The 69,522-nt window shown below is 36.1% G+C and overlaps 7 protein-coding genes and 2 non-coding genes across 12 annotated transcripts; 3 read left to right on the top strand and 6 right to left on the bottom strand.

Annotated features, from left to right (window-relative positions):
- The first annotated feature begins 5,631 nt into the window (after positions 1 to 5,631).
- Positions 5,632 to 8,126, top strand: LOC111786101. 2 transcript variants are annotated; one of them, XM_023666449.1, is made up of 3 exons: positions 5,632 to 5,809; positions 5,902 to 6,014; positions 7,734 to 8,126. In XM_023666449.1, the coding sequence occupies exons 1-3, from the start codon at positions 5,737 to 5,739 to the stop codon at positions 7,755 to 7,757; spliced, it is 210 nt and encodes a 69-aa protein (XP_023522217.1). In that variant the 5' UTR covers positions 5,632 to 5,736; the 3' UTR covers positions 7,758 to 8,126. The 2 variants fall into 2 exon arrangements, with proteins under 2 accessions (XP_023522217.1, XP_023522224.1); XM_023666456.1 differs by having other exon boundaries at positions 5,634 to 5,809; positions 5,902 to 6,041.
- A 4,294-nt stretch (positions 8,127 to 12,420) lies between these two features.
- TRNAG-CCC lies at positions 12,421 to 12,491 on the bottom strand. Its single transcript has one exon. It is a non-coding gene; the product is annotated as a tRNA-Gly (tRNA).
- Positions 12,492 to 13,540: 1,049 nt separating this feature from the next.
- Positions 13,541 to 14,326, bottom strand: LOC111787662 (probable protein phosphatase 2C 55). Its single transcript, XM_023667680.1, has one exon. It carries the CDS (start codon positions 14,324 to 14,326, stop codon positions 13,541 to 13,543), a length of 786 nt encoding a protein of 261 aa, XP_023523448.1.
- A 2,622-nt stretch (positions 14,327 to 16,948) lies between these two features.
- Positions 16,949 to 18,362, bottom strand: LOC111787661 (protein DOG1-like 4). Its single transcript, XM_023667679.1, is given in 2 exon segments — positions 16,949 to 17,326; positions 18,048 to 18,362. Coding segments are annotated over 2 exon segments (693 nt in total).
- Positions 18,363 to 19,647: 1,285 nt separating this feature from the next.
- Positions 19,648 to 24,729, top strand: LOC111789414. The gene is made up of 8 exons (XM_023670181.1): positions 19,648 to 20,033; positions 20,132 to 20,772; positions 21,704 to 21,943; positions 22,654 to 22,743; positions 23,245 to 23,394; positions 23,541 to 23,665; positions 24,114 to 24,243; positions 24,410 to 24,729. Exons 2-8 carry the CDS (start codon positions 20,233 to 20,235, stop codon positions 24,533 to 24,535), a joined length of 1,401 nt encoding a protein of 466 aa, XP_023525949.1. The 5' UTR covers positions 19,648 to 20,033; positions 20,132 to 20,232; the 3' UTR covers positions 24,536 to 24,729.
- Positions 24,730 to 24,896: 167 nt separating this feature from the next.
- LOC111789413 (probable LRR receptor-like serine/threonine-protein kinase At1g53430) lies at positions 24,897 to 33,094 on the bottom strand. Of its 2 annotated transcripts, XM_023670177.1 has the most exons (24): positions 32,875 to 33,094; positions 31,143 to 31,308; positions 30,994 to 31,065; positions 30,799 to 30,867; positions 30,646 to 30,717; positions 30,478 to 30,549; positions 30,252 to 30,323; positions 30,085 to 30,156; positions 29,691 to 29,762; positions 29,532 to 29,603; positions 29,343 to 29,414; positions 29,122 to 29,202; positions 28,969 to 29,034; positions 28,773 to 28,832; positions 28,625 to 28,663; positions 28,196 to 28,245; positions 27,689 to 28,044; positions 27,382 to 27,580; positions 27,103 to 27,237; positions 26,775 to 26,893; positions 26,146 to 26,356; positions 25,825 to 26,062; positions 25,574 to 25,724; positions 24,897 to 25,474 (listed from the first exon to the last, which is right to left on the bottom strand). In XM_023670177.1, the coding sequence occupies exons 1-24, from the start codon at positions 32,993 to 32,995 to the stop codon at positions 25,064 to 25,066; spliced, it is 3,048 nt and encodes a 1,015-aa protein (XP_023525945.1). In that variant the 5' UTR covers positions 32,996 to 33,094; the 3' UTR covers positions 24,897 to 25,063. The 2 variants fall into 2 exon arrangements, with proteins under 2 accessions (XP_023525945.1, XP_023525948.1); XM_023670180.1 differs by lacking the exon at positions 32,875 to 33,094 and having other exon boundaries at positions 30,994 to 31,061; positions 31,143 to 31,242.
- Positions 33,095 to 34,379: 1,285 nt separating this feature from the next.
- On the bottom strand, positions 34,380 to 45,815 carry LOC111789412 (probable LRR receptor-like serine/threonine-protein kinase At1g53440). The gene is made up of 24 exons (XM_023670176.1): positions 45,609 to 45,815; positions 44,884 to 45,046; positions 44,437 to 44,508; positions 42,369 to 42,437; positions 42,187 to 42,258; positions 41,797 to 41,868; positions 41,029 to 41,100; positions 40,855 to 40,926; positions 40,712 to 40,783; positions 40,553 to 40,624; positions 40,404 to 40,475; positions 40,240 to 40,320; positions 40,091 to 40,165; positions 39,951 to 40,013; positions 38,913 to 38,948; positions 38,777 to 38,826; positions 38,305 to 38,678; positions 37,265 to 37,463; positions 37,040 to 37,195; positions 36,179 to 36,297; positions 35,593 to 35,803; positions 35,278 to 35,515; positions 35,034 to 35,184; positions 34,380 to 34,942 (listed from the first exon to the last, which is right to left on the bottom strand). Exons 1-24 carry the CDS (start codon positions 45,739 to 45,741, stop codon positions 34,529 to 34,531), a joined length of 3,108 nt encoding a protein of 1,035 aa, XP_023525944.1. The 5' UTR covers positions 45,742 to 45,815; the 3' UTR covers positions 34,380 to 34,528.
- Positions 45,816 to 46,501: 686 nt separating this feature from the next.
- LOC111789410 (probable LRR receptor-like serine/threonine-protein kinase At1g53440) lies at positions 46,502 to 55,181 on the bottom strand. 2 transcript variants are annotated; one of them, XM_023670175.1, is made up of 24 exons: positions 54,854 to 55,177; positions 53,486 to 53,654; positions 53,313 to 53,384; positions 53,155 to 53,223; positions 52,994 to 53,065; positions 52,840 to 52,911; positions 52,220 to 52,291; positions 52,066 to 52,137; positions 51,893 to 51,964; positions 51,709 to 51,780; positions 51,557 to 51,628; positions 51,368 to 51,442; positions 50,672 to 50,737; positions 50,478 to 50,537; positions 50,346 to 50,384; positions 50,210 to 50,259; positions 49,336 to 49,694; positions 49,046 to 49,241; positions 48,762 to 48,899; positions 48,060 to 48,178; positions 47,730 to 47,940; positions 47,398 to 47,635; positions 47,163 to 47,313; positions 46,502 to 47,083 (listed from the first exon to the last, which is right to left on the bottom strand). In XM_023670175.1, the coding sequence occupies exons 1-24, from the start codon at positions 54,969 to 54,971 to the stop codon at positions 46,679 to 46,681; spliced, it is 3,039 nt and encodes a 1,012-aa protein (XP_023525943.1). In that variant the 5' UTR covers positions 54,972 to 55,177; the 3' UTR covers positions 46,502 to 46,678. The 2 variants fall into 2 exon arrangements, with proteins under 2 accessions (XP_023525943.1, XP_023525942.1); XM_023670174.1 differs by having other exon boundaries at positions 47,163 to 47,635; positions 54,854 to 55,181.
- A 6,427-nt stretch (positions 55,182 to 61,608) lies between these two features.
- On the top strand, positions 61,609 to 61,748 carry LOC111789451. The gene has a single exon (XR_002814349.1). It is a non-coding gene; the product is annotated as a small nucleolar RNA Z247 (small nucleolar RNA).
- Positions 61,749 to 69,522: the final 7,774 nt, after the last annotated feature.

Below are 69,522 nucleotides of genomic sequence, written 5' to 3'. Positions count from 1 at the left end.
CAAATACTGTCCGCTTTGGCCTGTTATATATCGCCGTCAAGCTCACAATTTTAAAACGCGTCTACTAAGGAGAAGTTTTTACACCCTTATAAGGAATGTTTCGTTCCCCTCTTCAACCGATGTGAGATCTCACAATCCATCTCTCTTGAGGACCCAACATCCTCGTTGGCACACCGCCTGGTGTTTGGCTTTGATACTATTTGTAACAGCTCAAGCCCACTGCTAACAAATACTGTTCGCTTTGGCCTATTACATAACGCTGCCAGGTTCACGATTTTAAAACGTGTCTACTAGGGAGAAGTTTTTACACCCTTATAAGGAATGTTTCGTTCCCCTCTTCAACCGATGTGGGATCTCACAATCCATCTCTCTTGAGGATCCAGCATCCTTGTTGGCACCACCCAGTGTTTGGCTTTGATATTATTTGTAACAACTCAAGCCTACTACTAGCAAATACTGTCCGTTTTGATTCGTTACATATCGTCATCAGGCTCACGATTTTAAAACGCGTCTACTAGAGAGAAGTTTCTACACCCTTATAAGAAATGTTTTGTTGCTCTCTTCAACAGATGTGAGATCTCACAATCCATCTCTCTTGAGGACCTAGCATCCTCGTTGGCACACCGCCCGATGTTTGACTTTGATACTATTTGTAACAGCTCAAGCCCACTGCTAACAAATATTGTCCACTTTGATCCGTTATATATCGCCGTCAGGTTTACGATTTTAAAACGCGTTTACTAGAGAGAAGTTTCTACACCCTTATAAGAAATGTTTCATTTCCCTCTCCAACCGAGATAAGATCTCACAATTCATCTCTCTTGAGGACCCAGCATATTCGTTGGCACGCCGCCCGGTGTCTAGCTCTAATACTATTTGTAATAGCTCAAGCCCACTACTAGCAAATATTGTCCGTTTTGGCCCATTACAATCGCCATCAGTCTCACAATTTTAAAACATGTCTATAAGGAGAGGTTTCCACGCCCTTATAAGTAATGTTTCATTTCCCTTCCCAACCAATACACGATCTCACATATTTCGTTTTTATTATATTTAATAGAAATATATATTTCACAACTAATTAATTTGAACATAGCTCAACTAACTAATACATTTTTTGTCTTATCGAACTATAAAAACTGTTACATCACAATTTTAATGCTTTAAAGCTCGTAAATTAAAGAAAGAACGACCAAAACGACATCTTAATTGAGAAAAATTATAGCAAATAAGAATTTTTTTGGGTTAGTTGGTTTCATAATTACATTTCCACACATTGAGGGGTGTGGCTTTCCTTTTAGCCATGGCTGCCTACATACCTATATGCTTACTTTATACATATAATATATGGTTTGAATTCCCACGTGCATTTATATATATCACATTATCTTATATGTAATGTCCGATTTTCATTTTTTTCTATCAAACTATCATAGTTTCGTATAGATTAAATGAACGGGCAGAAGTTGTTCGTTCAATACGTTATTTCTAATTATCTTCCAAATTATTATTTTAAAATTTAGCGGTTTAATTGACCTCGAAAGATCTGTATCAAACTTCTACTTGACTCGTATGTATAGAGCTAAAGATGTCTGTTTGTGTTGAGATATATTATTTATGGAATATATCCTAGATATTATATCTTAATATTCTTCCATTTATGGTTAGATTTATAGTATATTTTATTTTATTCTAGTATTTAATTATTTTATATTTTCCTCATTTGTACTGGCTTGTATCCTATTTAAAGGATATCAATATCAATGATAATATACACCTTCCCAATTATATTTTCTATCTCATTCTCAACATGGTATCAGAGCACCGATCTTGATATTCCTAATATCAAAGTATCGATCGTGGTATTCCTAATACCCCCTTGGACTCTGAGTCCAAGGGGAGTATTACCTAAAGCCAAACCCTAACCAATCAGTGAAGTCTTTACCATCGTCAATCATCCAATATCAAGAATACGTTATAAGCATCTTCAAATTTCTCACCAAGCTCTAAGGTGACATATTCAAGATGTTCGTATTTTCTTTCACAGCCTCTCAAGTGATCCAAAGCACCGATCTTGGTGTCATTATCCACTAAAGCATTTATGCATGGACCAACAAGTGATCAGGGAGGATATTCACTTGTTCCAAATCAAATTAAATGGAACAAGTTACCAATCCTCGAGTCAATCATTGCGGTCTACTTCTGAGTCTTGCATCTTTCTTGAAAATTCAATAATTTCTTGAAAGTCTAAAAATGCAAACCAATCAAAGGCGGCCTACTTCTGAGTCTTGCATCTTTCTTGAAAATTCAATAATTTCTTGAAAGTCTAAAAATGCAAACCAATCAAAGGCGGTTTTTTTTTTTTACGGATATTTTCATTACTGAGAAGACAAGAGTGAAAGACAACTTGGGTGTTATTGACCTACCGTAAAGACAAGTTAAAGACAAGTTGGACGTGATTAACATACACTCTCCAACTTGAGGGGGAGTGTTGAGATATATTATTTATGGAATATATCCTAGATATTATATCTTAATATTCTTCCATTTATGGTTAGATTTATAGTATATTTTATTTTATTCTAGTATTTAATTATTTTATATTTTCCTCATTTGTACTGGCTTGTATCCTATTTAAAGGATATCAATATCAATGATAATATACACCTTCCCAATTATATTTTCTATCTCATTCTTAACAGTTTGAGAACCTACCTACTCTTTTTATATATATATATATATATATATATATTATGAAATATTATTTAATTTATTGTGATATTTTACCTTTTTTTAATAGAAATTATCCATTAAATATTTCTTTAAAAAAATTACGGGGATAAAAAATGAAATAGGAGTAAAAAATAGGAACACGAAAGACTCGTTGTACCACCCTACTCTGTAGACATCATTACGTCGAGAACTCATCAATTTTCAAATTTTTTTTTCATCCCAAAAAATAACCACGGTATGTCTGAAAGATGATTTAGAACTATTTTTGAGGTTTCCCTTTAGGACTTTCCCTCAAAGCTTTAAAACGTGTCCGGTAGGAGAAGGTCTCCATACCTTATAAAGGGTCTCCTTGAGGTTTCCCTTTCGGGCTTTCCCTCAAAGCTTTAAAACGCGTCTGCTAGGGAAAAATTTCCATATCTTAAAAGGGTGTTTTGTTCTCCTCCTCAACCAATGTGAGACATCACAATTCACCCTCTTTCGGGGCCAGCGTCCTCGTTGGCACTCTTTCCTTTCTCCAATTGATGTGGGACCCCGCCAAATCCACCCCGCTTTGAGGCCAAGCGTCTCGTGTCTAACCTCTTTGGGAAGCAATCTTCTCGCTGGCATATAGTTCAATGTCTGGCTCTAATACCATTTGTAACGGCTTACATCCACCGCTAGCAAATATTGTCCTCTTTGAGCTTTTTCTTTTAGACTTTCCCTCAAGGCTTTAAAACGCGTCCGTTAGAGAAATGTTTCTATATCTTTAAAGGGTGTATTGTTCTCCTCCCAACCATCGTGGGACATCATACGACAAAATTAAAATATAAATTATTCTCGAAGATCGATTTTCAAAATTGGGGGAATAATAAAGGGTCCTTATTGGATAGGGATGAATGAGTAAATAATATTTTTAAACAGATGCATGTATATGTTGTCTGTCTCCAAGAATGTTCCTTAAGAGTATTTTATTATTATTATTTTTAATCAATTTACTCATATGTAATTTATTATATTAATGCATAATTAATCAATTAATTAATTAATTATAATGAGAGATTAGGTCAATAGCGTGAAATTACCAAAAAAATGCAATCCACGTGGATTATTGGACTTTGTTGTTAATGTAAGTTGCCAAGTGGGAGGAGAAACAACATCATTTCTTAGGCTAACTTTTGGTGTCAATATAGGTCCGAAAGCGAAAGGGACGATACACTATTTCCATGTCATTCTATATTCTTACGATTACGATCAAAAATTATTAACTATCAACTTAATTATATTATTGATCGAGTTAGCAGTTCAAATACTGTGAAACTCGAGTCAATGAAAGATAATTGAATGAACTAAAATCACATCTAAATGAATGATTCTGAAAGATAAGATGATTAAAAGTTACTATTTATACCAATAAGTTGTATTTTTTTTCGGTAGCTCAATCATAAGAACTCCAAAGTTCAACATGTTTTGCTGGGAACAAACATCTAATATATATATATATATATATATATATATATATATATATATATATATATATATACACACAGATACGTACATATATACAGACGTTATTTTAGAATGTAGTTGAAAGACGTCTTGGAGTTGGTCATTTTCATATTCATTTGAAGAAAATGGAGTATTTAGAAGGATATCCCTTTTTGTAGGTGTGAAGAATTACCGAACTGTGGCACTGAGATGTCATTTGAAGAGCTCGAAAATTGAAAGGAATCCATTGAACCCTAATTGTCACTTTCATCCAAACCCAATTTCTATTGTCCTCCATCCATATTGCTATTACTATTTCTTATGTCGAGAGTATGCTAATTTAACTATAACATTCTTTTTTTAGTAGCTCGACTAAAAGAGTTGGTCTGAAATGAATTTTCCTCGGAAACAAGAGGAGAGAACAAAACAAGACCTGTGTTGGTCTGTGGGGATATTTTTCACTCTTAAAGAATAATTCAAGACAAGTAGAAAGCACGAGAGAATGTGGGAGGCCATATCTTAGACCTGATTTTATAGATTTTTTCGATTTTGATCGTCGTTTTTAGTCATTCGTTTTAGGTTTGTGAATAAAGTCTCACCTTTTCGTCTTTCGCTTTAGGTTTGAGATTGAACTGTTGAGGATTGTTGGGAGTGAGTTCCACGTAGCTAATTTAGGGAATGATCATTGACTTGTAAGAAAGGAATACTGTCTCAATTAGCCATGAGAGCTTATGCTCAAAGTGGACAATATCATACCATTATGGAGAGTCGTGTTCATCTAACATGGTATCAGAACTATGACCTAAACTTAGCCATGTCAATAGAATCCTCAAATGTTAAACAAAGGACTCCATAGTATAGAGTCATACACTAAACTTAGCCATGTCAATAGAATCAAAAGACTCCAAAAGAAAAAGTTCGAGACTGCCCTAAACTTAGCCATGTCAATAGAATCAAAAGGCTCCAAAAGAAAAAGGACTCGAGGCTCCTCGAAGATATAGTAAAAAATGACTAAGACTCCAAAAGAAAAGGAGTCGGAGGTGTGGATGAAAGTTACAGATTAAAAATATCATACCATTATAGAGAGTCGTGGTTTCTAACATGAACGGTTAAACGATTGAATTTTGGTGAAGTGGGCGATGGTGGTTTTGGCACTGCCAAAGAAACTTATTAATTGGCTTTCGTTATTTTATTTTATTTTATTTCTTTTGTGTGTTTTTAGTGTTGAAATGAAATATCTATTTATTTATTTATTTAATGTTATAATTATCTCCTACCATGTTATTTATAAATTAAAATTTTACTTTTATTAAAAAAAATAAAAAAAATAAATAATAAAGAGTCAATATTTGAATTAATTACATTTTACTTTGGTCAAACACCTATTTCAAACCTTAGTTTCAGTTTGACCTTAAAAATAAAAACGACGTTGTTTTTCCCCTAATTTTGCGAAGGTGAAGAAAATCTGAAATTTTGACTTTTTCTAGAACCCTGGGTTAGGGCAACGAGACGACGGTGACGGCCTGAAGGAAGAAGCGAATGACGGGAGAAGAGGTTGCTGGTCCGGCGGGCCCTAAGGTTCTACGTCTGCTCTATTTCGCCGGTGCTGGATGTAAATTTCTTCGATTCACCTCTTTTTCTTATCTGTTTTAAAATTTTGATTGTTTCGATTTATTAATTGTTCTATTTGATTATGTTTTGTAGTTGTTTTCACAATTGCGATGAACAAGTGGCGGGAGATCGAGCGCAAATCTCTGTTGCAACAACAGCAGAAGCAGAGATTGGATCATCAATTCGCGGAATCTCCTAATGATGCGGTACAGAAAGTCGTTAAGTGAACTTAGGTTCGTTTGTTATTTTCAGAAATTTCACTTGTATTACCAACAGGATATTGGATTTTTTTTTTCTTTCTATTTAGGACAATAATGTTGGATGAATGATAGATTTTTCTGTGATTATAATTATGCTGTGAGGTTTCTTCCTTCTCTACGAATCGGAGTTCTGCTCCCTTTCTATAGCAATAATGGAAGGGACAAACACTTCTGGAATGCAGCTTTATCAATTATCACCTTTAAGAAGAGAAAGTGTAATGACTACAATAATTGAGTGCAATTGTTTCCTGAAAATGAAAGGAGGGGCGGGGGGGCGGTGGAAATTTTTTCGAATTAAAGTTTCAGATTGGAAATGTCATTGATGACTTTGCGGAGAAAAAGAAAGAAAGAAAAAAAAGAAAAAAGACAATGGAACTTCTTGGAGATTAGAATTGTGACATCTGCCGGAACCAAAATAAGTTGGATAGAAGTTGTTCCGTCGGATTATGTAATACCATTATTCACTGCTGTTTTATGTATTGTGATTGATGCGGGATTCATCTGTTGTCTTTAAAATATACCATACATTTTGGCACCTTATTTTGTGGGATTCTGGCCCTTATACAGAGTGGTTTGAGCTTGTGTTAGTAGTTATCTTACGAAGAAATGATGTTGTAACTACATGACCAAGGGCAGCCTGATTGTGAGATCCCACATCGGTTGGGGAGGAGAATGAAGCATTCTTTAAAAGGGTGTGGAAACCTCTCCCTAGCAAACGCATTTTAAAAACCTTGAGGGAAATATCTGTTAGCGGTGGTCTTGGGCCGTTACATTGATAATCTTGTTCTTTTTTCAGACTCAGCTAGTACTAGTAGTTAGTTTTTCTCTGTCTTGTTCTTAATTTCTTTCTTCATCATATTCAGGATGAGCCAACGGGGATGCTATTTGAAAATTTGAAATAAAGAAGTGGAAGTAATTACTTAAGAATACAACAGAAGTTATTGACTTTCTGGCATGAGGGATTTTTCTTTTGTGTATGTGATATGTCAACTTTTGGAGTTCTAGTTCATTCATTTGATGTTTACCCCTTGGATTCAGTTACTGTATAGTTGACTTTTGTGGGTGGCTATTCTGCCTCGTGGACTTAATAATTTCTTTCAATTTTAGGATAACGTTTTCCACAAGCTAAGATTTCTAATGAACTTTAAAAGTAAGGCCTTGAGCATCTTCGTAGACTTTGTGAATTTGAGATAGCAACTAAAGTTTGTACAGTGAAAGACTAGCTTATCCAAATTACTGTTCGAGAATATTTTATACTTCACCAAAACATCCATCTGGGCATACATCTGTGTTAGTATGTCCTTTTCAACTTGAAAAATGTAATAATTATTCTTGTAATCAAGGCTTTATTGCTTGTGTGCATGATATGGTTATCTTTTTGTGACTGTCATTTTATGGTCGTTTGCTCAGTTCCCAAAACTTTATCTGCAAGAATCCATTGGAGTTGTATAATTATTTTAGTTCTTCATTGTCTGTGGATGAATTATTATTGTGCTACTCCTTGTAATTTTTTTTTTTTTTTTTAACATAATGTCGTTTCTGTAAAACAAAAGGAAAGGAAGGTAGTTAATGTGATGTTTTGCTGTTTTATGTTTTAAATATGTAGTTTTAATGCTTAATTCAAGTCCCTTATGCATGGTGTCACAATCGCACTTTTCATGGCAGGGGACGTTGCGATTGCGAGCATGACCGTGACACATGGCAGGGCTGATGATCAAGGATCTTAAGATGCTTCTGGTTCCAGCTCAACAGTTAAGTCTGCTATTTTCAACAAGATTTCTTGTTCTTGATAAAAGTATGCTAGGATTATCTATGCTTTTTAACTGTGACGCTGGGTAGATTTGAGCCATTACCAAACAAATGATGCGTCTTTTAGTAGTACTATGTCTTCCTTCATCCTGGATCAAGCCATCTCTCTGTTTCTAATCTCCACTATATGTACAAGTCCATTATGGTCTGAAGGAAACAGCATTTTTAAAACTAGTACTGTCATAGGGTAACTAAAGTAAATTTCTCCTTTTCTACCTGTTGGTCAATTCTGAAGTTCAATTCTGATTATTTATGTTAGCATAGGATCTGATTGCATTTCTAATCATTCAATCCATAGAGATGGGAAAATATAATTGTGGGCTGGTTTAGAATTCCAATTCAAATACTTGTTTAGATGGTTAAATGTGAATGTTTCTAGTGTTGTCTCTGATGAGTTCCTTGACTTGGAAGATAAACTTCACATGTGCTTAAAAAGCAGTAAAAGAACATGTAGTTCTGAATGGCAACTTAGTATTTGTTTGTTTATTACAATTCTAGAAAGTTTCTTCAAAAGATGTCCTCTATTGAACTTGCATAGAGTGATTAATGTAAGTTCACTTTCAATTGGAATATACTTTTTTTTCTTTGGTAGTGATGAACTTGGAATATTTGTCATCTTAGGCAAATTTGAATATTGCTATTGAAGTAATGAAAGAGAAACTTAGAGTTGGGCCTCTAATCAAAAGAATGAAAGAGAAACTTAGGTTGAAGCTAAAGTTTTCTGGTCGGCCTCAGATGAGGCTTGCTTGCACCTAGCATCCTCGATTCATGTGATGCTAGTTCAGCCCAATTCTCATCCTCTTTTGTCTTAACACTAAACAAGTGAAGAAAAACAAATTGAAACCCGCCAAACACTTGTTGGTTGAGATTGACCACAAAGCACCTGAGGTTGTCCAACACCTATTGGCAAAGATCGACCGCAGACCATACTATTTTATCTACAACATAGCTCGATCAAGAAAAACAATCCATTTGAGATCCCAAAATGTATAACGTTGTACTGTAGGAAAGGAGACTCTTTCGATCAATAGATAACAAAGAACCAACGTTAGGGTCGGCCAATGAAAAAAATTTGAAAGATACATCTTGACAACCCTTCCTTATGAGAAAATCTTGATGGATATAAGTTCTACCAACTTGGTCAAATATCCAAAAAGATAAAGATGTCTCAAGAAAATAAAGAGGCAACAACAAGTATTGTCTCTTTCATAGATATCATGGCCAAACAACAAGATATTCTTACCAACTGAAAGAAAAAAATTGAAGTATTGATTCGAAAGGGATACCTAAACGATTAAAGATGATAATTATAGGGAGCCGAGGCCAATCGAATCGTGAATATCCGTAGGAGATCAAGTCCATATTTGGAGGTTCAGAAGAGGGAGAATCAAGCAAAAAGTGAACAAGTATAGCAAGATAAGCTCGATTTGATCCCGAATCTAAAGATTATGTATTTTGTTCACATAGAGAATGTGAAACGAATTTTAGAATTCACTATAGCTAAGACTCGAAATATATACCATGCTCACAATGATACTTTCGTTGTTACTCTAGCCATAGTCAACGTGAAAGTTCATAGAATTCCATAGTGAAAGAAATTCAATAAGTGGATCTGTTAAGGGTGAGCCAAACACCAATGGTATAGTTTGAAGGAGAAAGAGTAATTCCAGAAAGCAACATAAAACGTCTAGTCACTTTTTTGGAGAAAAACCAAAGCAATGACAAAAATGATCATTTTCCAAGTAGTAGATTGCACGTCAGGCTACAATGCAATCTTAGAGACACATATCTCTCATGAACTCGACTTAACAGAACTTAAAGAATCGATGAAACCTAATTAAAAGGGATATAAACACTCATGAACTCGAATAAGGTTAGTTCGACAAAGTCTAAAGTTCTTCCTAATTTCAAAACTCTTACTACACTAATATTCTCTTATGCTAACTTAACATCGAAGCCTGTGTAGCAAACATCACATCATTGTACAAGGTTCGCTTGTTTTACAAGTTATATTCTTCCACTTCTAATAAATTTTACCCTTCTTATCACATGAAGGTCAGCTGGATCACAGTGTTGAAAGTGACCATATAATTCGAACTTACTTTCCAACATTTCAGGAGACCAACAGTTAAAAGGATTTTGATTCTGTCGGCATTAAAAATGATGGTGGGATAGTTTGACCATTTTTATGGTAAAACAAAACAAAACCATATTTTTAGTTTGACTGTTCTAAAGCGATATTTGACGTTATAGGAATATAGTCTTGTCTCTATCAATTCGCTCTAAGTTGTATTAGTGTTAATCTTCACCATGTCAATTGGAGAGCGTTCGTGTTTTCTCATGCACCTCATCTTTCTTCTAAAGACATCGTCATTTAGTTTAATCTGTGAGATCCCACATTGGTTGGGGAGGAGAATGAAGTATTCTTTATAAGGATTTGGAAACCTTTCCATAGCAGACACATAGGTGGGAAAGCTCGAGAGGGAAAGCCCAAAGAGGACAATATCTGCTAGCGGTGGGCTTAGGCGGTTATAAATGGTATCAGAGTCAAACACCAGGTGATTTTCCAGCGAGGAGGTTGAGTCTCGTAGGGAGTGAACACGAGGCGGTGTGCCAGCAAGAATGCTGGGTCCCAAAGGGGGTGGATTGTGAAATCTAACGTTCGTTAGGGAGGAGAACAAAGCATTGTTTTTTAGGGTGTAGAAACCTCTCTATTAAAAATCTTGAGGGAAAGCCTGAAAGGAAAAGGTGCTTGGACCATTACATAATCCATCTAAAACAAATTACATAATCCATCTAAAACAAATAATCATATAGAAAGGTAATGGACAGAATCATAACTATTTGATTTTTTTTTTTTTTTTTTCCTTTTTGAAAGTTGTTAGTATTTTCTAACATTAAAATATAAAATAAAATTTTAATAATATGAGATCCCACTTCATTTGAAGAGAGAACCAACATTTTTTGAATGTGGAAACATATTTTTAGTAGATACGTTTCAAAACTGTGAACTGTGTAGTCGACTAGATAATAGGTCAAAGTGGACAATAGACTTGAATTATTACAAATATATTTTTTTTTATAATCAAAACTTGCCAACAAAACTATATATATATATATGAAAGGAATATTTATAAGCATAATTTTCAAAAATTAAAAATTAAATGATTATCAAACAAAATTTTAAGTTCTCGAACAAAAAGATGATGAATAGACGACAAAAGTTCAAAAGTATACACTTTTTTTTTTTTAATATCTACCACTTACAACTATTGATTTGAACTCTTATACTTTTGTTGAAGAATCTCAAAAGAAGAAATATACATAAATTTTTGAGATTTTAGATCTTAAATGTTTATGAAAAAGGTCAATTCGAGCTGGAGTCGATCCAACACACATCAATCTTCTTTGATTGTGACTGTAATTTCTCTTTAATTTTCTTAAGTCTCAAAGTAACGCGAATAAAATCAATTAGAATAAAATCAATTCGATTCTTTGATATTGTTGGCTAAAAGTTCTCCAAAATTGTAATTTAAAATTCATTGGTAATAAAAATACACATTCATGCTCTAATATGAACAAACAAAAAATACAAAACTAATCATCTAAAATGTCAATAGTTTGATTTCGATCCTTAAAATAAAAAAAAAATAAAAAAAAATAATAAAAAAAAAAGAATACTTATTCATGTGTTAATTAATTAAAATCAAAATTTTATTTATTTAATTGACAATTAACTAGTCAAGATAAAAAGAAAAAACGTTTTCAATTTGTGTCAAGATATAACCCATTTTGTACTTTTTAGAAGATAATTATATATTATTGCCTTTTATTTTACATATTCAAATTCAAATTAATTTATTTTATATGGTAGTGAAAATAATTAATTTTTAATATTTAAAAAAATGTAATTGCTTTGTTTTATAAGAGAAGAAAAAAATACTTAAATTTTATTGTTTGAAATAATTGTAGTTTGTTTTTTTTATTTTAAAGAAATTTTTGTATTTTAATTATTTAAATTTCCAACCCTTTAAGAAAAGTAAAAAAGAAGAACGAAAATTGTTGGTATTTTTTTTTTAAATGTAAAATAAATAAAATAAACACCAAAATACCGCTCTTTAGATATAATCTTTATTCGATGCTAACGTGCCTGTTTTATGTTATAAGTACAACGATTTATTAAACATCATAGTTATCCAACAAATGTTTTTAAAAATTATGAAGAGATAATCTACTCATGAATTTTTAGGGTAGGTCGTCTCACATGTAAAACTATTTAGTTGTCTATCATCTCTTGCAGTTAGGCACGATTTATCTTCAACCAACTCATACATTTTTTTTCTCTTACAATCGAGTTGGACACTATTTAGCTGCATGTCACCTATTGTAATTGAGTAGAGTAGAGTTGAATTTTGACCCATTAAAAAAAATTACCGTATTTGAAAAATATTAATTTTTAAAATAGCTATTAAGATATTATTTAGTTATCAAATTAAATATTCGTCAAAAGCCCCAAACAAATAAAAATATAGAGAAGAGAACTTGCGCATCCGGGGAATCGAACCCCGGTCAGTACCGTGGGAGGGTACTATGATACCACTACACTAGATGCGCTTTTATCTCATAAGTCAATATATTAAGTTATAATTGAAACTTTCCAATAACGTTAAACCTATTTACTTTAATCATTATAAATAGGTCTTCAATTTTGTATCTTATTCGATGTTTATTTAAATTTTTAACCCCAAACATAAAATTAAAAATTAAAATATCCATACGAATATCTCAAATTCATCGATAGCTCTAATTTCCATAAAACGTAAATAGTAAAATAAGAACTATAGCTTAATTTGGAAGTAAAAATAACTCTAATATTAATTTGAACAATTTTTTATTAAAAAATATATATATATATATTTGTTGATATCTATATTTTATTGATATTTAAGAAATTATAATCTTACTATTAATATCAATAACTATATCTTTATTCTCCGTTATAGAATTCAATTTTATAGTTATTAGATTCCGTTATATTATGATCTTATACTCGAATATATTAAATAATTTTTAAAATTTAAAAACCAAATAAACACGAACTCAGACATAAATAAATAATAGTATATTTAGTCTAAATATGCTATATTATGATAATTACAATTGTCATGCAAAAGTATTGAATTTTTTATTTATGTTTAAATTAAAAAATAAGAAAAAAATTAAATTCAAATGAGTTTAAATTGGTAACTCCAACGAGTAAATTATCTAAATTTAGTCTTTCTATTTTTTTTTTTTTATAAAAAAAAGTAATTTTCATCCTAATTATTTTGAAAGATTAGATGTTTAGCTTATCCATTAAAGAAAACTAACAAAATATCATCTCATGAATTAAAAAATAATAATAATAAAAATAAAATAAAATAAAATAAAATTTGATGACTTGTTAGTATACGTACAAATTTATAGAATTTAAAAGTGATATTCCAAATACTTTTTAGATTTGAACTTTCACTAATAAATAAAAAAATTATCACATATCAATTAAACTGTTCTACATTTATTAGATTTATTAAATATAAGATGAGTCGAATTTCTAATATATATATATATATATATATATATATTATATAAATATTAAAAAAAAAAAACAAATAATAAAAACCTCACGAATATTTTGCCTTTTCTTGAACTTCTCCCACGATCACCGTAATATCATCAATCTTCCCTCCGTCACACAAAAACCCGGCCTCTCTAGCACCAACTGAAAACGGCGTCGTTCGACGTTTGTCGAGCGAGTTGCTCAACGCCAACTCGGCCAATCGCCACGCCAATTTCCCCGAGTCAACTCGTTCCTCCTCCTTCAGAATCTTCTCGATCTCGCAAGCGAAAACGTTGTCCAATAGCCCGTCCGTACCAGCGACGATGATATCTCCGGCATAAACCTCCACTCTACACTCCCAAGGCTGTACCGGCAGGCTGAGAGAAAATCCGCCGGTTAATTGATACGGACAGTTGAATCGATGCTGTTGCGTCGCCGATACGAAAACGAGCTTCTTCTCTCTGAAGATCATGAATCCGCTGTCGCCGATGTTCGCCGCGTGTAGCGTATTGTTCCTGAGAGCGATTACGCAGGCCGTGGAGGATCCGATTATGTACTTCGTCTTCAAGTAGCCTTCCGTCAGAATCCGCCTCGGATCTGTCTCCTCTGCCGCGACGGCAGCGCAGTTCGCCATTAACGCTCTGGAGTACTCTCCAGCGTCGATGCCTTCCTCCGCCCAAGCGCCGACGCCGTCTGCGACTCCGAAGATGTTCCTGGAGTGAGAGATGAAGTGAGCGTCTTCTCCTAGAGGTCCAAAGGAGTTTCGCTTAGGAATATAGGAGGATCCGAAGTCGATTCTCAACTCCGGCGCGGCGGCGAAAGGAGTAGAAGAACGCTTGGTTGAGATCATAGTGGCTTGGGATATGGAACTGAAATTTCTGCGAATAATATGAGAGAAAACGAAATCGGAAATTTGCGAAGGGAAATTGAGAAATAAATTTGTGGTTGAGAACGGAGTCGAGGAGGGCTTTTATAGATGTTGATTTCGTGGTTTCCTTCCACAAGATGGAAGATTGGGGGATTTTATTTTTTTTAGATTTATTGATATTTCAAATTATGATTATAAGGATTTTAAAAAAAATAAATAAATAATTTTCCGTTAAATTATGATTTATTATTATTATTATTTTTTCTTTCCTTTGATCCATGCAATTTTGAACTACTTGTAATTTTTTTTTCCACTTTTAAATTTAATACTATTTAATTAATATTTTATTTAGACTAAATTAATAAAAATAAAAATAAAAAAACCCGATTTGGTACTTTATCTAAATAATAAACCTAAACTTTCAAAAATAATAATAATAATAATAATACATAATACTTTTAAATTGAAACGTATTAATGTTACTTTTAAAAGTTTGTGGGTATTTTTAAAATTATAATAATATTGGTGTTGTTCTTATACTAATGATTAAAGTATTAGTTAACTTTCAAAAATGTTCAGATATTAATAAAATTTATGTATCGTTAGAAATATTTTTTAAAAGTTAATTATACTTTTTTAAATAAAATATTCCAAAATTATCAAAAATATATTTTAAAATTTTTTAAAAAGTTCTAAAAAGTTTTTTTTAATTAAAAAACATGATTACAAATTTTTAAAACTAAAACATATTTTCAGACAAATGATTTATTTGGTGCATAATTGATTGTAATAACAACCAAATTATAAGAGAATCCTAATTTTTTTATTCCTTGTCCATCTCATATCAATATTCCTAACATTTTTAATATTTTTTAAAATTATATAAAATTATAGAAAATAAATTATTAATAAAAGGGAAATAACATAACAATAATCGCATGCCAATCCTAGATCATCACATTATTTATTTAATTTGAAATGGGGTGAAATTAATTTAATTTCTTTTTTTTTAATTCAAAAAGTAAATATATACTCGATCACTTTAAGGAACACTCGAATTCAGTGTACTTACGAACATTAAAGAACGAGAATAAAATATATGATACATTTATAAAATTGGGAATCACTTCGACAATTCTATTCCTTATAAAAGTGATCAATCTCATTTTTTTTCGGTTTTTATTCTGTCTGACCCACACAATTTTTATTTACTTTATATTATTATTTTTTTCGCCTTTGAAAACTAGCAATTCACACATGCAAAAAATATTGTTATTTCCATTTTTTAATTTCTATCAATGTTCATTATTGGACAATTACCAATTTAATTTTTTGAAAAAAATAATTGGTATTAAAATAGAATTTTCCAAACTTCAAGTAAGATAATTTTTTTAAATAAATTTACAAAATTATTTGTCAAGATGAAATTGGAGCTTTAAATCATGTTATTAAATTCATCGATGTAAGGAGTAAATTGACATTTTCATTATAGCGTATAAAATTTTATTCTCGATAAATATATATTATAAAAAATTAAAATAGATTACTTAATATTTACAAAAATCATAGGATATTATTGGAGAGATTTTTTTTAGAATATATGCACATAAGAATGAAAGAAATAATAAATAAAAAAAAAGGTCACATTGAGAATTTGACACGTAGCCCAATTTTTTCTCTAAAATATTAAAATAAAATTAGAAAATCATTATGAAATTAAGAAAACACTATATATTCAGCTTTATTTATTTATTGAAAATATAAAATTAATATATAATTTAAACAATTATTTTCTTATATCATTTTTAAATAAAATGTCACTGAAATAGTTTTCCTTTTTCTTTTTTTTTTAATTTTTTATTATTTTAAAAACTCGAATTTATTTACCATATACGTCCTATTAATAATTAAAAATGTTAAACTTAATTATTAAATATTTACTAGTCACCACGTAACCTTATGGTTACAAGATTAAATTTTTTGGACTAGATTGGTAATTTAATCTAACATGAAATTGTTTCATAATCTATCCAACCCAACCCAATCTCAATATAATTTATGAATACTTTTTTCGGTTCTAGTCAACTCAAAATTTTTTCCAACGAACTCGAAATTTAAATTAAACTTATTTGATTTTAAAAAATTAGCTTAACCCTTACCATTCGAGTTAGATCAGTTCAAGTTGTCGAGTTTAATGTACATCGCTATTATAAATATTAAATTAGTTTAATAAATAGAATAAAATTAGATTAAATTATAAACTTTTTATTTTTGCTTGAATTGAGTTTGAAACAAAATTTTCCGTCTTCCCAAATCTAACTCAAACTCTTGTCGTATACATTGGTAAAATGTGGAAGGACTAGAAGTTTCTGACGTCAGCATAATTGTCCAGGCCACGTCATTGAAGCAAGTTGAAACGCTTGCATGTATGACACGTGTCATTCCATGAATGATTCATTGTACAATTGGCCTCAGTTTTGTCTTTTTGTGCGTGTGATGTTCATAAGATATATTCATACAGTAATATAATTAAAATGACATAAAATTTGTAATAATAAGAAGTAAATAGAGGGGTTTTATAACTCAAATTTATTTAAAATTGTTTTAGGTGTCTGGATGATTGCCACGTTGACGGTCCTCATTCATCCCCCACCCCCGAACACCAAACTGGAGCTCGGCGGCGGCGATGAGGAACTCCACCGCCTGCTTCGGCGTGAGAAGCTCCACCACCTTCTGCAGTGTCCGCAGCCGTAGAGCGTCCGCTTTCTTTATAATGCTAACCAGACCTTCACCCTTCCCCGACGCCTCCACCCTCCTCTGCATCAGCTCGCTCTCCTCGTCTTGCCACTCCGATAGCTCATCCATTATCGCATTCTCCTCCTCCACCTGCATGAAACCTCGAATATGACTCTTGATCGAAATATGTTGAAACAAGTAAAAAAAACTTCAAGGTAACTTTTCAATTCAACCACAAAATTTAAACTTGGTCGGACCCACCATTCAATTCAGTTAATATTAGTTAATAATTTATTCTACTAAATCTATTAACAATTCTCCTTCTACTAACAATTATGGTAAAATCAAATAATTCTCGTAAAGTTATTGTATACTTGTTCGACTAACTCTACTCCTTAAGTTAATTTATTCTACGCTCTGAGTTTCTTTTATGTCATGTGATATCTCACATTGGTTGGGGAGGAGAACGAAACATCCTTTATAAGGGTGTGAAGATCTTTATGTCGTAGACACATTTTAATGACTTGAAGGAAACCTTGAAAAGGAAAGTCCAAAGAAGACAATATTTACTAGCTGTGGGGCAAGGTCATTACAAATGGTATTAGAGTCAAACATCGAACTATGTGTCAGCAAGGAGACTGTTCCTTGAAGGGTAGACACGAGGTGGTGTGCTAGTAAAGACGCTGGGCCTTGAAGGGGTGAATTTGGTAGCGGACCCACATTGATTGGAAAAAGAAATGAGAGATGCTGGGCTTTGAAGAGATGAATTGGGTGAACAAATCACCCTTTAGACAGATGTGTAAACCTTACTGTATGTTTAGGCCTTGTGGGAAGTTTGAAAAGTAAAGCCCAAAGATGACAATATGTGCTATCGGTGGTTTGGACCGTCGAGGACGACGACAAAAAAAAAAAAAAAAAAAAAAAAAAAAAAAAAAAAAAAAAAAAAAAAAAAAAAAAAAAAANGAGCGTGAAGAATATCGGCAATCTGGGAGTGAAAGAGAATGGTTGACTGGGAGTAAATCAAATGAAAAGTAGTGGTGGGACGCCAACCAGCTACCCAATGAAGGGAGCGTTCAAAGGAGGTGGCCCAGGGGGCGGAGAAGACGGAGAGAGGGTCTTTCTCGGCGGCGAGGGACTTGACCCGGAAGTACTCGGAGTAGTGTGAGATGATGGTGTGGACGAGGTGGTGGTCAGTGGGGGTGGAGGAGAGCTGGTGGATGAGGTGGCGGAGGTGGTCGAACCAGGTGGCGTAGAAGCTGGTGAAGTTGAGCCCGCTGCTCATTTGGGTTCCGGCGCGAGGTTACGAGAGAAACAGAGATCTGAAGAAGGGAGGAACTGAAACTGCGGCCTTTTAGCTTTTGTTTCTTCTAGTTTTTGTCTCCAACCTGAACGGTGAGTCGGCTAAATGGAGAACAGCCGTACGAAACGTGTCCAACTTTAATTGGTCACAATAAAAACACGTAGCATTTACCTTCTTCATTTTATTCATTTTTTTAATTATTTCTAGGAATATTTTTAAATTTTTTACCGAAGAGTATTAATTAATTTCTTTTTGTATTTTTTTAATGTTGTATTTTCCAAACACTTTTTAAGGTTGAAAGGGTATTTTTAAAAAATATTAATGGATATTTTTAAATTTTTTAAAAGTTTATGAAAATTATTGAAATCTTATTAAGGTATATAAATATAATTTAACGGTATTTTTATTAATTTACCTGACCATGTTGAGGAGCTTGTTATTGTGGCAATAATACGAGCACTTATCTGACAATGGGTTGGTCTTCATACCATTAGTGTCACCGTCACTAGCATGTAAATTTTGTTTTAAAAAAAATACCATTACAATTAGTTTAATGGAAAATTAATATTTCATTTAAAAATAGTCTTAATTGTTATAAAAAATTAAAAAAATGTCATTATCATTAATTAATTGGGATCAAAATGGTTAATATTTTGTTTAAAAAATACTTTTAAAATTTCAGTAATACCCTTAAATCTTATAAAAGAACCTTTTATTTTTATTTTTTTTAAAAAGCTAAAAAAATATCCATAGCATTTAAAAAATACTCCCTAATTTTTAAAAAATAACATTAAAAATATTACAATATATTAACTATATACAATTAATTTTAAAGATATAAAGTGTTGAGCTTACTTTTAAAATATTCTATTAATGATAAAAATATTTTTGAATTATTAAAAGAAAAAAAGAAAGTGAAAGAACTTAATAATTTTTTTTAAAGGTATATATATATATATTATATATTATGGTGAAACTACAAAATTTATGAATATTTTTATTAATTTATTTTAAAAAAAATTAATTAATCTTACGTGGCACGTGCGACCAATTAGCGGCTAAATCACATTTAAGTGTCGGACGAAGATTGGACCAAATTCCTGCGTCTTGTCGTTACCCAAAAGAGAATAAACGAAGACCAGAATCTATTCTCACATCCGATTGGCTGTGACATAGTTAGCGTCCGCGGGCAGGTGATTCTAGCGTTTCTCCGCATTAAAAAAATCCGGACAACTCATTAGAATCAGCCACAGGTTTAATGGCTGACGTCCTGCTTTATGAATATACAAACGAATACCGTCCCGACCGCGTTGCTAATTTGGCGTTCTGAAGAACAAACCCTTCGCTTTCCAATCCTTCCTCGCCTTCTTCATGTTTACCTTCTTCAATTCCCAATCCTAAAACCCTACTTCTCACTTCGAGCAATTCCCCTGGTGTTTCGAATTTCAAAATTCATTTCTAACTGCTCCCTTTTGCGTCTTCTGTAACCTAATTCATTGGTTTATTTGTTTGGAAATTGAATTCCGGGATCGATTCCAGTTCTTGCTGTAGTTCGTTTGGTGTTTGAGGAGGAATTGATCGGTTGTGGAGCTGGAGATGCAAGATTCTTACTCGATTCTTACTCGATTCTCTGGAGTTCTGTTGGTGCCCTAAGTAAAATGCTTCTACCCTAGTTCTTCTGCTGTTGTTTTATTTGATAGGCTGGTCGATTGATTTTACTTCTAGATTGTTGATCTTTGTTCATCGTGAAGGTTCTCTTTCTCATTAAGTTTATCGAGGAAGTTCGTTTCTCCCTTTGTATGAAGAGGTTGTGGGTGTAAGATAAGGTTGGAGGTTTTGGATTCTTTCACTAATGTCCGTAGAAAGATCCTTCGAAGCTTGGGAGGAGGTGCAGAGGCATGGTCAGGATTTCGCGGACCGTCTTGCTCAGGGTTTCACGGGACTGATTCATTCTCACATACCGCCGCCTTCATTTCCCTGGCCAAATCCCCCAAATTCTAAGCTCTTTGATCTTGAATTTCCGGGACAAAGTTTTGCTATCAAGGATTATGGGTTGACTGCCCACGATTCGATTTTTGATATTGGTAGTAGGATTGGACAAGCTAGCGCTGATTTTGGTGCTTGTTTGAATGGTGTGGTACAACAATTTTTCAGACAGCTGCCGATGCCATTTTGGCCTGAGGAGAATGTAATAGGGTCCATTAGGATGGATCGGGATAAGAGTTGGCAGAGGGATGATATTGGTGTTGCTGTTCAAGGGAATCTTGGAACATTAACAGAGCGCTTGCGTAGTTCTGAACTTGCTGACCATGATGCTGGTTCAGATGCGATGGTTGACGATGAAGCATCTGGCTTTGATTTGAAGGCTATAGGACATCTGGGAAGGGCACAGGTAATAGCAGTGTGATAAACATTTATTTAATTTGCAGATTGCAGACATGATATTGGCAGTACGGCAGATAATTAATTTTTCAATGACTGCTTTCAGGTGTTCTATTTTGACTAGGACAAAAATGGTTTACTCTTCATTAGCTAAAGACCTGTTAAATCTACTAATTGTGGTCTAAATCTATAGCTTATTACAGAACAGAGACCTCTTCGAACACAAATCTGCCAAATAGAGTGATCAGGAGTTCCTTTTCTGAATGGCTTCTTTAAATAGTTATTAATACACTGCCCTACAGTGGCCTGTTCAGCCACGAACTTAGTGCATTTATGATCACGTTCAACAACTCACCTATACAGAGACAGATAATAATTATTATGTGGGGAAGAAACCATTGACTTGAGAATAATGAAGGAAAGTTTTGAAAAAATTATAGCTATGTTGTCCATGGTGGAAACTATTGTGATTTGAGCACTACTCATTCTCACGAGATGAGACATGCTAGAGGAATCATTTTGAAATAGTTAGCTGTTACTATCTGTCAATAATAGAACATATGGTTATGACAACATCATAACGTGAGCAAAACAATTATCCTGTGGGAGACCATGAAAACTTGATACATTTTTTGTATGTAGTAATTTTGTCAATCCTTGGTTCGTCTTTGTGACTTCTCGTTGTAGTTGAGGGAGCCTCTAATCCTGTTTTTTTGAAAGTTAGATTGTCTTTATGTTCTACCAATTGTAGTGGAAATCTCAGCAAATTTTGTGTTCAATCATCTTATCTCCCCAGCTAGTATTTTCCTTCTCTTCCAAACCCTACAATTCCATGGCATTTATTCATCTTTTTTGTGTGGGCATAGTGGTGGTGTTGAATCATAGTTATGTAGGTTGAGGATTTCTGTTTCCTCTTTAATATTATTGTTCTTTGGGTGTAGAGCACGATCAATATTTCTTCAACGTATGATAGTAGATCACGAGATGTGGAAAGTTCATTAGTTGCCAGAGGAGATCTATGGAGAGTAGAAGCATCACATGGCAGAACAGCATCTGGAAATGATAACTCATCTTTATTTCTGCTGCAGCTTGGGCCAGTACTCTTTGTTCGTGACTCGACACTTCTTTTGCCAGTTCATTTATCAAAGCAACACTTGCTTTGGTACGGTTATGATAGAAAGGTAACACCTACTTTATATGGCTAGTAGCATCAAAATTAAATCGCGTGTCAGATTTTGGACAATGAAGTCATGTTAGAATCAAAGTGCAGAAGTTATTTTGTTTTCAATTAAACAAACAGAATAGTTTGGCTGTTACTGCTAGGAGTGTTAGGATTTAGTTAGGTTTCAAGAAGCGTCTTTTTACACGACAGCAACCTTATTTGTTGGATGTATATTAAAGGAGTTCTCTGCATTGCTACCAATAGCTATCCCTTTAGAAAGATGTGATTGTCACTATTTGATTGACTATTGCTGTCAATTTTTATCATGGACAGCTTAAACTTTTTCTAAAAGCACGTTGACCACCAATTTTCAGTTTATGAATGTTCAAAATCTGGGATAGCTCTTCATGTCTTAAAATCCTTTCTGCAATCCTGATGTGAGTGTTGAACTTGAGTTTCTCCATGCAATATGTGTAGAAATTTTCTAGTTTAGTCTGATCAAACGCTGATTTTAACTTGGCAATCGGGACCCTCAATGTGATGTACATAATTTGAGACTTAGAAATATGAATACCATTCTTTCACTTTCAATGCCTATTGTTTTTGCTTTTAGAGAAACTTTTGAATTTTACTTCTTCAAGTGCCCGTGACATGACACATTGAACTGTCATTTTCATATAAATCCTACTTTATTCCAACTTCTAATGTTATTATTTCATGAATCATCAGAATGGAATGCATTCTCTATGTCCAGCAGTCTGGTCAAAGCATAGAAGGTGGTTGTTTATGTCGATGCTTCGTCTCAATCCCCCAGCTTGTGTAAGTTGATAAAACCATTTAATTTCCTATTAGCATAATAATTGTGGTGAACGTAGTTTGGTTTTCAATATGACATAAAACCGTGTCATAAGAAAACCGAAGTAATCTTTTTAAACAAAAAGCAATTGGCGTCGTGAGAGCTATCTTGGGGCCCACTAAGTGCAGAACATGCTCTTCCAAATGGAAAGAATTGCTCAACATTATGTATACGAAAGTTCTTATGTTGTTTGCCATATTAAAACTTCAGAATCAGGGATCAGTGCTCAAGTATTTTCAATAAACACTAATCAGAAAGAAGGCTCTATCTTGGAGCAATGTTTTACTTATCCAGTAAATGAAGATATAAATTTTCTTGTTTTGGTCTTATTTTTTTTGTTCATGTTGTTTTTGGATTGCCTGGCTAGTGGCAATTGCTTGACCTTAAAGTTTAGAACTATTTCTTGTTTATCATACCCTTTGGATCAGTCGAGTAACATCACCTTCCCCCTCCCTCCTTCCCAGTCCTTTGTTGATTTACAGTTCCCCAACGGGCAGTTGACTTATGTGTCGGGTGAAGGCTTAACTACAACAGCATTTTTGCCCTTTTGTGGAGGCCTCCTTCAAGCTCAAGGTCAATATCCAGGAGAAATGAGATTCAGCTTCTGTTGCAAGGTTAGTTATGTCCTGATTTCATTCCTATAACAAAAGAAGACAAAGTTGGTTCTCCTTTGCAAATTCAATTTCCTAAAGAATTTGTATGGGTATGGGCCCCAGTGTTGCTAAGTTGGTGCCTTGTTTGTGCTGGTCGATTTTCTTAGAATAAATGGGGAACCCGAATAACACCAATGGTGCAATTTCCTGACAAATCATTTACTTTGGACCTTGCTCAATCATTGGCTTGGAAGAGAACAGGTCTTCTGGTGAAACCAACTCTACAATGCAGGTTAGTGTATATATGCTTATTCATCAAAGTCGAGTCATCTATATTTTTCCACTATAGCAATAAATGTCAGCTTGGACTTTGATGTAATCTATGAGTATTTGTTGCAAACAACGAAAATAACCCGGCTCTTGACATGCTTTCATACGGATACGCCCAAAACTCGTCTCCTAGACTGATTTATGTTGTGTGATTACTTGGAAAGTTTTTTCAACACCTTAGGTTTGAATGTGGATAGTTGGTGATTAAATGAGAGTTCAAACTGTAATCTCATGTTGTATAAAGAATTCACGTTGTGGTACAGATGCAAGTATAATTCTCCTCTTCCATTTTTCCGCTTGCACTAGGCATGATTTTCAGTTCGATATCCTTGCAACGGAAACTTATTTTCATTTTTTCGCTTCTCCTGTGACGGGTGGTCATTCTGTCTCTAATGTTTTTAAATGATCAGTTTGAGTTCCACTTTTGGGGGAAGCAATCCTGGTGTTCGTGCCGAAATTGTTCATTCAGTGAACGAACATCTCAATCTCATGTGCGGCTGTTCTTCCATTGCCCATCCTTCTGCATTTGCTTCAATTTCTGTAAGTATTGAATTACCTTTTGTCTGTGGATCATGTTTATTTACAGCTATAACCACCTTTACTTGTATTATTTATCCATCGACTCCTTTTTCTTGCACCGTATTATAAATATCTTCACTACTAGCCAGTCTCCTTTCTTCTATTTGATTTCTTGCTCGGCATCCAGATCGGCCGGTCGAAATGGAACGGGAACGTTGGGAATTCCGGGGTAGTTGTAAGAGTTGATGCTCCACTCTCAAACATTCGTCGAACTTCTTTCTCTGTTCAGATAAATACTGGGATTGAGTGTTGATCTTCTTATGAAACCTGCGTTTTTGGTAGTTGCAAGTGTATAGGTAGTCTCAAAACTGCTCTCTGTTATTTACGTGATAGGTGAATATTTGTTAACTATTAAAGGCCATCATCTGTAAATCATGGCAGGCCCTTCTCTTTTTTTCTCTCATTTTAAAGCAGTTTCTACTTCTATTTCATCAATTTTTCAGAGTTCATAACAGAGTTATTCTATTTGGTACTCTAAATTAATTATAGTTCGATTGATGATTGGCAAATGTTGTTGGCCGTTAGAGGGTGAACCCGCACTGTCGTCGTTGCTGAAACACTCCACCCGGTCGTGGATTGAGATGGAAGGTGACCCTTTTCTAAAAATATTAATCGAACTTGGTCAACCCTTGACACGACTTTAATTCAACTAGTCTAACTCAACCAATTTAAATCAATCACATCTAGCCAGTTTATTCGATTTATTTGGCAGATAAGTATGTAAAATAATAATTGTCACAAATGTATCCATCTCACTATGAATTTGATGTTTTCCTTTGATTCAGTCTCGAAGGAGACTTCTGGTTGAAGAACAGTCTCGAGTCTCATCCTTGTTTTGGGTAGAAGTAGACGACGAGTCGATCCATGGTCCATCAATTAACATGCTTCTCTGCATTTGAATGCCTTGTGAAGATGTTGAAATGCTTGTTAGGCTGTCCTGTGACAGCTTCTCAAAGGCTTTGAACCTTGCATCTCGATCACCTACATTGCGCTTCATGTTCGGTACTTCAGTTGGGATTTTACCTTCAAGCATGCTAACCACAGAAGACATGGATGGTCTGAGGGTCGGAGATAGGTTCGTGCATAAGAGAGCGATATGAAGCATTCTCATGACCTCTTCTTTCGAGTATTCTGAGCCAAGATTCGGATCAACAAGTTTGAGTAGGTTTCCTTCTTCTTGTAGAACAATAGCCTTCATCAAGTATAAGACACTCCATGTGTGAGGAAAAGTAAAAGAGAGAAAAACTAATTGATGGCTAAAAGGGGAAGAACTTGAAAAGGCACTAGTTACCCAGTCAAGAAGAAAAACAAACTCCTCTTGTGGCATGCAACTTGTGTTACTTTTCCCGCTAACGATCTCTAAGGCCACGACACCAAAGCTATAAACATCAGCTTTATGAGTCAGATAACCCCTTGTTGCATACTCGGGCGCCATGTATCCTCTACAAGAGATTCAAAAGCTATCTCATTCCGAAAGGACTAAACTTGATCTAATAGTTTGAGCTAAATTAACATTAGAATGAGATAGAGAAAGAGAGATACATTGTGCCTGCAATTCTTGTGCTGATATGGGTGTTCTCCTCTTCATGAAGCTTAGCCAATCCAAAGTCAGAAATCTTGGCATTTAGGCTTTTATCAAGTAGCACGTTAGTAGCTTTTATATCTCTGTGAACAACTTTCAATGAAGATTCTTCATGAAGGTAAGCCAACCCCTTTGCTATTCCCAAGCATATCTTCATTCTTATTGGCCAATCCAAATGGAGTGAGTGCTTCTCGGGGTCTTGCAATGAAAGCCATAAAATATTTATAACGATTTTGAAACTGAAACAAGCTAGCAATGAAAGATATATGTAAGGCACTTACTAAATAAGGCACGAGCAAGATTATTGTTCTCTAGATACTCATAAATAAGCATTAATTGTTTTCCTTCAATACAACAACCATAGAGCTTTACGAGATTCGGATGTTGTAGCGCTGATATCATGCCGATTTCAGTGATGAATTCCCGGTTCCCTTGCTTTGATTTAGAGGATAGCTGCTTTACAGCAATTGAAGTGCCATCCGACAGAACTCCCTGCCAAATATTTTTTGTTTACTCAAGTTATTTTATATTGAGTCGCATGCACGTTGAAAGAAGAATCTGTTTCGTTATGGAGCCTGCTACTTAGCTCGCTATACATGATAGATGATTATATATCAGGTAAAGCTATATAGTAAACATAACCATATATATATATATATATCCCTTAATTAGTGCTTTGAAAATATACTTTCTATATTATCTGTATTTTCTACTTTAAGTCATCAACAGATAATCTACTTTAAATCATCAATATAAATCTCTAGCCAATATTCCCCTTTGCAATTTCTCTCTCCTGTTCTTTGTGTTCATCTAAATCAAGTGTGTGCGCGTTGTTATGCGATACTATCAGGATCTTATATCAAACAACGATGAACATAGAGAGAAGAGGATGGAGTTTCCACAGATATACCTTGTGGACAGGACCAAAGCCTCCCTCGCCTATCTTATGTGCCGAGTCAAAGTTGTTGGTGGCTGCTTTGATTTGTCTTAAACTAAAATAACCTGTCTGTAATTTTAGGTCCCGAAGTTCTGTAAAAAGAATATAAAGGAATGCAAGTTTTTTTAAACCAAAGAAATATGTGAGTTAGAAAAAAAAGTATTCCTCAAAGAACATATCAAATCTTAACAGGTCGGTCCAAACTTGAATCGTTCCCTTAAGTGGTTGGTAAGAATAAAACTACCAAAGATGTACTTCATAATTCAAACAAATAGATTACTCCTGTAATTATTTATATTACCTTCGTCTTCAGTTTCCCTCCCACCTAAGTAACCTTTCCTTCGAAGAACAACCAATACTGAAACAACCAACACAAAAGTACCAACAACAATGCCAGCAATAGCTCCAGCTGATAACCTTTTTGCCTCATCAAGGTCTACAATAGCAAAAGAAGACGACAACAATTCAAAATAGGCAAAAGATTAATTGTTGAAAGAGAAAAGGCAGTGCTAAGAAAGTTGTAGACAAGAACACATGACAAGGAAAACCTGAAATGATTAGCATAAGGGATGAAGGTTACTTGATGTAACTGTGATTGCAGATATCAGAGGTCCATAAACTCCTTTGTATGGAATGGCATTTGTTCCTTTACCAGCCCAGTATAAGTGGATCTCAAGAGTGTTGCCAGTTACTATAACATTAGGCACTTCCAAAATATAGCTCTTATAAACACCTCCGGCTCTCTCCATTATGTTAAAGTCTTTTTCAATCAATTTTCCCTGTAGAATGAACTAAGTTTGTAAATAGTAATTACTAGACAGAGAGAAAGACCCAACAGCAATACAATACAATCCCACGATTTAATATGTCATTGTGTTTCCACTCACTTGGATTGAGATGTCAAAAATACGCCTCCCCAAGCTACTGAATTTTTGGTCTGCAGTTGCAGTAAACATTGTTTCAGCAAAGTGAAGCTTCACATGGTAACTTCCACTTTGCAAGCAAAATCCATAGTACTTCAGCGAAACAGGTGCAAGTCGAGCTGTCCCATAGACGCCTAAAAGAGAATTATTGCTACTTGTGTATTGAGCGGTATCATTATCCATGAAAATACCAGTACTGCTGTAACCCCATCTTTCTGAAAAAGAGAATTTGGACTGCTCATCCCTAGTCGTATCCCCTTCGTATAAATTACCATTAAAGTGTGTCTCCTGTCCTCCACAGTTAATGAACAACGAACGAACTACAAGAACCATGTACCAAACAAATAGTTCAATCAAGAATTAGGTAGCTCCCATGAGATTAGTTAAGCTGCGTGCAAACTGGCATATACATATAGAAAAGACTACAATTCCAAAAGAAGTTAAAATCATAATTAGATCATCTTCACTTACATTGAACTGCTCTTGCGCATGGGAGATCCCCCCTCAGGCACCAACGAACACTGCAAATTGGATAATTCAGAACTTGCTCGTCACATATGACACATGAAAGTTGATAATATGTTTTTTTTTTCTTTTTAATTACTACATGTTTGGAAGATTTTCAGTCAATCTAAAGTCATTTTTGATAATCCATCTCACAAGTGTATTTTTTAAAATAGTTTTAGATTAATATGGTTTTTTTTTTTTTTTTTTTCATTTTGTTTCTTACGGTTTTCTTTAAAGAGAACACTTTCTGATTCTATAAAATCACTCAAAAAACTATATCAAACACACTTGAATTAGTAAAAAGTCCGAAGGTAAAGGAAAATAATTTGATTTCAAAAACATGTTTTTACAAAAACTATTCCAAACACGCTATAACTTTGTTAAGACTCTTACCTTTCATTACTCGAATTTGAATAACCAGAAAGCAAGTTCCTGTACCAAGGAAATAGATTTGTTCACAGTGAAGCCAAGGCCAATTTACATTTTCTACAGAGATAACAGACGTTTTATCATGGTAATGAATATGAGTAAAATAACTTACACTTTAGGATCAAAACAAGGGGGAAGAGGCGACCCTGTAAATCTGTTGTTAGATAAATCCCTACAAAGAATTTGTAATAACGTTAGCAACAACTGAAGAGCAAGATAAAAAGAATTTCCCATCATGAACAGATGAGAACAATAATGTAATACAATTTGGAGGGGAAAAAAAAAATGTAACGAAGCGTTAGACTAACATGTTTCCTTTGCGTCCTGTAATCCAGCTTGGTAAATGACCAGTAAGCAAGTTGTCATTTAGAAACCTAAACCAGGTACGTAAATCATCTCAATTTGCATGTCCAGAACAAGTAACAAATATGTAGACTGCTCTGTAATAAGTAATAACTTACAAGGAATGAACATCACGGTTTGATAGATTCCGTAATAATGGCTCTGGAATTGTACCATTTAATCTGTTGAAGCTTAAATCCCTATTGAGAGATAAAAGTTCCATCAATGAATCATATTAACTTCCCAGTCCACTTTTCTTTTCTTTTTTTTTTTTTTTTTTTTTTTTTTTTTTTTTTTTTTTNGAAAGAAGGCAAAACTGAGAAGAAGTTCAGAAACTTACAAAGTTCTTAAACTACTAAATTTTTCAAAATAATCGGGGATTGTATCCTCAATTAAGCAATTTCTGAGGATCCTACGTACCAGGAGAAAAGCGAGATTAAGATCAACAAAAAGAATTAAAACCAATCTAGTATAAATTATAATGGAACGACTAATAATAAATAATCAACAATTCTGAACTTTTGCTTACAATGTTTCTAAAGATGTCAATTGAGTCAAATTGGGGAAACTAATTGGTGATCCCTTCAAATCAGTTATCCTCCTGACAAACAAGAAAGATAACGATTCTTTACTTGTTTAAATTGATAAACATTCTAGCAACCACTAATGTCAAGAAAACCAATCTCACAGTGCATTTAAGCTTTTCAACTCGGATATGGCACGAGGAATGGGGCCCTCCAAAGAAGTTCCTTGAATATCCCTGAATCTCAACAATTATACTCGAGTGAAAAGAAATCCTAAAACTACATAACGATATTGCATAAATTTGCACTAGATACATATTATTGCTCTTGAAGAGAAAGAGACCATTTTAGACCGGAAAAAAGAAGCATATTATAATTTCTAAGGAAACCAAATATCTATGAAATTATTCAACGCAACAATGTGATTGACAGTTTTACACCGTGGAACGTATTAGAAATAAAATCACAAAAGTATTTCAAATTTGTATCCATCTCCATCCGTTATTAACTGTAAGACTACATTCTGAAAGTATCATTAAATAAATTTTCTTTACTTACAATCGCTTAAGATTGATCCAGTTGCCAATAAATTCAGGCAACTTCCCTGATACATCATTTCCATCTATACGACTGCAGGAACATGTAAAATGTTAAAAAATAAATGAATTGTGCAAAATATTAAAAAAAAAAAAAAGTTCAAAGATGAGTATCAACAAATAACATACAAATCAGTCAAGTTCTTCAAGTTTCCATAAGATTCTGGAATGGGGCCTGTGAAATTATTTGCAGAAAGAAATCTGCAGAAAATGTAAACAAAGCTGTATCAGTGGCAAAAAAAAAAAAAAAAAAAAAAAAAAAAAAAAAAAAAAAAAAANAAGAAGTAAACCATCAAAGCCATGAAAATGAACTAAAATGTTAGGGATTATTGTCTAAAACGAAGAGAAATCTCACAGATCTTTCAAGCGACTTAGTTTTCCGAGGCTTTCGGGCAGATTTCCTTCAAGCTGATTCTGCTCCAAGACCCTGTAAATTCAATGAACCGTTACCCTACACTTCAGTTCAGGTGGAGATTGAATTCAATGCGATAAAATATAAAAGAGTGATGGAAGAAAGTATTACAGTTCCTCAAGTGAAGCAATGTCGCCAATTTCTGGAGGAATCGGACCAGTGAGTCGGTTTCCGAGCATGGAACTGCACATAAGACACGATTGAATAAACATCAACCAAGTAAATCATTCCCTAATCACGTAAAAACAGAACAGAGCAACTTACAAACGAACAAGAGGAATGCGAGCAAAATCCTTAGGGATCGATCCATTTATAAAATTGCGAGTGAGATCTCTGTTTTGGAGAAATCAATTAAGAAGACGCTAGAATCAATCCATACAAGTTTTACACGATTTAAACATGATCGTAACAACATCAAAGCGAAAACAATGAAGGAATCAGTGGTAATCTGCAACTTACAATTGCGAGAGTTGAGTAAGATTTGCAAACGCTGCCGGCAATACTCCAACTAGATTCAGAGTTTTAAGCTGTCTGTCACAAATTTCAATATTTCAATACCTTTTAAAGATATATTAGAAAGAAAGGGAAAAAAAGGGAATGATTATTACATCCTGGTGACTCTGCAAAAATCAGTGGAGCAATTGCAGTGCACCAATCGCATGGTCTGATGGTCAATAGTTTCATTATGGAAGCCATCGCCATTGATGCATGAATTTTGGTGTACGTTCCAATTCAAGTTCTTCAGCTCTGCAGATATTGCTTGAAGGGCTTTCACTGTTGCATCCACCATCACAACTCATAAAAATATTCTAACAACTTTGGTTTGGTTCGGTTCATATCTCTAGACTAATCGATTGTAAATGTTAGTGTAACGGCTAAGATACACACCTAACAGATATTGTCCTCTTTAGACTTTTCTTTTTGGGCTTCCCTCGAGACCGGGAAGGTTTCCACACCCTTGTAAAAGGTGTTTCGTTCTCCTCACCAACCATTGTGGGACTCTCACAATTCACCCTATTTTAGAGCCAGCGTCCTTGCCGACACTCTTTCTTTCTACCATCAATGTGAGACTTCTGCCAAATCCACCCCCTTTGGACATCCACATAAGCTCTGATGGTTTTGTTTTTGGTTTTCTCAAAACATCTCACATTGGCTAATTAAAGGAATGATTATGTGATATCCCACATTGGTTGGGGAGGAGAACAAACCGTCATTTATAAGGGTGTGGAAACCTTCCCCACGTTTTAAAGCCTTGAGGGGAAGCTCGAAAGGGAAAGCGCAAAGAGGACAATATCTACTAACGGTGAATCTGGGTCGTTACAAATGGTATCAGAGCTAGACACTGGACGATGTGCCAGCCTTCTCGCTATTCCCCAAAGGGGTAGACACAAGACGATGTGCCAATAAGGACGCTGGGCCCCAAAAGGGGTGGATTTGGGGGCAGTCCCACATCGATTGGAGGAAAGAAAGAGTGTCAGCGAGGACGCTGGGCCCCAAAGGGAGGTGGATTGTGATGTCCCACATTGGTTAGGGAGGAGAACAACCCACCATTTATAAGGGTGTGGAAATCGTCCCCTAGCAGACGCGTTTTAAAGCCTTGAGGGGAAGTCCGAAAGGAAAAACCCAAAGAGAACAATATCTACTAGCGGTGGATCTAGGCCGTTACAGATCATGAGTTTATAAACAAGGAATACATCTCCATTGGTATGAGACATTCTTAAGGAAACCAAAAGCAAAACCTCCATTGGTATGAGACATTCTTAAGGAAACCAAAAGCAAAACCATGAGAGCTTATGCTTAAAGTGGACAATATGATATTATTGTAGAGGTTCGTGATTTTAAACATAGTATCAGAGTTATAGCCATGTTAATAGAATCTTCAAGTGTCAAACAAAGAAGTTGCTAGCCTTGAGGTGTAGTCAAAAGTGACTAAGTGTCGAACAAATGATGTATTTTATTCGAGGACTCCAGCAAAATGAGCCGAACTTGATTAAGGGCAGACTCTATGATGTACTTTGGTCGAGGAAAGGATTGTTGGAAAAGAATCACACATTGGCTAATTAAGAGGACGATCATAAGTTTATAAGTAAGGAATACATCTTCATTGGCATGAAACCTTTTGAGGGGAAACCAAGAGAGATTATGCTCAAAGTGAACAATATTATTATATTATAGAAGTTTGTGATTTCTAACATACTCCCCTCAATAATCCTCAACAGTAAAGTGTTCGAGGTCTCAAAAAATGCCCGAAAGCAAATAGAAAGATTAAACTTCACAGAAGAAAGACAAGGAAGTAAACGAAACAACCAAATTCGTGCATGGAATAATAAGAAACGGTACCTTCTTGTTGAGGTAGAGGTTGGGCATCCGATCCAAATCCGAAGAAGCAGCTGAAAAGCAGCAACAACAACAACCAACAGACAAGAACACGAACACGAACACGAACACGATTCAAACCCATGTTCCAAAAAGGACATCAACACAAAAAAGCAACAGAAAAGAGAGCAACCAAAAAGGGAGATATGAGTGAGAGATGTAAGGAAGAAGACTTCTCCGCTGACCATCAAATAGATATCTAAAACGACAATTCAATGCACATAGTTTTAGCTTTTATAACCTTTTTTTTTAAAAAAAAAATTTCTAAAAAATAATAATTTACAAGTCAACTTAAAATACTTAAATCAATTAAATTATATATATGATTCCAATATCTCTATCAACGGTGGTTGAAGTAAAAAATTTATTAATTATATAAAAAAAAATTATTAATATGCGTAATGAAATTTCTTATTTTATTTTCATAAAATTTAAATTATAGGGATATAAACCTTGATAATTACCAATTATTGGTGTCGGCCGGCCGAGAAAAATCAACTTTTAACTTTAAAAAAAAAAAAAAATGGTTTCGTGTAGAAAATAAATTCTGCACTACCAAATTAACATTTATTTTTATTTTATTATTATTATTATTATTATTTTTTTTTTTTTTTTGAATTCGATGAAGATCTAGATGGCAGAGATTTAGGCAGCAAGAGATTGACGAGCTTACTGACCAAGCTGATAGACGAAGAGCTGAAGGATGGAGTGTTCAAAGTCAATTGTGCACCTGCTGTGTGACTTTTTGATCCTTAGCGACGAAATATACATTAAAAACATGTAAAATCTAATAATATTTTAACGTTCAAATTTTAATATTTTAACTTAAATTATTCTACTTAATTAATATATATATATATATATATATATATATATATATATAATAAATCAAGTTGGTGGGTCGGATTTTGATAACTTAAAAAAGGGGCTCGATTCATACACACGTACGTGGACCAACTGTTGGAAGTCATTATTATGAATTAGAATTTTTTTTTTCCTTTGAAAAGTTTAATTTAGGTATATCGCACGTGTGAAAAATATAGAGCAGCACAACAAAATGTGGCTCCATAGAGATGGTGAGAGGGCCTTCAATTAGAATTTTCATGACATGTTGTTTGTGGCTACGTGTCAGATGTCGAGGTCATGGTTGCTAGGACGTGTTGTCCATGGTTGTATGCTCGTTCCAAACCCCTTTTACTTGCTTTCGTGCTAGATAGGTTTTTACTATTCATGTTATGTCAATACGGAGGTTTATGATCAGTCAGTCACCAAAATCATGTCTATACCCACCAAAGCTAAAATATCTTAAAATGTATTGTAGGGGGATGTGACTTGTTGTCAATTCTTCCTACTCGGTTATATGCTATCAAAATTGTGGTTGTTGCTTGTTCGCTTTTAGCCTATAACGTTGATTTATTTCAATATTAAAAACAAATTATAAAATTAGAAAGAAGTAAATAAAGATGAAATGTTAAGAGAAGATTATGAGATAGGAATGATGGCTTTGCAATAAGAAACCATTGTTTTGAGAGCCCATTTGTTCACTTTATTTGGCACAAAAGTTGAGCCACAACAGCAGCGCAGCTAACTTGGTGTCTGATTGATCCTTTGAAATGACTCAATCTTCAAGGAGACTTCTAGTTGAAGAATACTTTCGAGTCTCATCCTTGTTTCGAGTAGACGAAGACGATGAGCCAACGTATATCCCGTCGAATGACATGCTTCTTGGCATCTGAACAATGGATTGTGACGATGCAGAAATGCTTGTTAGGCTGTCCCGTGACAGCTTCTCAAAGGCTTTGAACCTCGCATCACGCTCACTTGTGTTGCGCTTCATGTTCCTTACTTCGACAGGGATTTTACCTTCAAGCATACTAACCACGGAAGACATGGTTGGTCTAAGACTTGGAGACAGGTTTGTGCATAAGAGAGCTATATGAAGCATTCTCACGACCTCCTCTTTCGAGTAATCTGAGCCAAGATTCGGGTCCACGAGTTCTAATAAGTTCCCTTCCTCTTGTAGAACGAAAGCCTTCAAGCAAGTTGGAAAAAACAAACAAACAAACATCATTTTGTAAAGATTACTCTATTTGTGTGCATAAGACAATATAAGAATGTATTACCCAGTCAAGAAGAAAAACAAACTCCTCTTTTGGCATGCAACTCGTGTTACTTTTCCCGCTAACAATCTCTAAAGCCACGACACCAAAGCTATAAACATCAGCTTTATGAGTTAGATAACCCCTCGTTGCGTACTCAGGCGCCATGTATCCACTACAAGAGATTCAAAAGCTAGTTCATTGCAAAAGGACTACGAGTTTGAGCTAAATTAACAGTAGAATGAGATAGAGAGAGAGAGAGAGAGACATTGTGCCTGCAATTCTTGTGATGATATGGGTGTTCTCCTCTTCATGAAGCTTAGCCAATCCAAAGTCAGAAATCTTAGCATTTAGGCTTTTATCAAGTAGCACGTTGGTGGCTTTTATATCTCTATGAACAACTTTCAGTAAAGATTCTTCATGAAGGTAAGCCAACCCCTTTGCTATTCCCAAGCAAATCTTCATTCTTATTGGCCAATCCAAATGGAGTGAGTGCTTCTCAGGGTCTTGAAATGAAAACCATAAGCTATTTGAGTTGAAATTGAAACGAGTTAGTAATGAGAGATATATGTAAGGCACTTACCAAATAAGGCACGAGCAAGATTATTGTTCTCTAGATACTCATATATAAGCATTAATTGGCTTCCTTCAATACAACAACCGTAGAGCTTTACGAGATTCGGATGTTGTAGCGCTGATATCATGCCGATTTCAGTGATGAATTCACGGTTCCCTTGCTTTGATTTAGAGGATAGCTGCTTTACAGCAATTGAAGTGCCATCCGACAGAACGCCCTACCAAATAGTTTACGTTGAGTTACGAGATTATTTTGAAGAACATGTTGAAAGAAGGATCTGCTGGGTTATGGAGCCTGCAATGGTTATACATAGTAAAGCTATATATGGTAGATAGTTATATTTGGTAAAACTATGTGTAGTAAACTGAACCATATATATGCTCCTTAATCAGTGTTTTGAAAATGTACTTTCTGTATTTTCTACTTGGAGTTATCCATATAAATCTCTAGCCAATATTCTTCCTTGCAATTTCTCTCTTGTTTTTCGTGTTCATCTAGATCGAGTGTGTGCGTTGTTGTGCGATACTAATAGGATCTTATATCGAACAACGATGAACATAGAGAGAAGAGGATGGAGTTTCCAGAGATATACCTTGTAGACAGGACCAAAGCCTCCCTCGCCTATCTTATGTGTCAAGTCGAAGTTGTTGGTGGCTGCTTTGATTTGTCTTAAACTGAAATAACCTGTCTGTAATTTTAGATCCCGAAGTTCTGTAAAAAAGAAAGGAATGCAACTTTTTTTAGTCAAATAAAGGAGCTAATTGGACATAAAACTCCTGAAAAGAACATAAGAGTTGACAAATTATATTATGTTTTATGCTGTTGAACCATGTTAGTTGACATCTCTTTCATTTTCTTCTTTCTTCTTTTTCCTCCTACTTCGGAAACGTTTTTGGCCTTACCATCTCCCTCCTCCCCCGCCAATGGTCGCTTACGCTACACCTGGAATGAAAGGGGAGATGTGAGGTCCCACATCATTTGGAGGGGGTACGAAACATTCCTTATATGGGTGTTGTGGAAACCTTTCTCTAGTAGACGCGTTCTAAAAACCTTGAGGGGAAGCCCGAGAGGGAAAACCCAATGAGGACAATATTTGCTAGCGGTGGGCTTGAGCTACTACAGGAGAGCTCCCCTTATTCTAGATCTGGAAGTCAAATGGCGGTCGAGGTAAGAACGAGCAGTGACGGAGGCAACAATGGGTGCCGGGTAACAAGTGTTGAAGAGGGAGAAGAGGAACCAGGCTTTGATGGAGGTTGCCGGAAGGTAAAGAAGAAAGATTGAAATGTCAAGTAACATGGAAACTACTAATATAAAGATTAAGGTAATTCGCCAAGTTAGCTGGCTCAATGAACAAATAACTCGGAACTAAATAGACACCAAATTCAAATTTAAATCACTGGAAGCGTATATTGTCCTCTAAAATTAACTACGTATAGTACTCTTGTAATCTTACCATCGTCTTCCGCTTCCTTTCGACCTAAGTAACCCTTCCATCGAAGAACAGCCAATACAAAAACGACGAACAAGAAAATACCGATAACAATGCCAGCAATAGCTCCAGCTGATAGCCCTCTAGTTTCATTTTCCACATTAGTGCCCACATCAAAGTCTACAATAGAAGATCAATTGTTGAAGATAAATTTTGAGTGATTATCGTAAAATGAAAGAAGATATTTACTTGGTGTCACAGTGATTGCAGATATTAGAGGTCCATACACCCCTATCACTGGAATGGAATCTGTTCCTTTACCAGCCCAATATAAGTGGATCTCAAGAGTGCTTCCATTCACTACAATATTAGGCTCTTCCAAGATAAAGCTCTTACCAACACCTCCAGCATTCTCCATTATGTTAAAATCTTTTCTAATCAAGTTTCCCTGTGAACCCAATTAGTAAATAGTAATTATTATTTATCTATAGATGGTTTAGAATGTGACCAAAAGCTCACAACAGCTAAACGAGGAAGATATCATCAATAGATGGATAATGTAACACCGCTAGCAGATATTGTCTTCTTTGGGTTTTCCCTTTTGGGCTTCCTCTCAAGGTTTTTAAAACGAGTCGGTTAGGGAGAAGTTTCCACACCCTTATAAAGAATGTTTTGTTCCCCTCTCTAAGTGATGTGGGATCTCACAATTCACCCCCCTTCAAGACCCAATGTCCTTGCTGGCATACCACCTTGTGTTCGAGGCTCAGCCTCCTCGCTGGCACATCGCCCAGTGGTCTGGCTCTAATACCATTTGTAACAACCAAAGCCCACCACTAGCAAATATTGTCCTCTTTGGGCTTTTCCTTTCGAGCTTACCCTCAAGGTTTTTAAAACGCGTCGGCTAGGGAGAAGTTTCCACACCCTTATAAAGAATGTTTTGTTCCCCTCTCCAAGTGATGTGAGATCTCACAATCCACCCCCTTCGGAGTCCCAACTTCCTTGCTGACATACCACCTCGTGTCCGGGGCTCAGCCTCCTCGCTGGCACACCGCCCGGTGTTTGGCTCTGATACCATTTGTAACAGTCAAAGCCCACTGCTAGCAGATATTGTCCTCTTTGGGCTTTCCCTTTTAGGTTCCCCTCAAGGTTTTTAAAACACGTCTACTAGGGAGAGGTTTCCACACCCTTATAAAGAATGTTTCGTTCCTCTCTCCAACCGATGTGGGATCTCACAGATAAGAACAACTATCTCCATTAGGACAAGACATTTAAATTGAAACTACACTCACTTGAATTGAGATATCAAATATGCGTCTCCCCAAGCTGGTATAAGTCTGGTCTGCGGTAAACATAATCTCAGCAAAGTGAAGCTTCACATTGTAACTTCCATTTCTCATGCAAAATCCATAATATTTGAGAGAAAGTGGTGAGAGTCGAGCTGTTGCATAGATGCTTGAAGCAGCTCTGCCATTGCTATTTGAAGTTGATACTATGTAAGGAAGATGTTCATTTCTCAAGTACAGACCAGTACTACTGTAACCCCATCTTTCTGCTGAAGAAAAGAATCTAGCCGATGATGAACCACCCTGAGTATCATCCGCTTTGTATTCACTGCCATTCAACTCCATGCTTCGTCCTCCACAATTAATGAACAACGAATGAACTACAAGTGTAATCAAAACCACCCATTACACAGATATTTTGATACAACAGTTTTGTAGATGGCTGGTTAGTAGTAAAATCACACTCATCTTTGCTTACATCGATTCTCTGTAGGGCAAGGGAGATCCTTCATCAAGCACCAATCATCACTGTAAATGTAATACTTCAGAATTTGTTTGTTACGCTTTGAGTTTATAGAACAAGTTCATATCATATATGGTTAGTAAAGACTTACTTTCCATTCCTAGTGGCTGAACTAGCAATCAAGTTCCTATAAAAAAATAGAAATAAAGTGTGAGATCCCACATCAGTTGGAGAGGGAAACGAAATATTCTTTATGAGGGCGTGAAAACTTCTCCCTAACAGACACGTTTTAAAACCCTTGAGGAGAAGCCTGGAAGGGAAAGCCTAAAGAGGACAATGTCCACTAGCGGTGGGCTTGGGCCGTTACAAATGATATTAGAGCCAGACACTGGGCAGTGTGCCAGCGAGGAAGCTAAGCCCCGAAGGGAGGTGGACATCAGGCGGTGTGCTAGTGAGGACGCTAGGCCCCGGAGGGGGTGAATTGGGAGGTCGCACATCAATTAGAGAGAGGAACAAGTGCCAGCAAGGACGTTGGGCCCCGAAAGAGGGTAGATTGTGAGATACCACATTGGTTGGAGAGGGGAACAAAACATTCTTTATAAGGGTGTGGAAACTTCTTAGACGCGTTTTAAAACTTTGAAGGGAAGTCCGGAAGGGAAAGTCCAAATAAGACAATATCCGCTAGCAGTGGGCTTGGGCCATTACAAATGGTATCAGAGCCAGACACCGGGTGGTGTGCCAGCGAGGAAGCTGAGCTCCGAAGGGGGTGGACACCAGGCAATGAGTCAACGAGGACGTTAGGGCCCCAAAGGGGATGGATTGGAAGGTCCCACGTCGATTAGAGAGGGGAACGAGTGTCAGTGAGGACGCTGGGCCCCGAAGGGGGGTGGATTGTGAGATTCCACATCGGTTGGAGAGGGAAACGAAGCATTCTCTATAAGGGTGTAGAAACCTCTTCCTAGCAGACACGTTTTAAAACCTTGAGGAAAAGTCCAAAGAGAACAGTATCTGCTAGCGATGGGCTTGGGTTGTTGCATAGAGTATGGATTAAATTATAAATTTGGTTCATACGGTTTCAGCTAAGGCTATGACTTATGTTTAACAGGTTCCTCCAAGCTCTGCTATATATACATACATACATATTACAAGAAATTTTACCAAAGGAATGGGTAGATATCAAGTGACTTACACACTATTAGACTGTGTACAACTGAAGTTCGGCAACTCTGTAAAATTGTTGTAAGATAAATCTCTGCAACAAAGTTTATAATACTGTCAGCGAAAGAAGAGCTCCCCACCATATAATTTCAATTATCATAAGTACTTAACATGTTCCTTCCACTGTTGCCAGCGTTCACGATCCATTCCGGTACTTGGCCGCTTAAGGAGTTGTTAGTCAGAAACCTTCGTACAAAACAAGCATCAAATTAAACAAATATACGTGTGAGCTTGAGAAAGCGAATATTACAGTAACTTACATGAACTGAACTTTATGGACCAACAAAAGATTTTCAAATGTCTTTGGAATTGAACCACTTAATCTGTTGAAGCTTAGATCTCTATTGAAAAATATGAGTTCCATCAATAAATGATATAACATTCCAGTCATAAACGCAAACACAAATGAACTTCATAAACTTACAATATTCTTAAAACGTTAAACTGTCCGATATATTCAGGGATACGACCCTCGATTAAGCAATTTCTTAAGATCCTAAATAGGAGAAGAAAAGCAGATGAGATTAACAAAAGGAGTTGATTATAATTCAGCAGTTTAGAACCTTTGCTTACAATGTTTGTAAAGATGTCATTTGAGTCAGATTGGGGAAACTTATCTGAGGTCCCTGCAAATCACTTATTATCCTAGCAAACAAGAAACACTGCTAGATTAATAACATTTGCATCAGTTGTTTAATACCGATATACATTCTCAAGCGACGTAATACTCACAGGTCGGTTAAGTGTTTCAACTCGGATATGGCAGCAGGAATGGGGTTCTCCAATGAAGTGCCTTGAAGATAGCTGCATTAATAAATGGTTATGCATAGATTATGAATGGAAAATTGATCCAGTTGGTCCTACTGTATACTTACAGAATTTTAAGATTGGTCCAGTTGCCAATAAAATCAGGTATCTTCCCTGATATGTTAGTCCCATCCATCCGACTACAAAAACATGTAGAATTTAGACAGAAGTTGAAAATGTAGGGAGAAAGAAGGAAGGAAGTAAAAAGTTCAAAGATGCCCATCAACATATATATGACATACAATTCAGTCAAGTTCCTCAAGTTTCCAAAAGATTTTGGGATTGCCCCGGTGATGTTATTGGAAGAAAGAAGTCTGCAAATAATGAAAACTAGTTATGTTAGTAGTATTTATGGCGAAAATCAGAGAGACAAATAAACCAGAGATCCCACATCTGTTGGAGAGAGGAACGAAACATTCTTTATAAGAGTTTGGAAACCTCTCCCTAGCAAATGCGTTTTAAAACCTTGAGGGGAAGCCCGGAAGGGAAAGCGCAAAGAGAACAATATCTACTAGCGGTCAGCTTGAACCATTATAAATTGTATTAAAGTCAAACACCGGGCAATGTGCCAGTGAGGAGGCTAAACCTCGAAGGGGGTGGACACTAGGCGGTGTGCCAACGAGGAGGCTGAACCCCGAAGGGGGGTGGACACCATGCGGTGTGCCAGCACCGGGCAATGTGCCAGCGAGGAGGCTGAACCTCAAAGGGGGGTGGACACCAGGCGGTGTGCCAACGAGGAGACTGAACCCCAAAGGGGGGTGGACACCATGCGGTATGTCAGCGAGAACACTGGGCCCCCGAATGGGGTGGATTGTGAGATCCCACATCGGTTGGAGAGGGGAACAAAACATTCTTTATAAGGGTGTGGAAACCTCTCCCTAGCAAACGCGTTTTAAAACCTTGAGGGAAAGCCCAAAGAGGATAATATTTGCTAGCGGTGGTCTATTGAACAGGTGTATAAGCAAATGTTTTTTCATCAAGAGAAGATGGCTGTTATCGATCTTACTTACATTCTACTCAAGCGGCTTAGTTTTCCAAGACTTGCAGGAAGATTTCCTCCAATTTGATTGTCTGCCAAAACCCTGTAAATGCAACCCATTGATCATCAAACTACCCAAAATCTTCATTACATGAGCTTTCATCTGTATACATTTTAAACCTATATGGTCATGCCAGACTCTAATGCAATATTCTTTAAGAAAGAATAACACAAAATGAAAAACAAAGCATAATTTATGTTTTTGAAAAACTGAGAACAAGAAACGATAACCAGATTCGTTTGTTTCCAAAAAATTTAAGCAATTTTGAGAGCATTCTTTAAAACAAACGAAGAACAGGAAGCAATTACCAAAAACATGTATTTCAATAAGAGCGCTATAGAACAATCTGTATATGCTTACAGTTCTTCAAGTGAAGTAATATCTCCAATTTCTGGAGGAATCTGACCACTAAGTTGGTTTCCTATCATGGCACTGAACATAACAAATTCAAATTCAAATTCAAATTGGCGAAAATTTCATATATATTTTGAACGAAGATCAATCTCTTCCCATAATCTGTAACATAGAGAATGAAAACTCACAAAGTAACAAGAGGAATGCGAGCAAATTCCCTAGGAATTGATCCAGATATAAGATTGTAAGTGAGATCTCTGTTTAGTAAAGAAAAAAGAAGGTATTGTTAGTACATATTAAAAGGTTCAGAAGAGAACCCATAAAGTTTTTACATGAATTAAATTTAAATCAACACACTGCAATATCAAACTCAAAGCCCTCTTACAACTTTTGCATGTCCTAAGCAAAACGTAATAGATGTTACCGGTGAAATTAGACTATAAGAACAAACCCAAATTATAATGAAGATCTGAGAAGAAATTAATAGAAAAAAGCCTAAGCAGAACAAATTCAGACCAACATGAAAGGATGAGGCCATTAAATAGCCCAAGTTCTTTGCCTTGGGCTCGACTTTTGCTCGGCCTCTCAAAGGGACACATGCTATGTGTCATGGTTCTACTTTTTGAACCGTGTGGCATCATGATCTTGATATGATCATGACAAGCCTAAGGGGAACTCAAGGCTCATTATAATTTTTCGTTTGGCTTTGCAGCTTCGTTGGACCTTAGGCGAGGTTCTCCTTCACTGCCCAAACACAACTCATGCAAAAACTAAGCTTGTCCGGCTATACACACTACCCGTGTTTGCATGTTTACTCGTTGCAACTCTAGCCAACTTGCCTTTACTCTAGGCCAAGTCCTTCGGCTCGACCTTGCCTCTATTCTAGACCAAGGTCCTTCAAATGTAACATCGCATTTCATCTCGTCATCTTGGTTCTCAACCACACAACCTATGTTTCGTAATGTCATCCCAAGTCTAGGGATGTCATTGACATTCGTTGCTCGTTTGGTCACACTTATTGAGAACTAACCCAAGAGCAACCCCATACATGTGGGCGCTACCCTTCGGCCAACTTCTCAACTGAGCCACCTTCATGGAAAACGCTGCACTGACTCTTCTCTAGTTTTGCCACAACTTCATTCTTCGTGTCACTCACATCCAGCCTGGTGATCCCTTCTGGAGCAAACGCTGGTCTCAGCCACTCTTGTGAAGCCATCCACTAAGGCATGAAGAGATGACTCAAGGAATACACATATATTCACTTCTTGGAGCACTTCTATGGGGTAACTCTTTCTCTCCTGCTCTTCCCCACTTAATTCAACTACTCTATCCACAGCGACATGGTCCACCCTTATGGACTTGAGTTGTGCCCAATTAGCACTCGATCAACGCATGTCTCACTTGACCCCCGACTTCGTTGCTTGCAATCATTAACATTATTCCTCTTATGATTATGGTTCTTTGGAAGACACCCTACCTGGTACCTTTTGATTGTCAGTTTCCCATTTTCGGATCCCAAGCCTTTAGCAAATGAGCTTGGATCTTACTTCACGACAGGTAAGACTCCCCTCAACTCAAGGAGTCTGGCTTTGACTCACGATTGTTATAGATGAAATTGGACCCAACGCAGTTAGGGAGTGAGGACTAATATTACAGATGAAATTGGACAATAAGATAATCATAGCTGAAACTGATAGAAAAAAACTCAAACACAAAACAAATTTGGGCCAACGTAGAAGGACCAGGTCATAAGGTAAAGGATAAGAAAGCCCAAATTCTTCGCCTCAGCCTCAACCTCAACCCTATGGTTAGCTTCTTAAAGGGGCACTCCCAATGCATGCCCCTACCTCGTAGCTTCCTAGTTTAATCTTGTTGGGTTCATACGTATGGTAATTTTCAAGGAAAACCTAAGAAATTATAAAGGGTTCTCATATAAATACTATTCTTTAACCTTGAGAAGATAAATTCTTCCTTATTCCAAAAAATCTCTTACTACACTCAAATTTTCCTGGCTAACCTCACTAGAGCTTGTATGACAAACACCACACTTTTCTTATTTTGCAGGTCATGTTCTTCCTCTCAAATAAATTTTACCATTGTTATCACATGAAAGTCATGTAGGTTAACCTGCTCGAATTTGCAATAATAATAATAATATCAAGGAAAATTTAATGATGTAACTTGTGAAACTTTTGGCATGACTCTTATATAAAAAAAAAACACATTTTTTACGGAAGGCACATCTAGCACACTTACAACACTCGTAGTTGAGTTAGATTTGCAAATGCTACAGGTAGATTTCCAACTAGATTGAGACCCTTCAGCCGTCTGTCAATACAAAGAGAATATGGTAAGTAAAAGAAGTAATAAATATCCAAAGAAAGTATTAACTTATATTAATATGAAAAGAGCTATGACTGAGCTTATTTTTAGTATCTAAAATGTGGAGATATGGTAGATTTCAACTGTCCATCTCAAATGAAATAATACACGCCAACTACCAAGTTGCTATACTCATACCATTAAGTACCAAAAAAGTTAGTTTTGAAAATTTAGGGACTAAATAGAAGCTAAGTTCAAATGGTCGGGTCGTATTTTACTCTAAAAACTTTTAATAATATTGAAATAATATTTTCACGTAAAATTAAAACATGTGTTTTTGAATTAGTATTCATAAAAAGAAGAAAAAAAGAAAGCTCTTACATGCTGGTGACTCTGCAAGTTGTATTACAAGTGCAGTTGACCTCTCTCATATGAGTAAAGTTGGTAAATACATTGAAAAAGCCGTCGCCATTGATGCAAGAATTTTGGTGAACCTTCCAATTTAAGTTCTTTAGCTTAGCAGATATTTCTTGAAGGGCTCTCACTGTCACACATCCAAATTAAATCATCTGCTTAATATACTTAAAATTTTAAATTCCAACCAGCTCCAGAACAGCTAAGAAAGGAAAGGAAGAACGAATCTAACGAATGATGTAAATAAATACACTTATAAAAAAATGAGGATTCCCGAAAGATCTTGTATTGATAGAGATAGTATTCATCATTTATATACTCGTTCTTTTCATTATCTAGTCAATGTAAGATTTTGTTTATATCTCAATAAGTTTCTTTCGAACACTGTACGACTCTCCTCAAATAGTCATCTATCCGTCTAGTTCAACTCATTTTCTTCAAACACTGTCAATCTGATAGAGCTCATTTTCTCTGATGTTGCAGTAGAGAACAAGAAGGGGAAGAGATTTAAGAGAATAAACATGGAAGAGAGAGGGGAGAGAGAAATGCTGAATCAAAATAATCAATAAGATTTTTCTCATTTTTAAACTAAGGTTAACAAAATGATCTAAAAATTGAAAGGGTTAATTTGTACTGTTGAGAATTCAAAGGTAAGAAGAACTGCAACAAGAACACATTTTCACATTACATACCTTCTTGTTCAGGTAAAAGTTGGGCATCGGTTCCAAACTCCAAGATGTAGCTGAAAAGCAGCAACCCACTGACAAGAACATGAACACGAACACGAACACGAACACTCCTCAATGCCCAAGCACAAAAATCCATGTCCCAGATTACTAAAACTAAAAACAAGACAATGAGAACAGCAGGGAAACAGAGGCAACAAAGAAGAGGATTAAGAAAGATAAGAGTAGTACAAAAAGAAAAAACATATATATTATATAACAAAACGTGGAGAGAGAAAGGGGAAGGAAAAGAAGACTTTGGCATAGACTTTTCAAAGACTAAGAACATAACAGACGGACAATTTAAAGCATGGTTGTTGGTTGTCCTGTGATGTGATAATTATTAGACTTTTTTCCTCCTTCCAAACTGAAATCCATTAAAATACACCAAACTGACCTCATTAGTCACAGAGGTCCTAGGAAACAGAAGGCTGTACAAACAGTCCAGACCCTACAACGACCCACCCTTGGGAGAAAGGCAAGCCCATCCTGCCCAACTTGTCGGCAACTCGACTCTGTGCTCTTGAACACTTGCTGAAGGAATCCTCTCCAATTGGACAAGGAACCGATGGCTTTAACAAGGCAACTAAAAAACAAGGAGCAAGTCATCAATCATGGAGTAGACGCCGACAAGGAATGTATAAGAACGTATTGTTCTTCACACATTCAGCTGATCAGCTGGAATCACAACACTGTCCTTTATGATATAAAATTAATATTAAAATAATACTTTAAGATATAAAATTAAAATGAATCAAGATAGATCTTGAAATTTTTGAAGGTATAAATCTATTTTACTTTCCTTTCTTATATAAATTAGTTTTTTAGTTATTTTTATAATTATAATAAAAACCTCTTGATTAAGAGAACCATGAAGAAGAACATTGTTGATATCTATTTGTTTCAAAGGCCATCCATGAGAAAGAACCAAGGTAAAACAAACCTTTGGAACTATTTAGCATACAAAACCAACACTCTACAGAAGAATATGAATGGAAATGGAAACAGAAAATGCATCAAACTCAATGTGTTTTCATTTATAGCAGATTTCTGGTTGAAGAATAATCTTGGGTCTCCTCCTTGTGTGTAGAAGTAGAGGAGTCAATCCACGGCCCATCAACTAACGTGCTTTTTTGCATTGGAATGCCTTGTGATGATGTCGAAATGCTAGTCATTGATATGCTATCTTGTGACAGCCTTTCAAAGGCTTTGAACCTTGCATCTTGCTCGACTGCACTGCGCTTGATGATCGGTGCTTGGACCGCAATTTTCCCTTCGAGCATGCTAACTACTGAGGACATGGTTGGCCTAAGAGTTGGAGACGGATTTGTGCATAAGAGAGCTATATGAATCATCCGCATCACCTCTTCTTTCGAGTAATGTGAGTCGAGACTTGGATCAACAAGTTCCAGAACGTTTCCTTGCTCTTGTAGTACATAAGCCTTCAACCAAGTAGAAAAAGTATATGTAAGACCATCGACACTGAACTAAACGACTAATGGCTAAAAGAAAATCAGTTACCCAATCCAGAAGATAAACGAATTCCTCCTTTGGCCTGTAATTTGTGTTGCTTTTCCCACTTACGATCTCCAACGCCACAACTCCAAAGCTATAAACGTCTGCCTTATCAGTTAAGTAACCTCTCATCGCATATTCAGGAGCCATATAACCACTGGAAGACAAGACGGTAATATAATTATCGTTATCAAGACAATGACTAAACAAATCGACATGAGGAAGATAGAGATCGACGTACATTGTGCCTGCAATTCTTGTGCTAATATGGGTGTTCTCCTCCTCATCAAGCCTAGCCAACCCAAAGTCAGAAATCTTGGCACTCAGATTTTTATCAAGTAGCACGTTGGTAGCTTTTATATCCCTATGAACAATTTTCAATACAGATTCTTCATGAAGGTAAGCCAATCCCTTTGCTATTCCCAAGCATATCTTCGTTCGTGTCGTCCAATCCAAGTGTAGTCGTTGCTCATCAGAGCCTTAAAAATGAAAACCATGACATATTATAACCAATAACCTTATTTAGAAACGAACAAAAGTTACAAATATGACAGGCATATCTAAAATTCTTACCAAAAAGGGCACGAGCAAGACTGTTGTTCTCTAGATACTCATATACGAGCAATAACTGGTTTCCTTCAATACAACAACCATAAAGCTTAACAAGATTTGGATGTTGTAATGCAGATATCATGCCGATCTCAGTGACGAATTCTCGGTTTCCTTGCCTTGATTTAGAGGATAGCTGCTTTACAGCAATTGGAGTACCATCCGACAATACACCCTGCCACATATGTTTGGTTTTATGTTGGATTACAAAGTAAACGACATTGCAGGAAAGATGATAGGACATTAGGCAATGATGCAACATAGAGCACAGAGGATAACGCTTCCATAGCTTACCTTGTATACAGGACCGAAACCTCCCTCGCCTATCTTATACGTCGGGTCAAAGTTTTTGGTGGCTGCTTTGATTTGTCTCAAACTGAAATAGCCCGTCTTTAAATCTAGTGCCTTCAATTCTGTAAACAAAAGATTGCAGATTTGTTATCAAAGGAATTTATAAGCTAAACAAAATATTCCACATAGAGTTGACTAAAAATGATTCAGTTTGTCTTTGAAGAAGTCCAAACAAAATGGACACATGTATGAACTTGAATTTGAATGTAACAACTCAAGCCCACCACTAGTAGATATTGTTCACTTCGGCCCGTTACGTATCGTCGTCAACTTCGCGATTTTAAAACGCATCTACTAAGGAGAAGTTTTCACACCCTTATAAGAAATGTTTTGTTCCCCTCTCCAACCGATATGGGATCTCACAAATCCACCCATTGGGGGCCTAGCGTCCTCGCTGGCACATCGCCCGGTGTCTGACTCTAATACCATTTGTAACAGTCCAAGCCCACCGCTAGTAGATATTGTCCGCTTCGGCCCGTTATGTATTGTCATCAACCTCACGGTTTTAAAACGCGTCTACTAGGGAGAGATTTCCACACCCTTATCAGGAATGTTTTATTCCCCTCTCCAACCGATGTGGGATAGCACATTGAATAACTCCCTAGCCTAGCCAAGCCCTCTCGTTTCCATTCACTAGTATCTTACCACTGTCTTCAGCGTCCTTTCCACCCAAGTAACCCTTCCATCGAAGAACAGCCAATACCAACACAACAAACACAAAACTACCCACAACAATGCCAGCAATAGCTCCAGCTGATAGCGCTCCAGTATCCACATCAAAGTCTACAATAGCAGAAGAGCATAGCAACCGTTTAGAACTGATAGAATCTCAATGATTGAAAGAGAAAAAACCAGTACACGAAAGTTCTAGAAGTTACCAAAAAAAACATCCTTAAATGACTAACAAAACAAAAGAAGAAAACTTTTACTTGGTGTCACCGTGATCCCAGATATCAGAGGTCCATAAACCCCTCTTCTTGGAATGGCCGTTGTTCCTTTACCAGCCCAATATAAGTGGATCTCCAGAGTACTTCCATTGACCAAGATATTAGGCTCTTCCAAAGTAAAGCTCTCACCAACTCCAACTTCCTTCAATATGTTAAAATCTTTTCTAACCAAATTTCCCTGTTGAGAATGAATACAAAATTTAATATAGTGATTACTCTATTCCTACGCTAAGCATAGAAATATACCAAATATCTTTCCATTTTTCACTCACTTGAATGGAGATATCGAATATGCGCTCTCCCAAGCTGCTGAATGTTTGGTCAGCAGTAAACATTATTTCAGCAAAGTGAAGCTTCACATTGTAACTTCCTCTTCTCAAGCAAAGTCCATAGTACTTGAGCGAAAGAGGTGCGAGTCGAGCGGTTTGGTAGATGCTCGGAATAGACGCATTGCTACTTGTTACTCTGTAATCAGCACTCTCATTTCCCAGGAAAACACCAGTACTGCTATAAGCCCATCTGTCTGAGAAGGAAAGGAAATTGGACTTGCCACCTAGAGTTACATCCTCTTCATATGCATTACCATCAAGCTCCATTCTTTGGCCTCCACAATTTATGAACAAGGAATGAACTACAAGAGAAATTAAAGCCACGTATCAGACATGTAGTTCAATCAGGAATTTGATGGCTGCTACTCGTAGAAGTTTGCGAGTTAAATTAGATTGAGGTACCTTTTAGACCAACTCAATTGTTCTAATCATAAATTTATCAAACTTAAAGAACCTCAAGAACTTTAACTCAATCCAATCACAAAACATTTCCGTTGAGTTATTATGGTCACTTGTTTAAAATTTGTTAACAAAGAAGTGGATAAACATTGAACTAAGATTAGCAATTCAACATTCATTTATTGGAGAATAACAATCTTAAAAAATTAATCAATGAAATAAAATTTAAATAAAACGTCTGTAAGTATATTTTTATCATTGGGAACCTACAAACCAACCATAAAATTTTCATTTATTTAAACTCGACTAAATCCAACCCGTAGGTTTTTTTGGGTCATCGGTTCTCTTTAACACCAATAGCTACTAGTAAAATGCTACCGTTCCGAAAGAGGTAAAAATATCATTCATCTTCACTTACATCGAGTTCCTATAGGACAAGGGAGATCCTTCCTCAAGCACCAAGAAACACTGCAAATTAGAGACTTTAGAACCTACTACACATGAAGTTTAGAAAAAGAAAAAAGCTGTCATATATGGTAGGTAAATTCTCTTACGTTTCATTCATTGCAGATGAATAACTTGAAACCAAGTTCCTGTAAACAACAATGAAATAAGATATATCAGAGAAGTAGAACTACAAATATTAGAAGTTTCGCCACAGAAATGGTAGTTATGAAATGGCTTACACATCAGACTGTTGACAACTAGAAACTGGGGACCCTGTAAAATTGTTGTAAGATAAATCTCTGCAATAGATTTTATAATATCATCATCAGGAGCAGACAGAGCAGTTGATAGATAAGAGCTTACATAATTTGAAGAAAGATTTTGTAGTATAAGACTTTAGTATTGAACAGAGAATCATAGAGTTTATACTAACATGCTCCTTTCACTGCTCAAGATCCAGCCTGGTACTTGGCCACTTAATGAGTTGTTGGTCAAAAACCTACATCAAGAAATCATTTCATTTATCACCTTTGCATGTCATGGGCTAAGCAAAAAATATAATCCTTAAACTTTTGGAGTCGTGTCTAACTTCTAAAATGTGTTGAATCCGTTTACAAACTTTCAATTTTGTTTCTAAAAAGTTTTGGACCTATTAGATACAAAATTGAAGTAGACCCAAAAGATTAAGAGCGTATTTGTAACAGTCAAAGTCCACCGCTAGCAGATATTGTCCGTTTTTGGCCCATTACGTATCGCCGTCAGCCTCGTGGTTTTAAAACGCGCCTACTAGGGAGAGGTTTCCACACCCTTATAAGGGATGCTTCGTTCCCCTCTACAACCAATGTGAGATCTCACAATCCACCTCCCTTGGGGGCCAGCGTCCTCAGTGGCACACAGCTTGGTGTCTAGCTCTAATACCATTTGTAACAGTCCAAGTCCACCGCTAGCAAATATTGTCTGCTTTGGCGCCGTCAGCCTCACGGTTTTAAAACGCGTATACTAGAAAAAGGTTTCTACACTCTTATAAAGAATGCTTTTGTGAGATCACACTATTAGGCACAACCCAGAAAGTTTAGATACCAAACTTGCAATTTAACGATATATATGAACACTATGAATATGAGCTTACAAGAACCGAGTAACTCCGGCAAGATTCTGAAATGTGTCTGGAATTGGACCACTCAATTCGTTGAAGCTTAGGTCTCTAGAGAAAAACAAAAGTTCCATTGTCAGATGGCATGAACTCATCCAAGAACATTTAAACAAACAAACAAACAAACATGATCATAGAAAAGAAAAATGAATTTCAGCAACTTACAAAGTTTTTAATCTGCTAAACGTTCCAATATATTCTGGAATACGATCCTCGATTAAGCAATTTCTTAAGACCCTGATTAGAAAAGAGAGTTAAAACAAATCAATCTAACAGGAAGGCTTATAAGAAATCAACAATTTATAAGTTTTGCATACAATTCTTCTAAAGATGTCAATTGAGTCAGATTGGGAAAACTTGTTGCTGGTCCCTTCAAATCGGTTATCCTCCTGAGAAAGAACAAACATTGCTACGTTAGAAATCATTCACCAAATTAATACGGATTCTTCATATCACTAAGCTAAACAACAATGTTAAGTAGTGAAGTGTAGGAATCCTTACAATTCAGTTAAGTTTTTCAACTCAGATATGCCACGAGGAATCGGGTTCTCCATCGAGGTTCCTTGTATATCCCTGCGTATCGACAATTATACATAATCTAAGAGTGCGCTAGATATAGATTATTAAGTCTTCTAGTAACAATCTGTAATTTTTAGGATATTACAGATACTTACAGTCTTTCAAGTTTGGTCCAATTGCCAATAAACTCGGGCAGCTTTCCTGACACATTATTTCCATCTATCCGACTGCAACAACATGTACAAATAATAAATTTTGGAAGACTCAGAAACTTTAAAAAAATTTAAGATGAACTTGAGAATAACTTACAAATCAGTCAAGTTCCTCAAGTTTCCATAAGAGTTTGGAATCGACCCTGTGAAGTTATTTGCACTGAGAAGCCTGTCGATAATGAAAACAGATTTAGCTGTATTCATTGGCTGGTTGAGGTTTAAAGTGAGTTTTGTTAGGTAATGGAGACTGCTGCTTATTTATATTTATAGGTTACTCAACGGTTATACACAGTGAAGCTATATAGGGTAAATGACATATAAAGTAAATGGTGCATAGTTATATGTTAGATAGTTATATATAATAGATGAGTATATCTGGTAAAGTGATATATAGTAAACTGAATCATATATATATACCCCTTAGACAGTTCTTTGAAATTGTACTTTCAGCATTCTTTGTAGTCGCTCTCTCCGACTGTACATACTTAAAGTCATCAATATAGACCTCTAGCCAATATTCCTCCTTACATTTTCTTTCTCTATTTTTTGTGTACATCTAAATCGAGTGTGTGCGTTGTTGTGTGATCCTAACAAGTTTAATATGACTTTTGAACAAGTGAAAAGCGATGTTCAAATACCCATCAAAAACCCGACTCACGAAAGTCAATCTAAACTCACTTTTTAATCATTCAAAAAATCGAAAAGTAAGAATCTTACAATCTTTGCAAGCGGCTCAATCTCCCAAGGCTTTCGGGAAGATTCCCTCCAAGGAGATTGTTTTCCAAAACCCTACAAATGGAAATTTCATTCATCATCAAGCTCTAAAAATCTTCACTACATGAACTTTAATCAATATACTTCAATGACTTACAGATGCTCAAGTGTGGCAATGTCACCAATTTCAGGAGGGATTGAACCACTTAGCCGATTACCCAACATGGATCTACACATAACAGATTCAAAATGAGCTTGCCAAGCTCCATGGACTCGTAAATGAAGAACAATTTATCCCCATTATATGTAATAACTTACAGATCAACAAGAGGAATCCGAGCAAACTCTCTAGGGATTGATCCGGATATTAGATTGCGAGTAAGATCGCTGTATTGTTAGAAGAAGTATCTTAGTATTGAAATGAATCAAAGAACTCAAATGTCAATATTATTCTATAAGGAATGATTATAACTTACATCCGTTGCAGCTGAGTAAGATTTGCAAATGCCGCTGGCATAGTTCCTATTAGATTGAGGCCCTTTAGCCGACTGTAGTAAGAAAACGAGTCGAAAAAGTATCAGACGCGTTTCGTTGGAGATTTGAAATGGAAGCTTTAGCTTAAATTCAAAAGGAAAGTGAAGATCCTTACATGCTAGTGACTCTGCAATCGGTGGCGGTGCAAGTGCAGTTAACCTCTCGCAGAATATCAGTACCGTCGATGATTCTATTGGAAAATCCATCGCCATTAATGCAGGAATTTTGGTGCACATTCCAGTTCAAGTTCCTTAGCTCTCTGGATATTGCTTGAAGGGCTCTCACTGTTGCATTCAGATCCTTCATTTAATATATATGTATGTATATATATATATGCATATGTATATATGTATATGTATATATGTATATGTGTATATGTGTATATGTACATATATATATATGTATCTATGTATATGTACACGTGTATATATATATATGTATAGAAGTAATTTTCATTTTTTTAATACATTAAAAAAAAACATTTAAATAAATTTAATAATAATTCATAAACAATTAAGTCAAATTTCAATATTACAATATAATCTTTTATATTTAAAAATATTTATTTATTTACAAAGTAGGTGTTTATGTGTTGAGCTAGGGTGGAGATTTGGGTGAGGTCGGGACAATATTATAATATTGTCCCGAGTTCTATTTAGTTCATGAGAAAAAATCTCTCTCTCACTCACTATCACTCTCGTCTCTTATAGATTAAACGAACATTTCTATGCTCAGTATGTGTGTCTATAAGAGCAGGGACGAGAATTTGAGTGAGGTCGGGACAATAATATCATATTGTCCTAGACACGGTTTAGCTGGTGGAGAAAAATCTCCCAACGCTCTTAATTAATAAATTTACTAGCCCATCGTTAAAAAAGAAAAAAGAAAATATCTTTAACTTAATAGGACCACACGGGGGACCAAATTTAAATTATATTACAAACGGATAAGAAAGTCAAAGTTTGACTATTTGAATAAGAGGAACGTCGACAAAGTTGAATATGCTTACTACAGCATAATCAATAATTGTTATAAATTATATTTTATTATTTATTATTTTAATTAATTATCATGTTTTTTTCCTTACATTTATTGCTAACATATTGAATTATTCTTTAATAAAATCAGACTAAAATAACAAAATTTAATAAGGACTAAAATGGAAATAAAACATATTTTAATGAGATATTTATGTCGGGATATTTTCCATGGAAGGTTTCTCGGCAGCCAAACAGAATCGCGGAAAACAGAGCAGGTCGGAAAGTTTCCATTTGCAGTTAAAACCGAACAGAAAACACGAAAACAGAGCAATAAGGAATCTGGTGTTGTTTCCTTGTACGTTTTCCCAGTAACCCAACAGAAAAACACAGATTCTTCGAGAAGAAGAGACCAAAACAGATCAAATTTCAACTCTGAATAGAAAGAAAAAAAACAGAGGAAGCAAAACAGAGCAGAGCAGAGCAAATGAAAAAGAACAGGGTACCTTCTTGTTCGGGCAGAGGCTGAGCGTGCGATCCAAATCCGACAAAGAAATTGAAAACCAGAAACCCAAAGACAAGAACACGAACACGATTCGAAAAATTGGAAGCCCCGAAATCCATGTCCCAAGTTCCGACCGTCGAACACAGCGAGCAGAGAAACAGAGCATCAACGGAAAAGAACAGTACTGAGAGAGGGCGAGAGAAGGAAGAGATGATGGAATTTAAAGGGTGAGAAGGAAAATACAAACTTCAATTCAATTCAATTCAAAGTATGGGATTTAATGTGACGGATGGAACAGAAGAATTATGTCGGAAATATATGTTTGCCAAATTAAAGGCACAAGACGCCGCCAGTTAGGTTTTTTTTTTTTNGGGGGGGGGGAATATCTATTTTGAAAGTATTAAAACTTTAAATTGAATTAAACTTTATACTCGAGTAAATTTAATTAATTTTTTTTTTATTTTTTACTTTCGTGTTTGTAGATAGACATTGTAACGACACAGATCCTGTTAGGATCGATACCAGTTGTTAGGATCGCACAACAACGCACACGCTCGATCTAGATGAACACAAAGAGAAGGATAGAGAGAAGTTGCAAGGAGAACTCTGGCTAAAAGGATTTTTTTATTGATGACTTCAGGCATGTACAACAAGAGAGTACAGAGAATAGAAAAGTACATTTAAGAGCTTTACTGGACGGGATATATATATGGTTCAGTCTACTAAATATAGCTTTACCAGATTTAACCATCTACTATATATAGCTATGTACCATATATAGCTTTACCGGATATAGCCATTGACCAAGCTATAAATACAGGGAGCAGACTCCATAACTCAACAATTCTCCCACTTGGAGACTGATCCTACACCATACCAATTAGGGCTTTGCATAGCTTTAATTTTCCAACATCAACACATTTTGTCAACATGTCTGCTGGATTCTTTGCACCCTCTATCTTCTCCAAACACATATCGCCTTCTTCCACTAACCTGCGAGTGAAATGGTACCGTCTTCTAATGTGTTTTGTTCTTGAATGATAGACTGGGTTTTTCACCAACTGTATGGCACTCTGACTATCTGTATAAAGGATCTTCTTGCACTGCTTCCGGCCTAATTCTTCTAGATAGTCTGTCATCCATATCATCTCCTTTCCAGCTTCAGCTATGGCCACGTACTCAGCTTCAGTAGATGAAAGAGCAACGCATTTCTGAAGCTTAGACATCCAACTCACTGCTGTTCCATCTATAGTGTAGATATACCCAGATGTGCTCTTGCTGGAGTCTACATCTCCACTCAGATCAGCATCCACAAAACCTTGCAGAACTACTTTGCCATTGCCATAACAAAGTGTAGTATTGGATGTACCTCTCAGATATCTTAGAAGCCACTTCACAGCTTCCCAATGTTCCTTCCCTGGATTTGCCATGTACTTGCTAACAACTCCCACTGCATGTGTTATGTCAGGTCTAGTGCAGACCATAGCATACATCAAACTCCCAACTGCAGAAGCGTACGGAACTGATGCCATGTGCTCACGTTCCTCAACTGTCTTGGGAGATTGCCCCTTTGACAATTTAATATGATTTGCCAAGGGGGTAGTCCTGGGTTTAGCGTTATTCATCTTGAATTTGGACAACACCTTCTCAATGTACTGCTCTTGGGATAGATTTAATGTGCCAGCAGATCTATCTCGAGAAATCCTCATCCCAAGGATCTGCTTCGCTGCACCTAAATCTTTCATCTCAAATACTGAAGACAAGCTTGCCTTCAGGTGGTTTATCTCCCTCATACTTGATCCAGCAATTAGTATATCATCCACATACAGGAGTAGAAACACATAAGAATCAGTGTATTTCTTGAGGTAGCAACACTGATCCTTTTCACTTCTGTGGAAACCACTCTTGCTCATGAAGGAGTCAAACTTCTTGTACCATTGTCTCGGTGCTTGTTTCAGTCCATACAAGCTCTTATTGAGCTTACACACCATGTGCTCCTTGCTTGGAGCTGCAAATCCTTCGGGTTGTTGCATATAGATCTCCTCGTCTAGATCTCCATGTAAAAATGCCGTTTTTACATCCATTTGCTCAAGGTGCAAATTCTCCGATGCAACAATACTCAGTAGAATTCGGATAGTAGTTAATTTCACAACTGGAGAAAAGATCTCAGCATAATCAATGCCTTTTCTTTGTGAATATCCTTTAACTACTAACCGAGCCTTAAACCTCCTTCTGCCATCTGGTTCAACCTTGATTTTGAACACCCATTTGTTCAACAGAGCTCTCTTTCCTGTAGGCAACTCAGTCAGCACCCACGTATTATTCCTTTCAAGTGAGCTCATCTCATCATCCATGGCTTGCTCCCACTTAGTTGAATCTTCCACTTGTAGGGCCTCATCAAAGGACTCTGGTTCTCCTTCGTCAGTCAGCAACAGATAGTGTAATGAGGTTGAATATCTGTCTGGTGCTCTGGTAGTTCTGGATGATCTTCTCAACACCTGTTCAGGTGCAACTTGCTCCACGTCTGGTTCTTCAGCAATAGGATCAGCCACGTCTGGTTCTTCAGCAATAGGATCAGGAGTTTCTTGAGCTTCTGTTGTACCATCACTGTGTGAATTTTCTTGCCACTCAAATTCAACTCCCACTTGCTTCGTAGTCTCAGAGTTTATCTTCTCTCTGTCCTTGTACATGACATTTTCATCAAAGGTCACATCACAGTGTCTTAGGATCTTCATATTTTTCTCATCCCAAAACCTATACCCGAACATGTCAGAGCCATAGCCTATGAAGTAGCATTTCACAGCCTTAGCATCAAGCTTATCTCTCTTCTCTGGATCAACATGAACATATGCAGTACAGCCAAAGGTTCTCAAGTGAGAGTACTTGAGTTCTTTTCCTGTCCATACTTCTTCGGGCAATTTGAACTTCAAGGGTACTGACGGCCCTCTATTAATCAAATATGCTGCTGTGTTCACAGCATCAGCCCAGAATGCCTTTGGCAATCCAGAATGAATCCTCATGCTTCTTGCTCGCTCATTCAAGGTTCTGTTCATCCTTTCTGCAATACCATTTTGTCTTGCCTTACCGGGAATTGTTCTTATTAATCTAATTCCCTCAGCTGCACAAAATGTTATAAACTCTGATTTGTTGTACTCTCCTCCATTGTCAGACCTCAGGCATTTGATCTTCAAGCCGGTCTGATTTTCAACTTCAGCTTTCCACTTCTTGAAGGTGGTAAACACATCTGACTTATGTTTCAGAAAGTAAACCCATACCTTCCTGCTGAAGTCATCGATGAAGGTGACGTAGTACCTTGATCCACCAAGTGATGAAACTGGAGATGGTCCCCAGACGTCTGTATGGACCATTTCCAACCGCACTTTCTTCGGTTCTCTGGCAGCCTTTGTGAAACTAACTCGTTTCTGTTTGCCCATAACGCAGCTCTCACAAAGACCCATATCAACAGATTTTAAGCCTTCTAAAGCTCCTTTCGCAGTGAGCATCTTCATTCCTTTGACGCTCATATGTCCAAGTCTATTGTGCCATAGACTTGAATTGGAAGCACTCTCAGCAGCAGCAGTCATGTTTATACACTCTGCAGTAGTGTATAAGGTTCCAGATTTTGTGCCACGCGCAACAACCATGGCGCCCTTCACAATCTTCCAGGAACTCTTTCCAAACTCTGCTGCATAGCCTGTGCTATCCAACTGACCAATAGAGATCAGGTTCTTCTTGAGACCAGGAATGTATCTGACATCTTGTAATGTCCATTGATTTCCTGCTGGAGTTTGTATGGAGACATCTCCCTTTCCTTCAATCTCCAAGGTTTTATTGTCGGCAAGATACACCTTCCCGAAATTTCCTGATTTGAAATTTCGAAACAATTCCTTACTTGGAGACGAATGGAACGATGCACCTGAATCCAAAATCCAGGATTCAGCTGGGCTATCCACACTAAGGATTAAAACGTCCTCAGCATCTTCTGTTGTGTATATAGAATCATCATCATCTTCAGATTTATGATTCTGCTTCTTCTTTAGCTTTGTACAATCTGTCCGAAAGTGTCCTTTTCCCCCACAGCTCCAACACGTTACGTTGGGTTTGTTTGGAGATTTTCCCCGGTTCTTTGATTTTGAACGCCCATGTTTGTTTGAGCTCTTTGATTTGCTTCTTCCCCTTCGATCAACACTGAGAGCATTGCCTGATGAATCTCCAGTTTCCCGTTTGCGAATACTTTCGCTGAGAACTACATCTCGAATTTCATCAAACTTCAGTTTATCAGATCCTCGGGAACTGCTGATTGCGGCAACAACAGTATCCCATGACTCGGGTAAGGATGACATCAAAATCAACGCTTTAATTTCATCTTCGAAATTAATTTCCACCGAACCCAGTTGACTTATGATCATATTGAATTCATTTATATGATCCGCAACACGTCCACCTTCAGACATCTGTAGATTGAACAATCTACGCATCAAATACACCTTGTTCATAGCCGACGGTTTTTCATACATATTTGACAGCGCCTTCATCAGATCTGACGTTGTCTTCTCCTTGATGATGTTAAACGCCACGTTTCTGGATAGCGTCAACCGGATCATCCCTAAGGCTTGTCGATCCTTGAGCTTCCACTGTTCCGTGGTCATGGTATCCGGCTTCACCCCCAACAGAGGTTCGTGAAGATCTTTCTGGTACAGATAATCTTCAATCTGCATCTTCCAGAAACCGAAATCGGATCCATCGAACTTCTCAATTCCAATCTTTGAACTTTCCATCTTCACAGATCGTGGTGAATTTTGCCTTGCTCTGATACCAGTTGTTAGGATCGATACCAGTTGTTAGGATCGCACAACAACGCACACGCTCGATCTAGATGAACACAAAGAGAAGGATAGAGAGAAGTTGCAAGGAGAACTCTGGCTAAAAGGATTTTTTATTGATGACTTCAGGCATGTACAACAAGAGAGTACAGAGAATAGAAAAGTACATTTAAGAGCTTTACTGGACGGGATATATATATGGTTCAGTCTACTAAATATAGCTTTACCAGATTTAACCATCTACTATATATAGCTATGTACCATATATAGCTTTACCGGATATAGCCATTGACCAAGCTATAAATACAGGGAGCAGACTCCATAACTCAACAGATCCACCGCTAGTAGATATTGTCTTTTTTGGACTTTCCCTCAACGTTTTGAAACGCGTCTGCTAGGAGAAAGTTTCCACACCCTTATAAATAGTGGTTTGTTCTCCTCCCAAACCAACATGTGACATCACAAGCACCGCTAGTAGATATTGTCTTTTTTGGACTTTCCCTCAACGTTTTGAAACGCGTCTGCTAGGAGAAAGTTTCCACACCCTTATAAATAGTGGTTTGTTCTCCTCCCAAACCAACATGTGACATCACAAGCACCGCTAGTAGATATTGTCTTTTTTGGACTTTCCCTCAACGTTTTGAAACGCGTCTGCTAGGAGAAAGTTTCCACACCCTTATAAATAGTGGTTTGTTCTCCTCCCAAACCAACATGTGACATCACAAGCACCGCTAGTAGATATTGTCTTTTTTGGACTTTCCCTCAACGTTTTGAAACGCGTCTGCTAGGAGAAAGTTTCCACACCCTTATAAATAGTGGTTTGTTCTCCTCCCAAACCAACATGTGACATCACAAGCACCGCTAGTAGATATTGTCTTTTTTGGACTTTCCCTCAACGTTTTGAAATGCGTCTGCTAGGAGAAGGTTTCCACACCCTTATAAATAGTGGTTTGTTCTCCTCCCAAACCACCATGTGACATCACAACCATCACATATTTTTGTCTAGAAGTTGATTCTGATTTAAGTAGATTTAAATTTTATTTTACAATATATTTATATAGACAATGAAACTAATTATAATAATAAAAAAAAAAACTAAATATTAAGTATATATAAATTATTTTTTATGAATCTTTCTTTAATCTAAATTTTATTCATTAGCTTCGAAATTGAATGTCAACTTTTCATTGGGTGTCCGATGAGACAAGAGTCGAACCTAACCGTTGAGTTTGAGGGTTGTGTATATTAAACCTAAAATAGATCATAACTGTATATACTAAAATAGTCTAAGATTTGGAATGTAATCTTCATTATACGCATCTATAAATACATGAGGTTGTGACCCATATAGGTCATCGTGCCATTCAATCTAACATGGTATCAGAGCCAAGGTTTATTTTTTAAACTCCTCGCCATGTCTTCTTCCTCCTCTCCATCCACCATCTCCAACACCGTCTCAACTACCATGGCGACTTTTGGCCCAATCCCTCTACACCATGTTGTCACAATTCGTCTAACCAAAAACAACTTCATCATATGGCGTGCCCAGCTCCTCCCCTACCTACGGAGTACGAAGCTTATGGGCTACCTCGATGGCACCAATGTTGCACCTGCCAAGCTGATCCCTTCCTCAACTGCTGCTGGTGCTGAGCTGGTCTCTAATCCGGCCTATAATCAGTGGTATGATCAGGATCAACAAGTCCTTAGCGGCCTTCTCTCCTCCATGTCTGAGGAGATTCTTCATGATGTGGTTGCCGCTACTACGTCCAAGGAGGCATGGGATACCCTGCAGGGGATGTTTTCATCGTCAACTCGTGCTCGCACTACTCAAATTCGTGTTGAGCTCGCCACGTCCAAGAAACGAGATCAATCTGCTGCAAATTATTTTTGCAAGATCAAAGGGCTAGCCACCGAGCTGGCCGCCGCCGGCTCTGCCTTGCAGGATGATGATGTGATCGCGTATCTTCTCGCTGGTCTTGGCCCTGACTATGATCCCTTCGTCACCTCAATGACTACCAAGAGTGAAGCCCTCACCCTTGATGATGTGTTTGCACATCTAATGACGTATGAAGCTCGCCAACTACAACACCAGGCTGAACTTCAGTTAAATCTTGGATCTTCTGCCAATTATGCTAGTCGTGGTGGTCAGCAGAAGAATCGTGGGCGTAGGGATCGCGGTCGTGGTCGTTCTCAAGGTTATGCACCCTCTCGTCCTGCTGGTGATCGTCGTGGCCCTTCTGCTCGTCCTTCCTGCCAGATCTGCGGCAAAGTGGGGCATACTGCTATCCGCTGCTGGCATAGGATGGATGAGTCCTATCAAGATGAACCTTCTTCTGCTCCTCCTACGGCACTGGCGGCTACTTCCTCTTACAAGATTGACCCAAATTGGTACAGCGACACAGGCGCTACGGACCATATCACCAGTGACCTGGATCGTCTCGCTGTGCGTGAACGTTATCATGGAGGTGAACAAGTTCAAGTCGGCAATGGAGCAGGTTTGCGTGTTTTGCATACTGGTCATTCTCTAATTAATACTGCTACTCGTCCTCTTGCGTTGCGTAATATTTTGCATGTGCCTGAAATTTCCAAACATCTTCTTTCTGTTCATAAATTTTCTCGTGATAATGACGTATTCTTTGAATTCCATCCTTGGCATTTTTCTATAAAGGATCGACAGTCGAGGAAAAGTCTCCTAAATGGGAGGTGTGAATCTGGTCTTTATCCTATTAAGCCATCCGATGTCGATAATCTCAAGCACGCCTTGGTGAGCAGATCTACTACTCACGCCCAATGGCATGCACGTCTTGGACATCCTTCATCTCAAGTAATAAAATCCATTTTGCGTCTAAATAATATTTCGTGTGCTAGTGAGTCATCTTTGTCAGTTTGTAATGCGTGTCAGTTAGCAAAGAGTCATCGATTACCATATACTAGTTCTTCCCATAGGTCTTCGTCACCTTTGGAACTTATTTTTTCGGATGTTTGGGGCCCTGCACCTCCATCTGTTGGGGGTTTTAAATATTATATTAGTTTCATTGATGATTTCAGTAAATTTTCGTGGATCTATTTGATGCATGATCGTACAGAAGCTCCTCGTATATTTTTGCAATTCCAAGCTCATGTTGAGCGCCTCCTAGATACTAAAATCAAGTGGGTCCAATCTGATTGGGGTGGGGAATATCAGAAAATTCATAACACATTTTTTCGTTCCCTTGGAATTGGTCATCGTGTTTCGTGCCCTCACACACATCAACAAAATGGGTCTGCTGAACGCAAGCATCGTCATATTGTTGAAACTGGCCTAGCCCTTCTAGCTCATGCTCATGTACCTATTAAATTTTGGGACGACGCGTTTCTTACAGCCACATATCTCATCAATCGTCTTCCTACTCGTGTCATCGATAAAAAATGCCCCTTAGAGCTTCTTTTTCATACCCCACCAAATTACTCCTTATTAAAAAAATTTGGGTGTGGTTGTTGGCCTCATCTTCGTCCTTATAACAAACAAAAGCTCTCTTTTCGATCAAAGGAATGTGTCTTTCTAGGCTACAGTTCTTCACATAAAGGGTATAAGTGTCTTGACACCGATTCTGGTCGTGTCTATATGTCTAGAGATGTCATATTTGATGAAAATGTTTTTCCATTCAAGAGAGCCTCACCTAATTCTTCCCCAATCATGCAGTCGACGCATAATGCCCCTGATTTGTGCACCTTGCATTTGGGTAATAGCAGTACTAATTTGGAGAATGATCACATGCATATGTCTGGGCCTACTAACTCTTTGGATGCAGAAAATTTGGTGTCTACATCAGCTTCGGAATTGCCGCAACAATCCTCCGCGTCGCTGCCATGCGAATCAGCGTTGGTTGTTCCTCCAATGATTGAGGCCTCGGCTCCTCCGCCAGCAGATGATATTGCGCAATGCCCGGTCGAATCCTCGGCCGCTGGTCAACCAACTGCTGTAGCATCGGTTGCTCCCCTCGCAACGGCTGATACGGCCGTCCCCTCAAATGTGGATCCTGCACCTACTACTCATCCGTATGGTACTCGATTGAAGCACAATATCAAGAAACCCAAGGTGCGTACAGATGGAACAGTAACATATCTTGTAGCTCGGTCTTCTGCCTCTGAACCTACTTCACATATTACTGCTATGGAGCATCCCCTCTGGCGTCAGGCAATGAATGATGAATTTCAGGCACTTCAAAAAAATAAGACATGGCACTTAGTTCCTCCTCGTGCTGGCCTTAACGTTATTGATTGCAAATGGGTTTTCAAACTCAAACAAAAGCCAGATGGCTCTATTGATCGCTACAAAGCACGCCTGGTTGCTAAAGGTTTTAAACAGCAGTATGGCGTTGATTATGATGATACCTTTAGTCCAGTTGTTAAGCCCACTACCATTCGGCTCTTATTATCTCTTGCTATTTCTCGTGGTTGGGCTATTCGGCAGATTGATATTCAAAATGCTTTTCTTCATGGCCTTCTTAATGAAGATGTTTATATGAAGCAGCCCCCTGGATTTGTGGATTCTCAACACCCTGGTTATCTCTGCAAGCTGGATAAGTCGCTTTATGGCCTTAAACAAGCTCCGCGTGCCTGGTTTTCTCGCCTTAGCTCCAAACTATTACAGCTGGATTTTACACCTTCAAAGGCTGATGTCTCTCTTTTTATTTTTAACAAAACGGGCATTCAGATGTATATCCTCATCTACGTTGATGATATTATTATCATCAGCTCATCTTCTACGGCTACTGAGAAACTTCTTACACAGCTTCAGGATGATTTTGCCGTCAAGGATCTTGGTATTTTGAGTTATTTTCTTGGGATTGAGGTCCGCCATACTTCTAGTGGACTTATTCTGACACAACATAAATACATTCGAGATTTATTAGCCAGAACCAATATGCTCACCTCCAAAGGTGTGCCCACACCTATGCTTCCCAGTGAGAAGTTGTTATTGAATGGTGGTGAAAAGCTCTCACCTGAGGATACTACTCGCTATCGAAGTGTCGTTGGTGCTCTCCAATATTTGTCTCTGACACGTCCTGATATATCCTTCTGTGTCAACAGAGTGTGTCAGTTCATGTCCTCTCCGACTTCTATACATTGGGCGGCAGTCAAACGAATTCTCCGTTATCTACATGACACTATTGATATGGGTTTGTGTCTTACAAAGTCCAGCACTGATTTGTTGAGTGCCTTTTCAGATGCTGATTGGGCTGGGAATCCTGATGATCGTCGAAGCACTGGAGGCTATGTGATCTTCTTTGGTGGCAATCTTATCTCTTGGAGTTCGAGGAAACAATCGACAGTTTCTCGTTCTAGTACGGAAGCCGAATATAAGGCGGTTGCTGATGCCACTGCCGAATTAATTTGGATCCAAGTCCTCTTGCGTGAGCTCGGGATCTCGCAAGCGCGAGCGCCTAGCCTATGGTGTGACAACATTGGTGCCACCTACCTATCCGCCAATCCAATCTTTCATCGACGGACGAAGCATGTTGAGGTTGATTATCACTTCGTTCGTGAACGAGTATCGACTCGTCAGCTTGATATTCGACTCATATCTTCCAAGGATCAGCTCGCCGATATCATGACAAAGCCACTGCCAGCTCCTTCTTTTAGCTATTTTAGGCGCAATCTGAACTTAGTAGTACATCGTCCAGATTGAGGGGGTGTTAAACCTAAAATAGATCAGTATATACTAAAATAGTCTAAGATTTACTAGTTGTTATGATTTGAAGGGTTTGTTACCAAATCTATGATTTTATGGTTTGTTACCAAATCATACATTTGGAATGTAATCTTCATTATACGCATCTAGAAATACATGAGGTCGTGACCCATATAGGTCATCGTGTCATTCAATCTAACAGTGTATGTACCCCACTAGGGGAACAAAGGGTCATAGTTAAGCATACAAAGAAAAGGGATAGTTGCCTTCGAGTAGAGAGTCAAACCCGGCTAACACACTAACTATAACATTCAACCAAAAACCCTCTTTTTTTTTTTTTTTTTTTTTTTTTTTTTTTTTTTTTTTTTTTTTNGGCGGCAACAACAACCCAATCCTTAAGACAAAGTCTATGGCCAAAACTCGGTGGTGGAAGATCGTTCGAAAGCGAGTAGCTAAGACCCCGATTCGAGGAAAGTTTCCAATAATTTTTCTTAAACGTAAAAAAAAAAACTCATAATTTTTCTCTTTAAAATATCTTTACTTTTAAAAGTATTCTTAAACTTAAAAAAATATATATATAGTTTTAATAGTGTTTTAAAAATACTAATATTAATTTTTCCTTCCACTTTTTTCAAAAGTTAAAAAATAACCTTAGAATTAATATTTTTTACTAAAGAAAGTTAAAAACAAAAATCTTACCGTCAATAACAAAGACAAAAATTATCTATTAATATTTTATACGTTATCTTCCTACTTTTTAATATTACTTTTAAAAATTCAAAAGTATTTTTGATTCGTGGTATATAATGATAAATATATTTTTTTAATTTTTAAAAAATATTTGAAAGTCTTTTTTAAAAAGTTTAATAAATGTATTTTTGAAACAAAGTGTTAACGGTTTTTCTTCCAAACTAACGATAAATATATTTTTTAAACTTTTTAAAGTATTATTGAAACTTATAATTTATGATTTAACAAAACTTTTAAACTTAGATAATTTATTTTTAAAATTTTTAATATTTAAATGTAGATGTTACAATTTATACCTTATAACTTATGGTAAGTTTTTTATTAAAAAAAACATTAGAAAAAGGATTCTCACGTATATTTGGTATAAAATTGATAGGCAACTGACATTATAATCAGTTATTATTATTATTAGAAATTTGTTTTTTTACACTTTATTTCATTAAATCAATGAGTTTTTAATTTTTCAACATTCATCTAAATAAGGTTTAAATTAATGAAATAAAAAACTTAGTGTAAAAATCGAAACAACTCGAATTCTGAAAAAAAACGTTAATGTGTCAAAAACAAAAAATCATACTGTTAGATGAACACGACTCTCCACAATGGTATGATATTATCCACTTTGAGCATAAGCTCTCATGACTTTGCTTCTGAGCTCCCAAAAGACCTCACACACCAATGGAGATAGTATTATTTGTTTATAAACCCACGATCATTCCCTAAATTAGCCGATGTGGGACTTTCATCATCCAACTTGAGAATGTTTGTTTAATCCACCACACCTAAATGGTGTGTAAAAGTTCTCTATTTATAATCAAATAAATTACAAGGATATGAAAATAGTAATACATGTAAATAACAATAAAGAGAAAGATATGTATACTAAGAAAACAAATATCTAGATATTTACCTTATAATAAAATAACAAATACTAAACTATAATTTAGTATTAAATATTTTTATTAATTATTACATCATTTAAAAATAATATAATATAAGGTCTAACGACAATAAAAATTATTTATAAAAAAAGTCACTATAATTAATTTAATTTTTCTGAATAGCTCAAATTTTAATTTTTTTTTAAAATTAAGAACAAAATTGAAAATTAGCGAAATAAATAAGGATTATTTGCATGGAATTAGGCCAAAAGTATTGCCCTCCAAAGTTGGCCAAGTCAATTGGGGAAAATATTAAAAATAAAAGTTTCGTATAGATATTATAAATTAGATAATAATAATTATTATTATTATTATTATTTTGTAAATGAAGAAAAATTATTAATTGTATTTTTTTAATTATTATTATTAATTTAATGTTAAGTCGAAGCCGGCGGCCGTGGAGAAACCGTACTTGTGCAATGTTCAACGGAAGAGTCAAACCTCGATTGCATGGCCGACTATAAAAATATTATAAACGCTTTATCTTTATCCTTTATTTATTTAGCTATAAAATATTTTAATTTTTTTTTTTCATTTACAAAATATTAAATCACTAATATTTTTCAATATTATTGATAATGACTCGACTTTCTAAAATTCTAGATTGATTTAGGCTCGTTGCTATATGCAACATGAAGGACGACGATAGGTACGTCACAAACTCAAATATTTACAATAAGCTTTCCTCGTCTTCGTCTCTGCAATATTTGTCATTTATTTTTGTTGGAATCGAAATTTATTATTATTTTTTAAAAAATAGTTATCGTAAAATTTTCATTTTTTTAATATAATATTTATTAAAATATTTTAAAAAATCATAATAAATCAATATATTTCATTTTAATTTTTAATACTAAATTTAATCTTACAAATTTTTAAAAAATTCTAATTTAAATCTGTCTCAAATAAGTTGAAAAGCATAAATATTAATTTAGATGGGACGAGGAATATAATCCCGTTAAATACTATATATATATATATATATATATATATATATATATATATATAAAACCATTAAACAGTTTAAAAAAAAAACAACTTGGGATTGGATTCAAATTGGTGGCTGTGGATCATACCAGGAAACATCCTTAAAGGGTCGGCCACCATTTTTTGAACCAGACAAAAGCGTTGTCCTTTTTGGCTGACTTTTTAATCCTTGACCCTCAAAACGATGGCTTCATAGCCATCCCTCAAGTACTGTTGCCTACACCATTTGGTCTGTTGTTCTCGATCCATCGTTTAATGACGACGTATTAAATTATAATAAAAAACGTTAAATTCATAGACTAAAACTTTTCTGTTACACCAACCCTAAAGGTTCAATTAAAAACTCGAGACATATAATAAGTCGTTTGACACTACCAAGTCTATCTCGATATATGCATGCATTTGTTGCATCAACTAGCAATGTTAGGCATCGAAAAATATTCGGCTTTAAAAATAACTTTTTTAAAAAATATATTCTTAAATCTTTTAACCACTTTCAAAAATTTCAATAATATTATGACTTTTCAAATAAGGGTACAGTAAAAAAAAAATTAATGTTTTTCATGAAAAAAAAATTAATGGCTTCTTATCCATAGGTTGGCGAAGTTGCTTTCAGGTGCCGGAATTGCTGGTGCTCAATCTAGTGGTATTTTTATGAGAATTTTATCTATCACGGTAAGATTCCTATCAAAGATCGTTGTAGTTCATTTTCGGGCGGCTATGGGACGAACGACCGCTTGAAAGTGATAGAATAGAGTGGGTCGTACAACTTAGATTGTGACTGGTCTTCCTAACCACATACGTAAGAATATCTTTTTAAAGGTAAAGTTTGATATTCTCGTAAACGGTTCTTGTGGAAAAATAAGTCTTAATTTTCAAACATCTAAATCCGTAAGCATCAAAGTTGGACCGAAAAAGGAAAGAAAAAAATGACAACATTAAAGGAGGAATCATTGAATTTTATATCATATTGTATAATTAATTAATCGAATTTATACCTAAACCTTTCTTATAACAATATAACCTATGGTTAGAGAGATGCATGACATGTGATACATTAATATATTTTAAAGCATTTTTAGGTTACATAAATATAATTATTTCTTAACCAAACACGGTTTTCCAAATTTTAATTATTAAATTGATTAGCAATAAATAAATAAATAAATAAAAGTAAGAAGACAAAAAAGACCTTGAAATTTAGAATATATTATATTCTTGAAATTCTAAATTAAACCTAATTTTCCTCCCTCTTGTTCCCTGCCCCATCAATTCGCCGTCTAATTTCCAAATTAAATTTTAAAAAAATAAGAAACGTGTCGGTTAATGATTGGAAAAGACAAACATTTATTATTTTTAAAGATTAAATTATATAAAAAAATCCTATTTGTATTTTTTTATAATTTAAAAGTATTTTCTATCATTTATACAAAATTCACTATTTTCTAGTAATTTTTGTATATATATATATATATATATATATATTATTTTATAA

The sequence above is a fragment of the Cucurbita pepo genome, chromosome LG02 (assembly GCF_002806865.2).
Source record: "Cucurbita pepo subsp. pepo cultivar mu-cu-16 chromosome LG02, ASM280686v2, whole genome shotgun sequence".
Lineage (NCBI taxonomy): Eukaryota > Viridiplantae > Streptophyta > Magnoliopsida > Cucurbitales > Cucurbitaceae > Cucurbita > Cucurbita pepo.
This window is presented reverse-complemented; position numbering and strand designations above follow the sequence as displayed.

What these genes read in the sequence shown, in the direction of transcription:
- LOC111786101 (XM_023666449.1), top strand. Translation starts at nt 5,737, where the DNA reads ATGACGGGAGAAGAGGTTGCTGGTCCGGCGGGCCCTAAGGTTCTACGT. An exon ending in CTATTTCGCCGGTGCTGGAT is followed by an intron (nt 5,810 to 5,901) that starts GTAAATTTCTTC and finishes TATGTTTTGTAG; the next exon opens with TTGTTTTCACAATTGCGATG. An exon ending in CGGAATCTCCTAATGATGCG is followed by an intron (nt 6,015 to 7,733) that starts GTACAGAAAGTC and finishes TTTTCATGGCAG; the next exon opens with GGGACGTTGCGATTGCGAGC.
- LOC111787662 (XM_023667680.1), bottom strand. Translation starts at nt 14,326, where the DNA reads ATGATCTCAACCAAGCGTTCTTCTACTCCTTTCGCCGCCGCGCCGGAG.
- LOC111789414 (XM_023670181.1), top strand. Translation starts at nt 20,233, where the DNA reads ATGTCCGTAGAAAGATCCTTCGAAGCTTGGGAGGAGGTGCAGAGGCAT. An exon ending in GACATCTGGGAAGGGCACAG is followed by an intron (nt 20,773 to 21,703) that starts GTAATAGCAGTG and finishes CTTTGGGTGTAG; the next exon opens with AGCACGATCAATATTTCTTC. An exon ending in AAACCAACTCTACAATGCAG is followed by an intron (nt 23,666 to 24,113) that starts GTTAGTGTATAT and finishes TTAAATGATCAG; the next exon opens with TTTGAGTTCCACTTTTGGGG.
- LOC111789413 (XM_023670177.1), bottom strand. Translation starts at nt 32,995, where the DNA reads ATGGGTTTGAATCGTGTTCGTGTTCGTGTTCGTGTTCTTGTCTGTTGG. An exon ending in CTTACTCAACTCTCGCAATT is followed by an intron (nt 30,868 to 30,993) that starts GTAAGTTGCAGA and finishes TCTCCAAAACAG; the next exon opens with AGATCTCACTCGCAATTTTA. An exon ending in TTGTTTTTCTTCTTGACTGG is followed by an intron (nt 25,475 to 25,573) that starts GTAACTAGTGCC and finishes TACTTGATGAAG; the next exon opens with GCTATTGTTCTACAAGAAGA.
- LOC111789412 (XM_023670176.1), bottom strand. Translation starts at nt 45,741, where the DNA reads ATGGATTTTTGTGCTTGGGCATTGAGGAGTGTTCGTGTTCGTGTTCGT. An exon ending in CTAACTCAACTACGAGTGTT is followed by an intron (nt 42,438 to 44,436) that starts GTAAGTGTGCTA and finishes TTTACTAAACAG; the next exon opens with AGATCTCACTTACAATCTTA. An exon ending in TTGAAACACTTAACCGACCT is followed by an intron (nt 40,625 to 40,711) that starts GTGAGTATTACG and finishes CTTGTTTGCTAG; the next exon opens with GATAATAAGTGATTTGCAGG.
- LOC111789410 (XM_023670174.1), bottom strand. Translation starts at nt 54,971, where the DNA reads ATGGATTTCGGGGCTTCCAATTTTTCGAATCGTGTTCGTGTTCTTGTC. An exon ending in TTTAGCAGATTAAAAACTTT is followed by an intron (nt 51,443 to 51,556) that starts GTAAGTTGCTGA and finishes GTTTTTCTCTAG; the next exon opens with AGACCTAAGCTTCAACGAAT. An exon ending in GCCGGAGTTACTCGGTTCTT is followed by an intron (nt 50,738 to 51,367) that starts GTAAGCTCATAT and finishes TTCTTGATGTAG; the next exon opens with GTTTTTGACCAACAACTCAT.